The 67,812-nt window shown below is 37.0% G+C and overlaps 2 protein-coding genes and 1 pseudogene across 10 annotated transcripts; 1 reads left to right on the top strand and 2 right to left on the bottom strand.

Moving 5' to 3' along the window:
* The first annotated feature begins 15,166 nt into the window (after positions 1-15,166).
* LOC137742942 (zinc finger CCCH domain-containing protein 56-like) lies at positions 15,167-17,120 on the top strand (annotated as a pseudogene).
* Positions 17,121-18,096: 976 nt separating this feature from the next.
* Positions 18,097-22,531, bottom strand: LOC137742307 (protein DETOXIFICATION 42-like). Of its 9 annotated transcripts, none has more exons than XM_068482141.1 (15): positions 22,373-22,531; positions 22,167-22,221; positions 21,629-21,898; positions 21,052-21,173; positions 20,759-20,968; positions 20,446-20,636; positions 20,195-20,330; positions 19,996-20,092; positions 19,769-19,869; positions 19,463-19,626; positions 19,207-19,278; positions 19,003-19,119; positions 18,803-18,898; positions 18,556-18,677; positions 18,097-18,469 (listed from the first exon to the last, which is right to left on the bottom strand). In XM_068482141.1, exons 3-15 carry the CDS (start codon positions 21,706-21,708, stop codon positions 18,427-18,429), a joined length of 1,551 nt encoding a protein of 516 aa, XP_068338242.1. In that variant the 5' UTR covers positions 21,709-21,898; positions 22,167-22,221; positions 22,373-22,531; the 3' UTR covers positions 18,097-18,426. The 9 variants fall into 9 exon arrangements, with proteins under 9 accessions (XP_068338242.1, XP_068338240.1, XP_068338247.1 ...); XM_068482139.1 differs by having other exon boundaries at positions 21,629-21,885; XM_068482146.1 differs by having other exon boundaries at positions 21,629-21,854.
* A 28,897-nt stretch (positions 22,532-51,428) lies between these two features.
* LOC137742132 (dicarboxylate transporter 1, chloroplastic-like) lies at positions 51,429-55,327 on the bottom strand. The gene is made up of 3 exons (XM_068481893.1): positions 54,108-55,327; positions 53,117-53,338; positions 51,429-52,120 (listed from the first exon to the last, which is right to left on the bottom strand). The coding sequence occupies exons 1-3, from the start codon at positions 55,224-55,226 to the stop codon at positions 51,758-51,760; spliced, it is 1,704 nt and encodes a 567-aa protein (XP_068337994.1). The 5' UTR covers positions 55,227-55,327; the 3' UTR covers positions 51,429-51,757.
* Between the last annotated feature and the right edge of the window lie 12,485 nt (positions 55,328-67,812).

Genomic DNA, 67,812 nt, shown 5'->3' with positions numbered 1-67,812 from the left:
GCCAAAGTGTAAAGAAAAAAAATCTAAAAGTGGGTGAATATGCAATTAACCTTATTTATTTTTATTTGTAACGATGTTACAATTTTTTTTAGTAACACACAATGACAATTGATAGATTGATTAAAAAAAAATTGAAAACAACCAAAAAATAATCTAAAAATTTCTAAATTTGACACGTGAACTTTTACTAACAAAAGATAAGAATGCTCTTATTAAATTAGTTGGGCTCACATTTAATCTACATGCAGTTCAACACTCTAGAGACCTGAGCAACATACCACAACCTAATCAAGCTCTCCTGCTCATGGCGAGGCGAAAAATCAAAGTTATTTGCTTTTCTAATTAAAGATAATGCTTTTGTAATTAAACACAAACTTCATCAAGTAAGGAATCACAATCATATCTAATCAAGAAAAAGATAATTCCTAGATATTATTTAATTAAATAATATCTTTGGAATAATTCATTCCTTAAGGATGACACACCTTGACCAATCTAATGGTGACACGTGTTAGGACAAACCCTACACATGGCCAGCCTTACACATGGCCAACCCTATTCTTTACAAATATGTTATTCTCCACCAAATTCTGGTAAACTTTTTATATGCAATTAAGCCCCAAAAATCTTTATTTAAATAAAAAAAAAAAAAAAAAAACTTACTTAGGCATCAGACATCCATTGGCCAAACCCCACACCCCATTCCTTGAGCGTGTGGCTTTGGTATTTTTGAAAGATGTTTATTTGTTTTGTAGGTACAAATTTGTTGAAACCAGAGATGACTTATTTTGCTACTACAAATTGGTGCTTTCATTAAGAGCCTGATTTAATTCTCGAAAAAGGCTCTCGCAATTACTTTTGGGATTTTCTCTTACACTCCTAGTCACTGAACTTTTTAAAGATCTTTGATCAATCCTTGGTAAAGGGGTACAACAGTAAGAAATTTTGAAAAAAATAGACAAACGGAATGCCTTACATTCAAGAATATGAACCAGGTGATGGAGACCGCAACGTGACCCTACGTTGTCGCTTTACGTGACTCAAAACGCAGTTGGAGGAAACCCTTCGTTGCAACCCAAGCCTAGCAAATGGCAAAGATTGTTGCATCAGTAACAGCCCAGGTCGAGGCCTAAGTGCAAGAGGGCACAACAACAACATAAGCATTGCAAGCTTATGCATCGAGCTTCTCAGGCCTAAGAAGCTGCAGAAGTAGTAGAAGCCTAGAGGTGAGCCCATGTCCTCGCCACAACACAAACCTAGAGGCAAGCCCAAGCCTCTCAAGCCTAGCATGCATGCAGCCAACACAGACCTAGTGGCCCGCTCCGGACCTTAGGCTTGTTAAGAATCGGTTTAGCCGTATCTCTGTATCAACTCAGACTCAGATCGAACCAACTGACTTATTGGACTGGTGACTAAACTAAGGGTATTTTCACCTCGTTTTTCTGCAGGTTTGACCATCTATGCTTGAATTTTACACCGGCGTCCATTACATTTCCATGACTCATGGAGATGCCTACCAATTGAGCTTTCACCTTGAATGACGATCCATACCTATCCCAGCAGGCCATAGATAACGAGGGCTTTAGTGACTCAACTCTTGGAGTACATGGAGACGCAACACACTCTTAACGAGTTGTCCCGTAGCAGAACGAAGGCAGATGATGATATTTCATTCCAGTGACGTCCTAGTAAGCAACCATTCAACCAGCCACGAACCAAGTATTCTGGCAGTGTACACTCTTATCTCGACCCTCAAGATAACGTTTTCTCTCGCTTTAGCACGAAAAGAAATGTTCACTCCCAACTTAGCCCATGGGCAAGTGTGCATTAAACGTTGGGCTTTCACTCCAATAAGCATTCCAAACCCAATTTAAGGCGAAGTGTTCACTCGTCACTTGGCCCATAATGAGTTTCTTCTACCTCGCACTGAAGTAGGCAGCATAGAGGACAAGAAGAAACACAAGTATGATCCGACTTGAGTCAACTGGCAGCCCACACCAAGTGCAACCGAGAATAGCTCGCTCGCTAACTAGAGACGAATGACTTGCACTGTAATTGCGGCACATACAAGCAAGATATAGGGAATAACACAAACTTGCAGGTCACCATCAAGGGTAGCTAAAGGCACCACTACCCTAATAGAGGTAATCTAGGAAGAAATAGAAAGGCTATTAGCCTAGCGATTGCGATTTCTCGCGCATAGATACCATTGATAAAATGCTCATGAGAGACGTAGTCAAGATGAACATGTCAAATTCACATACAAGACCGAGCGGACGAACCCACCTCCCAAGTTCAGTGTACTGTATTTCACCATCTTAAAGGGAAATGAAGATTTGAGGACACTTGAAGCACTACCGCAGCGTCATGATCCTCTAATAAGACACTCTTATGTGCAAGATTTTTACCACAACCTTACAAGGCATTGCGCAAGACTGGTTTTACACTTTGTCATCATGGTTAATCCGAAACTTCAATGAACTTTCTTTGGTTTTCACCAAGGAATATCCATCTTATCGTTCGATCAAGAATGAGTTTGACCTCTTGTTCAACGTCAAGAAAGACCTGAAGGAAACGGTCCGGCAACTGCATGAAATGGTTTAAGGCAGATAAAGCTAAGATCGTTGAATGTGACAATGCTATAACCAACACAGCATTTAGGAATGTACTCTCAACAGACCACCCTATGTTTGGAGAATTGATCATGAGAGCAACCTTGACCTTGGTAAACTTTTTTGCTATGACTAAGAAGCACTCACTCTGGGATGAAGCTAAACGACTCAGAAAGTACTTGAGCAACCTCAAAATGACTCGATGGCAGTCCAAAAAAAGGCAGATGAGAAGTAGTCCGACAACAAGAACAAGCCAGGAAATAAACGCATGAACCATTCCCCAGCGAAAGAAGGCTCAACACCCAAGACATTCACAGAGTTCTCAATCGCAATCAACCAGATCATTTGCGGCCTTAAGAAAAAACTATGGTTCAAGCTACCACCACCTTCGAATGGAGATACCTCAAAGGTGAACCACATGAAGTATTACGCGTTCCACCGAGGTTCATGACAAACGACTGGTAGCTATTAAAAATGGAAAGAAAGCTAGCTATACGAGCTTTTGAGTCATTTTCATGGTAAAGTAACAAATTTGTAGTTAGTAGTGATTGAGATGCTTTCATGCTTCTCCCTCATTCTATGATACTAATGTTGCTCATTTTCTTAAGCTTTCTAAGACTAATTATCTTATTTAAGAGAGTCAGATGCGTCTATTTCTTAATTGGTCTTTAGAAATATGTTGATAACACATTCAAACTACTATTACCAAGACTATTGTGAGTTATGGTGATTAACCCGAGAAGGAAAATAATGCGTTTACTACTTGGTTTCAGTTTGATCAATTAGATGTGAGCAATATCATAACCACTCTCTCTGAATCTATTGTTTTCGTTGTTGTTCGACCTTTTTCCATTTTTTTTGTCAAGACATCTGAGATTGCCTTTAACAAAATTTCTCTCAAGTTAATGTTACAAACGTAACTAATACACACTTCCAACTTTTGGATATGAATAAAGGTTTAAAGTCTACTCAAGATACCTACAATATGCCAAGTCTCTCTTGAAAATCAACCAACAAAATAATACCCGCCGACGAGCAACAACCCTCCAATCAACAACTGTTGGAGTTTGAATAGAAATAAAACACCACAATCCCACATCGACCAAAACATGTTTATGTTAGGCTTTATAAACTTTTGTGCGTTAGTTGAAGAATGATTGGAATATCTCTTGGGGCTTTTGGAATATGCTGAAGACACTCGAATTAGAAATTTGTTTTCTCTGTTTTTGAATTTATAGACATCAACAGTTGGAATTAAAATGAATTGATGTATATAAGGCCCTTCATTTTGAATTCAATGTTTAATTGGTAACAGACATAACTGTTTCCAAAGGTTATGTGCTTTCTAAAAGTGTGCCAATAAATCTATATACACGCCACACAAGGTTGTAGAGAAATTTACATTTATTTTTCACGTACAAAATCTTTCATTTACATAATAAGGGAAGCACACAAACGTTCAAGCACTCAGAAGGGGAAATTCTAGGAGATTGACGGCCATGGAACTTCAAACATTAAAAAGGGGCGTAGTCTTTAGGATATTGTCCATATGCAAGCCTCTGTCTACATAATAAGTTGGATTATTTCAATTCATTTGACTTTCATGTTCTAGCAATTTCATTGTTATAACATATTATGTTTGTTATAGTCGAATAGTTGTTGTTATAACATTCTACAAATTGTTAAAGTTTTTCTAATTACTATTATATTGGTCTTGATTTTATTGATATTAGTCCATTGCCTACTAAATGTTTCCTTAACAAAAATCTACGGTATTTGGTCGCGGTTATGGTGTGGATGCAACTTCAATCACATGTGTGTCAAATTTAGGGGCAAATGCAGCCTTCAACAACGCTTCATTGCCTAAAACTCGGAACTCGAAAAATTACTCTTGAATCTTGCCTTGAACAATTCCCAAGTTACTGGTGTAGTGGTTGGAATAGCTCTTTTTTTTTTCTTATAACTTCCACCAACTCTTAGCACTTTCTACTGAGAAAAATACTAAACTATTGATCGTCTATTACTTAAAATTAGTTGTCATCGTATACATTATACACCAATGGCATCAGGTAGTATTTATCCAAGACCTGCAACAAGTGACATTTCTGAAACCAACAATAATGTAGGAAAATTTTAAAAATCATAGTTCTATTTGAATCCCTCCCATAATCGAGTGATGCGACTATGGGGCATCATGAGCGCCAAGAGTTTCTTTAGATGAAAGTTTGATGGCAAAGTCCGTAATGAATATCCACGCTAGTAAAGCCACCTCAACTCATTAGAGAGTTAATCAAAGTTCCCAGAAAAGAGTAGTACATTTCACAAAGAATTTCAAATTTTTTTTGTAAGAAAGATTTGGCCCTGGATGCTAATTAAATCAATAAAGTCAGTTCCCTACACTGCAATGAAGCAATAAGATCAGTCTCGATCATTGACAACGGCTTCTTAAGCAAAAGTCATTGCCAACATCACTAAAAAGATTAACAATTGACTCACATACCAAATACCACTGGCAAGATAATCAGGCAAATAAAGAAGGCCATGCTCACCAAAAGCTAGCATCCCAATGAATGAAAATTTCCAATCTTTTGTACTACCAATTGGCCTCTTCAAAATTTCAATTAGTTCAATCCACATGGAGGGCCTCTGCCAATCTAGGAAGCTCTGTCGAATGTGCAAAAGTAAAAGAAATGTCAAGAATAGAAAACTAATGCCCACATTAACACTTCTGTTATTTAGTCGGATAGAGAGTAGCAGTACTGGTGATCATTAGCTTCATCCTAATTACATGTCTTAGTGAGAAAGATAGAGACAATAGTTCAAAGCACTTCAATCAAATGGAAAGTATATTGAATGTCATATGCAATAATACATGGCCGTCTCACAAAACTTAGTCTAGGACTTGAAACAATCAACATTAGAAACATATTTTAGGTTTCAAATGCAGCCTAACCTGATACCCATAATTTGTTCACTCATTCAGCCTGAAACATTTATCTTTGCTTGCATCCCTTGGAGCACCAATTTCTTGACCGCTACCTCTCAACAGGTTCTGAAAAAAATGACATGATAAAAACTCGAAGCTTTGACTATTAATGTAAGGATCAGTACAGTCGAGCTTTATTAAATAAGTCTATAATAATACCTCCATTCTAGCTTTAAAATGATAGAAAATTTGCTTAATTCATTGTTGGTATGTTAACTAGATTTCTTGAAGAACATAGCTAACTTGTAATAACATGAAATGAATGCATGAACAACAATACAAAGGAAAAGGGTAAAACCCTAGTACTATTTGCATAACATTTGAAAGTGAGTAATAATCAAAATAAGAGTTGGAAGCCTTGGTTGCTTCTATGGCTTTGAAGAGCTCTACTGGAAACCTATACATGCTAATTACTGGAACTATTTGCATAACATTTGAAAGTGTGAATTGATATATTCTACACAACATTTGAAAGTATAGTACACACAATATACATTCTTTCGCTTTTCGTGCAACCAAACAAAAAAAGAACAAACATAAAAGAAAAAGAAAAGAGAAATCCAGAGTCAAAATTCCCACCAATCCATCACACTACTGTAAGTAAATACACATTGATATTAAAGACTAATGAATTTCAGATATCAAAGACAAGATAGACCATTAAGAGTATACCAAGTTTATGGAAAATTAACACCTATTTGCTTCTAACTCTTTATTTTGTGTTCCAATTCCACTAAAAAACAAAACACCTTAATTGGTTATACTCTAAACCCCCTATGAATTACACCTTTAGACTTTCATGATCTCTCTAAGGATAACCCATTTAGATACCATGTCCATCAACATTAACCCAATTTTTTGGCATGTGTTTTGCTCAGGAGAACCAACAATTATGACTTTAACTAATCAATATATTTCAGTAGAATCTACTTGAGATCCATATCAAATTCTATTACCACCCAATACTAAAACGAAAATAATTCTAGGTAAACATATTAACAACAATAGAATTAACAATTAGGAAAATCAATCCAGAAAGTTATAATAATTTGTCATCCTGATTTGAGTAAACCTTAGAAATCACTTAGCGGGAGTTATTGAATCAGAAAAGAGAGAAGATGGAGATGGTTGTATTGGCTCACAAGAACTCCGATAGTGCTCCAAAATCTCCTATTGAATCTTTGATTGGATGGATTAGGGCGAGGAGAGCTCCATAATTCGAGTTGAATATGGAAGAGGAAACGGTTGAGGAGAGAAAAACGAGTTTTCTTTTTTTGTCAACAAGGGAAAATGAAGCGTGCACTCAATTATTTCATCTGAAAATTAAGCACCTAAATAAAAATTGAGCGTTAAATTTTATTCTGCCATTTGAGGCCTTGCAAACTAGGACGATAGATTGCTCTTTGTAATTGTTTTGCAACTTTAATTGCGACGTTACTAATACCAAGGTCACAAATACTTTTCGCGCTACAGTCGAGCACTCATATTTTGTTTTAGTTGCGATGGTAGTGTTATATGTCGCGAAAAATATGTCGTAAAAGAGTCTTTTTCTTGTACTGATTTATGCCTATAGATGACCTCAGTTTCCACTGGGAATTAACTGGGCTAAGACATTAGTTAATTGTTGTAAACTGGGTTTCACAATTCACTCTCATCTAGGAGGCATAACTCTGTCAAGATATACACTAGGGGTGGAGATGGGATGGCCATCACTAAGATGGTGATGAAGGCATATGTGATAATTGAAATTTGTGTGAACATTTGAACTAACAAGCTCAATTTATTAAAACAACTACAATATTGTGCACGAAAGTCAACTACAACAACCTCCCCACTTGGGAACACAGTAGGGTTCATCCTTATTATTACATGTCATAACATATTTAGAGCATAATAGTAGTACATGCAACAATATTCACAAACAGTATGTGATGTGGAAACATAAACAAAAGTTTGGCTAGGCATTATTAAAACTAGATAAGCAAAAAGACAAAAGTAGAATCACCATATTCCATATGAAGGCTACACTATTGCCAGGCCTACTCCTTGTCTTTTCTGCTGCCTTTGTCTCACTAGGTCCTGAAGGGTGAAAAACAAAGAGTGAGTAGATCATAATCATCTATTTAGTCAAATTCATTTCTAAAGTACTAATCCCCATTTTATAAAACTCGATATAATTTAAAACTACATATTAGTATCTATTGCAATATATAGTTGAGAAATACATGCCAATCATAAATCAAACATAAGGAACTGCAATACATTACTAGGATATACTAGTGCGAGTGCAAGCATGTTTGTGTTCATGAGCGTCTTCATGTGCATTGCTAGCATCTACTAGCTAATAAACTTACTCATATCTAGCCTCTACTAGAAATAATAACACATGCAAATATCCCACTGCCGCAGATAAAGATATACTCTGTATGTGATAGACCATGTGGTGGAAATAAATCAAAATATAAGTGTATATCAATTAAAATATCACCTAATCATTTCAATCTAAATCTAGTCTATTCCAAGACCATCATCAAAGGCATGTCAGTTTGTCAAAATATGTTCATCAAAACAATTTAGAAATGATCCATTCATAGAAATTTGGATCGTGTCTCCATAACAGGCTTCTTACCTTTGTCAAGGCTAGTTAAGCTTACACTTGTAATTCACACCTTTAGTAACATTTCTAAGTTAAATTAAAGTTTTCTAAGTTAAACATGATAAAGAACTCTGGATTGGTGAAAACAAAGTGCACCGCATGATTCGGGATGTCGAATAACCTTAAGGTAGGTCTTGGGTCCCTATGCACTCTACGGACGGTTGCTATGACTCGTCACCTAGTCGTCGTCACGTGTCACCTAGTTGGCAGACGCGCTGTTGTCGTTGCTTTCATAATCGGCAAACGCACCTCTGTACTCATCATTGTCACTGGCGAGTACGCCATTGTAGTCACGCCATCCAGCTGCATATGAACAGTAGCAGCCGTGGTCTGGTGTTGCCATGTGTCAGGGTGTGTGAATTCTAGTAAGATAACAGAATATACATATTCTGTTGATGATTCTATTAGATCTAACGTAATTTGTTGTCTTCATCGTTAACACCGTTAACTTCACCGTCGATTGCTATGATCCATGGCCGAAATCGTCGCCGGATTTTGTAGATTTTCCAAAAACATTGCAGAGCTTTGTTTAGCTTAATTTTTAATCTAATTTCAAACAAAACAATACCAAAAGCTTAGAAAACTCACCTACAATTACTCTATGACATTTTGGAATCCACCTCGGATTCTCCGAAGTTTGGTCGATTTCATTTGCCAAATTCTGGAAAACGCACATAGAGCATGTACAGAGGTTAGAAACCTCGATTTTCAGCATGAATTTAAGGGTTGGAAATGATCTTAGGTTCAGGGTCTGATGCGATGAAAGGAAGCAACAACGAGAAAAAGAAACGAATGAGGGAGTTGTTGTTATTAACAGGTATGAGGGTATTATTAAGGTTGAGTAATACGCCCCAATCCCGATATCTTCCAAACACCAGGATCGGCACTTGTTGGCAGATACCCGAGGGTGACGAAAGCCATTTTCATATGCATATGCTAAGAGCATGTAAAACATGCATACACATTTGCAGAAAAGAATAAACTCAAATAAAATACGTAACTTTAAATATAAAAAATATAAGAGAATGCACGAACATGTTTAGAGCAGACAACTAATCAAGAATATTGCAAAAGGAATATTATACAATAATGAGATTACAAAGAAATGGGGTTCTACATCGAGAGAACTTGAAGTTACCGATATAGGAATGCCTCAACGTCAGGATCATAAGCCTCGTTTCTAAGTTCTGAAGGGGGCGCAAAAACAAGGGGTGATGGACCAAAGTTTAATATACATAATAAAATAAAACAAAATCTTTCTTCTGAACATACTAACCCTTTATTTTGAAAACTCATATAGTACTACATAGTAGGTTTTCTGAAAACCCTAGCATGCCTTGAAAACGTTCGTAAATCAAATCATCATGCACTTAAATAATTGTATGGTAGTCGCCCAAAGACAAATCCGTAAAACCTTTGTAAATCATATAACAATGTACTTAAATATGGGTATCATAGTCGCCCGAAGACATATCCATCACGTGAAGGTGAAGCTGTATAACACTGGGTTATGCCATTAAAGAAAAATGGTAGACCCCATCACCTTAAGGTGAAGCTGTACAACTTTGGGTTACGCCAGAGAAGAAAAAGGTACATAGCACACTGACACTGGTTTCGCTAGTGAAGGTGGCAGCATGACATAAATATCTCACTACTCATCAATTGTGTCCTATGGCCATAAATAGATACATACTCGTGTTGTGTGTATGTACTATATGATTACCCACTAAATAAGTACAGAAAACATAAATCACATTTTCCATATCAAATCTTGGAGCTTGAAAGCTCAAACGTCAAATCATAAATCCATAGGAGTGTTCTAGCTCAAATCATCATCATAAACCATCATAAATCAATCATGTGAAACAATAAATTCATATTCGTAAATCCATCATATATCATAAAGCGTAAAAAGCCATGGTTCACAAATCTTTCATAAATGTAAATTCAATAATTCATAAACATTTAACGTAATTTCAATAAATTGTAAATAATTTATGAAACGTAAAATCATATGAAATCATGCTTTTCATGAATGCATGCCTAGAATTTTTATAAATCATGCAATTTAAGAAGGGGTCCATTCACAGATACTTCGTCGCCAAAGAGCCATTCAAACTAGAGAGGACGGGGTCGCCACTAACAAACACACCTAAGCATATAAAGGGACCAATTAGTAAAACCCCATCAAAATGATTTTATTTGGGAAAACGGAGCGCGGATTCAGAATTAGGGCGTCAAAATACCCTAAGAGAGGTCTTGGGCAAATTTTGTAAAAAGTCAATGGGAAAACCAAAAAGTCAATTAAGCCAGTCAACTACGTTAAAACTTCAGAATTTCACTAAACGGATGCCAAAAACGGGCTCGGGAAGTTGAAATTAGTCTAGGAGGATTCCCGGAAAAATTTCGTAAAAATTGACGCAAGGAATATTCCGAGAATATTTTAGAGAAAATTACAAGAATATTCCAACTGGATCCGGGTCGGGTCAGGGTAAACAGGTTACTAGGTTGATCTAGGTTTTGGGTTAGTGGGTTAAGTCGACCTGGTTCGTCAAAAAACCCATTGGAAACTAGGTATACTCGCTGGATTTTCTGGGAAATTTTCAAATGGACATAACTTTTTCATTTCTCATCCAAATTTGATCCATAATATATCAAAACGAAACTAGAGAAGAGTAGAACAAGATTATACATATTTGGAAGCCAAAAGATGGCCGAAGTGGCCGACAAAAAACTTGCAAAGCACCTGAGTTTCGCCAAAAAATTGGGGAAGCTTTCCCCAAGATGTTTATGTGTCCAAACAACATCAAAACGTCTCAAAAACAACCCAAACGTAGTTCTAGACACGATCTGCAAATTTTTAGGAAGGTTTCAAGCCTTACCATTGCCGAAGATGGCGAGAACTCACCGGAGAAACCCAAGCACAATGGCTATCAACTACCCAGGGAGGAGAAGTGAAGGAGGTTTAAGAGTGAGGGAGCTGACGAAAGATAGGTGAGAGAGAGTGAGAGGGTTCATGGGGAAGAAAAGAAAAGAGAGAAAAAGAGAGGGAAAGGAAAAAGGGAGAGGGCCGAGATGTTGGAAATGTGCCCTAAAACCAATCATATGGTGATACTTTACGGATATTTCACATGTTAAACTAATCTAGTTTAATATAAAGGGCAAATATTATTGTTTAAAGCCGTCTCATATAAATGTTATATGCTTAAACGATAAGTTCAAGGAATATGTAATTGGGAGAATGTGATCTAAAAAAGTTAGATTCATGAGACCATTCTCTTTTGTATACATATCCTAAACGTTCCTGATCATATGATTGCCAATTGGGTATTGACAGTCCGTTAAGATCAGTATGTGCTATGTCTTCTCTTAGAGAGAGTGACTGGTCTCGAGTCATTGGTGTGATTGACACCAAGACAAGCATGTAGGTGCTCAATAGAGAATGAGTCCACTGAACGCGATCAACAAGGAGTTCTCGTTCTCATGTCATATGAAAGCTCATGGTTGAGATAATGCAAAGTAGTCATTTGACTTAAGGTATCATAGTTGCCTTATGGTTAGGTCCTTGATCTTTGACTATGTCAAAGTCACTTCGTCAAAGGGTGTTGACGGCATAGTTGGGGTTAAACCATTTAGCCATGGAGGCAAGTAAATCCACAATAAGGGATCTCTAACATTCAAACTATTTGAGGGAGAATACTATGATATGATTAAGAATCTCTACTATGATATGATTAAGAATCTCTAGCCAGAGTATGAATGAGATTTAGGAATTCGTTCCAAATCACATTCAAGGTAATTATATAAGCAAGAGAATCACATTGGATAATAGACATGAATAAACTATCAAATCAAACAATGTGGTGAAGAGTATTGTATTAGAGAAAGACTGTATTGCATTGTAATCCTAAACTGAATAGGTTCTCCACCTCTTCTGATTAGCTTTGGTAGCCATGACATACTGCTAGGTGTTACTCATGGTTTGTGAAAGCCCTAAAGGTGTATAATCACTAAAGGGAGAATTGAAAAGTAAGTTTCAATTCACAATCGATTTGAAGAGTTCTAATCGCCCATTGCCTTGCTAAAAGGAACCTAATGGATCATACACCGTGTAAGGTAGAGATTGAAGAAACAACGGAGATGAGTAAGAATAATTAAATGGTTTAATTATTTATGGCTAGGATTAATTAATATGTTTTGGGCCTCAGGGCCTAATGGGCTTTGAATGTCAAGTCCAATAACTCAAGTTGTATGACAAATTGGAAACACAAAGGGCATGAAAGCCCAATGAACCCACATGACCGACCATAGAGAGTGTGAGGGAGAATTTGTTTTAATTTCAATTATGCCACTCAATGTAAGTAGCTATAGGAAGGAAATTATAACCCATTCCCTCATAATGGTTTTCTAGAGAGAAAAGAAAAAAACACAAAAATCTCTCTCTTCTCTTAGGAGGTCAGCCACCCTAGGAAGAATGGACTAGCATCTATTTCTTCCTAGGTCACTCATCTCTTCCTCAATGCTTTCCTTGGTGTGGAAACTTAGAGGTTCCCTTTCTTGGGAACTTGGAGAATCCGTTCATCCATCCATATCCATGGAGCCAAGAAGCAAGGAGACTAAGGAAAAAAGGCCCTCACATGGGTGAATATTCTTTGCTAAGCAAAGATGTGCTTCAATGGTATAAAAGTTTCTCAACTCTTTTCTTTAAGATTTGAGTTAGTCTTGGTTCACCACAACTACTAAGCCTTGAATTTCATGGGTAAAGTTTTGTTTTTGGGTGCATACAAAGATGATTCCGTCTTTAATTGTTAATTGCATGCATATGTTGCTCAAATGAACTTGTTTTCACAAATTATTCCTTCACGGGAGACAAGGAGGGCAGAGGTGGGCACTATTGGCTCACCAAACAAGGCAAGAAAAGACGAAACGGAAAATACCTCGCGAAACATAAAATTATCGAAATGCCCTCGACGTTTTGAATTCCGTAAAATCTTTGTTCTGGCTCCAAATTTAATTCTGCTTGTGCCCACGCATTCGTAGTGACGAGTACTACAAGGATATGCTAACAAAATGGGTTAAATGTCACAAAATACGAGGGTTAATGAAAGTCTACAATTTCACCTCAAAGGGCATTTTCGTAAGTTCACACTTTTTAAATTAATAAAAACGTAAAATTAGGAACGGATTGTTACATTGAGAAAGTTTCATTAAACACTACTGTTCACTCTATCTCTTTTGAAAACAACATGTTTTGAGAAACATGGTTTTGCTGCTTATGTTTTGATCCAAATTTTGGAAAAAAAAAAGTGCACTTTTATATTTACCAACACATTTTGCACTCTAAATTTTTTTCATAGCTACTTTTTGAAAAATTTAAGCAATCCATAGGTTGGAGGGTCCACCGCAATATCCGGTTATCGACGCCCATTCAATCTCACCTACTTTGCTTCACCTTATGTCCACTTCAAGGATTAGGATTCTTTTTCCTCTTCTTTCCATCTCCTTCCCTCCCCTTTTCTCATATTTTCTATTTTGTCTTTTCTTTTTTTTTTTATATAAAATTAATAGAAGATATTAATGTGGTTTAACCGTGATCGTTCAAATACGAAAAAAAAAAAAAAAAAAAAAAAAAAAAAAAAAAGGAGAAGAGAATCCTCCTCCCCACTTCAGCAGGTCACCCACACCCCGACCCACTGCAAAAGTTTCACTCCCACTCCACGCCAATATAAATAATAAAATATTTGTACCAAAAAAAAATATAAATAATAAAATATATACACACTCCATTCCCTCGAACTCACACTCTATTCATTTTGCCCTCATAGAGCTTCTCTGCTCGCCTCGCCGGGTATTTGAGGCGTTGACGGCATTGCCTTCTGCTCTCTGCTTCCTACTTTGCCGTTCGCTAATTGCTGTTCGTACAGTTTCCTGCAGCTTCAATGGCGGCTCCATTGGTGCTAATTGCATATACCTACTAATTTATACGCTCTTTGTTTTGTAAGTCCATTTTCGTTTAATTGTTTTTCATTTCTCTACATTGAAATTTATGATTTTAGATGGCATTGTGTTTATTTGAGTTGATGGTATTCAAAATTTGAATTTTGAGATGGGTTTTGTTGATAGGCGTTTTCAATTTGGTTACATTACATTTGGTGGTCGTTTGGTTGGTTGCTGAGAAAGTGTGGGAAATTGCAAAAGATTTAAAATTGGAACTTTCGTTGTTTAACTGACTGAAACTACTATCAAGGCGGAAGAAAGGGCATAAAAAAAACCCACCCGGTATCATAAAATTCAATGTTCAAACTTACTAAGCAAAGCACAAATTTCTTTCCTTCTTTTTCTTTTTACTTTATAATTTTTTAATTTCATAACTATTTTGTGCATCAACTTTAATTGATTAAATAACATGAGAGAAAATTAACAAAAAAAAAAAAGAAAAAAGGTTTTGATAGCTGGGTTTAAATGGAAGATTATTTTGGTTTCTTTAAGAAGTTTAACTTTAATTGATATTCTTGGCAAAGTGAGAGTTTCTAGCGATTATGCTTCCGTACCCGGAATTTTCTTGGGTTTTCCATGTTAAGCAATATATAGTTTTTGCTAATTTTTGTTTCCATATTTGTAAAGATTGGTTCCTTAATCGTTTTGTTTTTGAGTCCCTTCAAATTTCTTCTATTACTGATTTCTACCTTTTTCTGATCAGAGTATCTTTTTTTCTCTTCTTTCAGAGGGATTTTTTTGAGGAATCATTATCAGATTACGCTTCCAAATTCGTTTTCGGATGTATTATTCTTGAGATAAGTATATGATTCTCTATTTTGTTTGGCATTATGATCTATGATTCTCTTTCGGTCTTTTGTCACTTTCAGGTAAATTTTTTTTTATTAATTGAAGCATGTGTGGTGCCTTGGAGCAGTTAAGTTCGGAGCCTCGAGTTCCATTATCTTCCCAACAAAGGGAGATTGTGAATAGGTCCATGGTTAATCCGATCAAAACAGTTGAGACTGAGCATTCTTTCTCCAGCTTGCTTGAGCTTACGGCTGATAATGATGTCGAAGGCTTTAAACAATCTATTAGCGCCGTTGCTACGGTTAATGAGATTGGACTCTGGTATGGTCGCCAGGGCGCTTCAAGTCGAATGGTTCTTGAGTGTAGGACCCCATTAATGGTTGCTTCTAAGTATGGTTGTGTTGATGTTGTGAAACTGATTCTTTCTCTTTCAGAGGCAGATATAAATTTATTTCTCGGCCCAGATAATAGCACTGCCCTTCACTGTGCTGCGTCTGGTGGGTCTAAAAGAGCTGTTGAAACTGTGAAGGTTCTTCTGCAGGCTGGTGCAGATCCCAATGCTACTGATGCCAACGGATGTTTCCCTTTTGATGTTATTGTTGCTCCTCTGAATCGTTCCAATCTGAAAGTTGTGCTTCAAGAGCTCTTACAATATGATGGCTCGGTCCATGCTTCAAATGCTTGTTTTGGATCTAATTCACCATTTCTTTCAACATCTTCGACAAATGATTCGATGCCATCATCAATCCCTGATTCAACATGTAACTCTGATGCTATACATGTTTCTTCCGCACCTGAAAAGAAAGAATACCCCTTTGATCTGTTACTTCCCAACATTAAGAATAGCATTTATGCCACGGATGAGTTTCGAATGTTTTCATTCAAGATCCGGCCTTGTTTGCGAGCCTATTCACATGATTGGACTGAATGCCCTTTTGTACATCCTGGTGAGAATGCAAGGAGAAGGGACCCGAGAAAATTCCACTATAGCTGTATGCCATGCTTCGATTTTCGCAAAGGAACATGTAGACGTAGAGATTTATGTGAATATGCTCATGGGATTTTTGAGTGCTGGCTTCATCCAGCACGGTACAAGACTCGACTCTGCAAGGATGGCTCAAGTTGCTTGCGTCAGGTTTGCTTCTTTGCCCACAAACCTGAGGAAGTGCGACCCCTGTATGTTTCTGCTGGATCTGCGATGCCATCACCTCATTCAGCCATCTTTGCTGCTGCTTTCATGGACATGGCGGCAGCTTTGAGCCTGCTGCCTGGCTTGCCCAAAGCGGTGCAGGCCAGGTCACCTCCTCCTTTTACTTCTCCTATGTCTCCTCATAATGGTATTTTGGAGTCTTTCATGGCATGGCCTAAAAAAAAAAATCCCCAGTTTGCATCTCTCAGGCAGCAATCTTCAAGCAAGTCGTCTGAGATCTTATTTTAATGCAAATAATGTTTCTACCGAGGAGGTTAACATGTTGCATAATTTTGAAATGCAACACCAGCAACCACTTCACGATGGGTCTTCCATCTCGTATTCATACATCAGTGCTTCCTCAATGAGTCATCCTCATCGTCCAGAAACCTTGACACCTTCAAATCTCAATGATCTTTTCACGTCCCAGGTCTCATCCCCTCGATTTGCTGAACAACTTGCATACTCACCTGCTTTCTCAACCTCGAAAATATCTGGTGTTTGTAATCAACTCCAGCAGCAGCAAACCATGTTATCTCCTTCCAGAACAAATGTGTTCTCTCCAAGGACGGTTGACCAGAATCTCCTGCAAGCTTCATTTGGTCATTCCTCACCGAGGATGATGTCACCTCAAAGCATAAAGCCTCTTTCTCCAGTAGGCACTAGGGTTTCCACTCTTGCTCAGCGCAAGAAGCAGAAGCCGCTATACAACCCCAACTCATGTGATGTTGGATCCAATGGTGTTGGTTCCCCTGTACCTTCTATATCAAAATGGGAGTCTACCTAGATTGGTGTGTCCGAACAGATGAGCTGGGTCATTTAAAAAAATTCGATTATACTGAACATAATGTCGACGAGCCTGATGTCTCTGGTGAAGGAATCATTGTCTGATGCAAAGTAAATCACATTTGTTCCAGAATCAGGCACACCGCTACCTATCGGGTGTTCTAGTTAAATGCCTCTCCTAGTGAAAATAATGATCATGCAGTTTCCAAAGCATTGATTGAGCAGTTGCAGTGGTTGATTAACATGTTGCTTGGTGAAAATGAAACCATTTTTACAGAGCGCGGAGGTAGCTACAACAGAAATACAATTTCTTGAGTTGGTTGGTGATAGTAACAATAGGAGAAATGAAAACTCCCATTTGGGTTATGAGAAGACCAAACCAGGTGAAGGATCTTCTCTCCCACATCTATCATAATGTTAAGTATTTTGTTTTTGTTTGTTTGTTTGTATGTTTGTTTTTTTTTTTTTTTTTTTTGTTCTGTCCTTAAATAATTTGTTCTTTAAAAGTAAAACTGCAAAAGCTCTTGTTCTACCATTTTTTGATACTGTAATGGAATCGAGGAAAAATATATTCATCTATTTTCCTGTATTGCGCGCTCTATTTTTTGTATGCTTTGGATTAGTCCCAGTGAACAAAGTAGAGCATATTCTTCCAAGAAAGAGAGATAGAGTTGCACAATTTGCACGTGTTGCGATTTTTCAAGTATACTTTGAGGTATTCTATACTCTGGAGTTTTTAATCGTTTGATCATTTAATCAAGAATACAATTACCAAGACGTATATTACATGTTATTTCTTATCTTTGATTATCTCTTCTTTTGCTTTTCCCCTCCATTTGTTTGTTTCCTTATTTCTCTGTTTCATGGTGAGGTGAATTCCAATGGGGGTTATGGTGGGTGGGGACTTTTTTATTTGGATAGGCGGAAATTTGCTATTATATGGAATTGTTCATTTTTCCTCTTTTCCTCGAGGTCATTAGATGTGATTCTGGACCACTTATGCAATGATTTATTTTTCGAACATTGAAAACAGAAGTACCACTAAATTATTTGTCCGGTTTCTCCTCTCGTTAGCACTTGATTTTCTCCTTGATTGAATCTGATTTTGATTAATATTTCAATTACATGATACGATTCCATTTGAATTGCACAGAAGTTCAATTCCTATTTGGTTCTCCAGTCACTATGGACCTGTGGTTACAATTTTATAAGAAATATGCAGAGAAGGTGCAATCCCTTCTCAACATATACTCATAAACTCGAACCAAATTTTGATCAAGGGTTTCCCCAACAGGACAAGTTACATGCAAATTTACTTTTTATATGATTTATCTACATGTAAATAAAATCGGAAGAATGCAAGGAATGGAAGCGAAAAAAACTGTTTTAACTTTCGAGACTGGGTTAGCGATTACGCCCGGAGGAATTCCCAGGGTCCTGTTCTTGTTCCTATCCTGCAATTTGCATACCAAAATTTTAAGTTAGTTATGGGAATTTTTGTGTTTCAACGGGTGTGCGGGCGAAAACAGTAAGATTATACCTCCAAAATCCGGCCAATGTCCGGAGACTCATATAGATGGCCAAAGCAGCCCAGATTCCGATGAATCCATTAGTAGAGGAGAGTATAAACAGAACTAAGATGCTGACAATAGCCACCAGAATCTGGAGAAAATCGTGAACATCACATTAACTTGTATCCCAAGAAACTGAATGCGGTGCTTCTCCTCTAAGCTTTTACTTAGCTGCAAATCATTACTTGAATTACAAGAAAGTGATACAATACTTGCCATGGAAAAGGCTGAGTATGCAAAATCAGACGCTCCAAAGTTGACACCGTCGAAAACAAACGCCAGGGTATTGAGGGGTTGAGTAGCTGCAACAAACTGATTTCGAATTTGAAGATTGTTAGTTCAAATCAAAATGTCATTTAGGATCTAAGAAATGTCAGCGGAAGCATTGTTTTCTGTTTTGAGACAAGGGGACTTACCGGAATACCTACGCCAATGAGATGTAGCACACTGACATCTCTGGTGAATAACCTTGCCCCATATTGCAAACCCACTCCCAGTATAGCAGCGAGCATCAACCCCAATACAAATCCCAGCTGCAGTTTAAACGCAATTACGAATTTTTAGAGAAACTGACATCATATGGAATTCATATTTGATCCTTCTGAAAAATGATTACGCACCTGTAACACTCGGGATGCAGTGGCTGTTGCCTTATCGTAGTCTTTTTTCGCAAATGCACTTGCAAGTATGGCCTGAAGGTGGAGCCAAAAATTTCAGTGTGAAGGCAGTTGATCATCATCGGTTCTGATTAAACTTAACTGTCTAATTGAAAAACTAGAAGTTGATCATTTCTATCTATTTACTAAAGGTTTTCTAACTAATTTCGTAAATATCCATATTGCAGTAGTCTCATGCATTAACGAAATGATATCCGACCTGTCCAGCAACAGCCAGCCCATCGGCTAGAAGGGAAGTTGCCAACCAAATCTGCAAGCAGACCTGAAATGCCGCCATGGGTGTCGGTCCCTGCCGTGCAGCCAACGATGCGGCCAGTGTCACACAAAATGTAGCAGCAATGACCCTCATTAATAATAGAAAACCTGGAGGGAAGAAAGGACTAATGGGGTATCAACTTCATAATTAACTCTATCTTTTAACAAACGCTTCCAATGTTTTCGGCTCATTAAAACCAAGGCCCAAGGATTCGAGTCACAACTGCCAGTTACAGAATAAAATCCTTACCGTTTTTAAGAAATCGACTAAATTCCAGATGTTTGATACTTGGGGGTAATAGATCAACTTCAGCTGCTAATCTCCGCAAGAGTATGAAACATATCAAGTACCTGCAATTACCATTTTAACAATAAGAGGCAAAGCTGACATACAATGCATAATTCCAGAGAGCGCACACAACACAATAGGACCTAAAACAAACACGAAACTTGGGAGAGAAGATAGATGAAACTTACTGAGATATAACATGAGCAATAGCTGCACCGCTGACGCCCAGATGGAAAACAAAAATAAATATTGGATCTAAAATTATATTTGTTACATCTCCTGCCACTGAATTTAAGCAGATCATTAATTTATGCATTAGAAAGCTGAATAATGTTTTATTCTGGTGAAATCGATTAGGTCAGAAACGAAAGTTGAACTCCATTATACCAGTGGCATATAAAGGAGTTTTTGTATCCTTGAACCCACGGAAGATCCCTTGCATAGCGAGCGAAAGAAGAACTGCAGGAGCACCAAGTGACCTCAGCATCAAATACTGCTGTGCAGGTTTTAGCATAGGGGAATCCTAAACAAACAATAGTTCCGTCTGTTATTAGAAGTTAGAGAACACAGCATTTTAGCGCTTGATAAGAAATGTTATTAAGTAAAACCATAAGGCAAAAAGAAAAGTATTCACTTACAGAACCGACTCCCATAAAGTTCAAAAGAGGTTTTGCGCCAGCTATGAGAAATATGGCCTGGATAAGGCCAAGGATGCTGCCAATAACCATTGCTGATGATGCTGACGGCATGTACCTTTTTTGATAATCGTTTTTAACGATTTCAAAGCTTGCAACAACTGATTTTGAGTTGTATGCGTTCTGAGTGGTATCTGAGAAATAATATCGAAGAAAAAAAATTATCAAGGAAGAAGCTTTTAGATCTATGTAGTCATATTCTGTGAGTCTTTACACACTGCATACGAAGTACATTATAGAAAAACATGGAGCATACTGCTTTCTGGAATCAACTGTTGTGTTTCATCATTCATTGATGAACCAGTTTCCAGGTAATCGTTGTCATTCACCTTGGGACTCACTGTTCCCATAGCATCCTCTTCGGCGACAAAAGACGTTGTGACACTAACAAGTGGGAATATTGCAATTTTTGATACTTGATTGAACAAAGCAATAGAAACTCCTACAGCAGCAAGCTCCACTGGACCTTTAAACATTAAGACAATTTATTTCAAATCGAAGAACATACGCAATGTTGAAATGAAAGAAAAAAATGAGGAAGGAAAGTACCTATTTGGCCAATGAATGCTGTGTCGACTAGAGAAGCGATTGGATCAGCTGTCAAAGCTAGCGCTGCAGGCAATGCAATTGACGCTATTTCTAACCCAAGTTTGTCCAAATTAAAAACACATCTACGCATAAAAGAGAGAGAATCCAAGTATTAGATAGACCATCTATTTCCAACTTTAGAACATACATTAACTCACTCATACAATCCTTTTCGGTCGTTTCAATTGTAATTACAATTCATTTGATAACTCTATACGTTGATGAAATCGTAGGACTACAGATATGTCAGGAAAGGGAATGATAGCTACTTTTTCTTAATTGCAATAATAAAATCATTTGGAATGTGGCTCTTGGATCAAACATATCAGAGGTAAGAAAGTCTGAGCTGGTCTAGCCATGAATAAAATCAATTACAACAGCCAACGGATGCGAGTAAAAGCTCGCGTTGCTAATAGGAAGTACTTTTCACTGCTTTTCTGCTTTGTTCAGTCAAACAAAAACTCTAATTACAAACCAAGGGACCTCCTAAACAGGAAAAGGAAATGTAAAATGCATAAAACCGATTGAAAATGATTACCCGCAATCCTTGAAGAAAACGTAGATAGAAGTTTTCCTTGTGTTCCCATACGAATATGAACCATCTTCTTCTTCAGCCATCAGTTCGATAGCCGATTCAATGAATTTCTTTTTCACCGATGTTACAGCACCGTTGTTTAATGGAAGCCGAATTATCAAAGCTATGGCGATAAAATCGATAGACGAAAAATCACAAATTGTGATGCAGGCCCTGCAGATTATGGTGTCTGCCAATTCATAACTCGATTTCTTACCAACCTAAATCATTCAACTCAAAGAAATCACAGACGAAGATTTATCACCAGATAAAGTAGAATAAAAGAAAGTTGGGTTCTAAAATTAATATTCAAACTGAGAAAATTATAGAAGCTTTAGAAAATTAAAGAAGTATGTTTCACTTGAACAATTCTCCAATGAAATTTCAACCTTCAAACTAAACATTCAAATTCAAAGGCTTGTAAGTTGCAACAGTTTCAAACCTTTACAAAGAAAACAATCAAATGAAAGTCTGAATTAATGAAGCGAAAATGAGGGCGTACCGAGTTGACTAGGTCAACGTGCTTTCTCGTCTACAACCAAGTTCGAATTCCTCCCCTGCAAATATCATCCAGTTTTCGATAACTCTACAGAATATCACTTGAACTGAAGAAAAAATTTCTCAGTGTAGAACAAAAACTAACCAAGAATTTAAAGAAAGAAAATATAATGTAAAGAAATTAAGACATGAAAAGTAAAACTAAATGACCTTTGAGCTTTGAAGAGCTTTCAAAGTTGAACAACGATGGTGTGCGTGTGTGTTGAATTTAGGTACAAATTCCAAAGTCCATGGGAGAAAAGACCTTCACAACAGAAACGGACCAACTGAGGCAGGCTCTGCTCTTCCTGTGTACGTTAGAGAGAAAGCTGTCGGAGTCAGGCTCTTCTTGGCCCGTTTATACCTCCCTCCAATGAATTTTCTCCTTCTTATTATTATTATTATTATTATTATTATTATTATTATTATTGAGTAGTGCTCCACTTATCATTTATTTATTCATTCGTTTGTACCATTTCCCTAATAGAGTTAGGATCTACCAACGCATGTGAGTTTGGTACAAATAGGTGGTAAGGGTAACATTTTGGTTATTATTTACTACTACATTTCTGCTAGTTTTATAAATACTACGATAATAACAATAAAGTCTTATCCTATTTAGTGGGGTCGGCCATATGAATCTTAGAACACTATTGCGCTAGGTTTTGTGTCATGTTTTTTTGTTAGATCCAAGTAGTCCAAGTCTTTTCTTAGAGTCTCTGTCCAAATCTTCCTAGGCTTTCTTCTACTTCTTTGATCCAGGCTCTATTTCGTAATCATATCTTCTAACTGAAATGGCTGTAGGTCTTCATTTCACATGTCCAAACTGCCTTATCCCATTTTCTCTTATAAATAACTTTATATGTGTCATAAACCCCTCAGTTTGAGCTTCATTGATGTCTTGAAGTAGGTTCTTCTTGGCCAATAGATGGCCACTTGTAATTTAAGTTATGGTAGGATCTCAACCTTATATGAGCAAAGGATTTTTATCACACATGGTCCCCAAAATTGACCCTTACCATCAAAATGGTCATTGAAATTAAAAATCAATCAATGTAGTCCCTGAAAATAGGTGTCGCAAATCAATGTGGTCATTCCGTCACAATTCTATTGAAAATTTCGTTAAGTGTTGATGTGGCACATAAATAGGCCCCACAAGATTTACGGGTTTTTATCATAAATGGTCCCTGAAATTGACATACACCATCAAGATGGTCTCTGAAATTAACCTACACCTCAATATGGTCCCTGAAATTGAAAATCAATCAATGTAGTCCTTGAAAATAGGTGTCGCAAATCAATATGATCATTCAGCCACAATTTTGTAAAAAAAATTGTTATGTGTGCTGATGTGGGTTTAATAATTGATTAAAAAAGTTGTCTAAATACCTTTTTGCACAATGATTTTTTTTTCTTCTTATAATAGGGCCTACTTCGAAGAGACATCCTTTCCATAAATTCTCAAAGGCACAAGGCTTAACCAAGGTCTAAGAGGGTGTGTGGAAATAGTTTTCAACCAACAATGGACGCACCTCGATTATAATTTCATTATCTCAAGGCAAACCTTGTCGTTCTTTGCATCACCAGATTGCCAGGGAAGTGCTGAACAAGCTCTTAACGATTAAGGTTGTGAGGATGTTGATCGCCTAAATGTTAACGGTGATGTCCTAGTTGTAACAACCCATTTCGAAAATTTCATTTTAATTAGTTAAAATTACGAAAATACCGTGAACATTGACTTGCGTTGACTTTCGTCTATTAACGTATTCAAATTCTTCGTTTATTTTATTTCTGTAGCTATCGTTGATACAAACACATATGAGTGATCAAAATCTAATTTGGAGCTAAAACGAAGCTCCTATGATTTTTGAACGACAAGGGCATTTTTGTAATTTCACAAGTGGAGATATTTCTCCACTTTTGGACCTCTGCATGGGTGACATGTGGCACCCTATGTCTAGTGCCCTTTTTCTTCCTTCCCCGTGATCTTTCTCTAGAACTCTCTTCATTTTCTCTCTCGTCTTCACTCTCCTCTCTTCTTCGGTGAACTCACACACACCTACCTACATACATACATACACATAAATCACCACCATCACATCCACACCATTATCACCACCTAGACCTTCTCTCTCCCTCACCTCTCCGATATCACTCTCTCTCATTCTCAGCACTGTGCTAGTGAGCTCCGACGAGATCCCAAGCTTTTCAGACCTAGGTAAAGGTCCAAACGTACCTAAATCTTTGTGATTCGTGTTTAGAAGTAGGTTTAGGTAGTTTTTGAAATAATTTGGTGACTTTTTTGACCTAGAAACCACTCGGAAGGATCTCTTCAGTTTTTCCAGTGAAGGATCGACGATTGCAAGCTATTTCCGGCCAATTCTGACCTCGACATCATCCCTTTCTGGTATGACTCGAATCCTCACTTTTGTTGGAAGTATGCCCAAAAAGCCACTCATTTGATGTAATAGCTTTTGGAATACTTATTGTGTTAAACTATTATATGTTTAATGAAGGGCAAAGCTTATTGTTAATCACTATTTATTGTATTATGTGTTTAAGCAATAAGGGAATCCAAGGAATGTATTTAATCTAAGAGAGAAGTGATCTAAGTAAGTTAGATTAACGAGATCTTTCTCTTATGTTCATTCCTAAAACGTTCATAGCCATAGGATTACCAATTGGGCATTGACAATCTGCTAAGGTTAGTATGTGTTACGTTAACTCAAGTGTGAGTATGACTAGTCTCAAGTCATTTAGTGTTGGACATTGAGACAAACACATAGGTGCTCAAAAGGTAATTGAGTACATTAAACCACGATCAAAAGAGAGTTCAAACATACATGTCATGTAAGAACTCAAAAGTTGCAATATGCAAAGTAGTCTTTTGGCCTGAGGCATTATAGATGTCTAATGGTTAGGTCCTTGATTTTTGATCATGCCAAAGGCATTCCATCGAAAGTGTCCACGACAATGTTGGGGTCAAGCTATCTAGAGATCTCTAACCTTCCATGGTGGAGGGAGAATACTCTGAGATATGATTCGGGAGTCTTTGCCAAAGCATATGAATATGATTTAGGAAGTTTGGTCCAAATCATATTCAATTGAATCATATAGAAGTATCACATTGGATAGTAGACATGAAATAAACTATCACTCAAACAATGTGATTAAGAGTATTGTATTAGAGAAGGACTGTATTGCATTGTAATTGTAACTGAATAGGTTCTCCAACCACTTCTACTTAGCTTGGGTAGCCATGACATATTGCTAGGTGTCACTTATGGTTTGTGGAAACCCTGAAGATTAGAAAACACTAATCTTCATCATAGGGAGTATTGAAATGTAGTTTCAATTCACAATCGATTGTTAAGAGTAACAATCACCCACAACCTCGCTAATTGGAACCTAATGGATTGTACACCGCGCAAGGATGAAAGTGAAGAAATATAAATGAGATGGATAAGCAATTAAATGGTTTAATTGGGAATGTGATAGGAGCATATTCATGCGACTTAATTAGCTTGTTCTCGTGCATTTATGTTGTGTTTATTTAGTTATTTTAGTGTTTAAGGCCACTTTTGTGTATTTTCAGATTATAAGGCCAAAGTGTGCAAGAAGATGCAAATTGGAGTCTTTTGGAGCGAAAGAGGAATGAATGAGTTGAAGACTTGAAGAAACGACGAATTCCTACTCCAATGATGAATTCTTACCAAAACGAGGAATCCTACTCAAACAAGGTTTCCTATTTTAGGAAAGTTAATCCTAAGTTTCCCGTTTTGGTAACCTTTCCTAATCTTAAACGTCCGTATTTTTCTAGCCACTTTGAAGTCTTTGTAGGCGCTTTAGGACACAAAACGAAGGCCCTAGCCCAAATCCTAACCCTAAACCCTAGCCGTACCATCTTATTCACCCTAACTAAAAAGAGCCGTCACTCCCCCCAAAATTCTCCCATAATTCAAAAAGAACCTAGCAGCCGCAAATGCCATTTTTTTTTCTCATAACAGGCTGCCGTGGCCTCCCATATATATCACCCTAATTGACTTTGCCGCAACCACCATATCCCAATATATTATTCACCCATTATCCCATTCTTTTGGTTTTTTTTAGCCGCATCCCACCATTCAATTCCAGTTTCTTTTCCCATCTTCACGCAGCCACCCATTGATCAATTGGATTCGGCCTAATACACACAAAAAAATTATATCACAGCCGCAGCCACCCATTGATCAATTCTTTTTTGCCGTGCTGCCACCATCTCCATTCCAGCCGCAGCACCATCCCATATTCTCCCAACAGCCGCAGCCTTCCTCCACCCTTCCCAGCCACCTTCCAAACCTTCCTACACCACCCCATAACCTCGCCGAACCCCCAAACCATCCAGAAATTCCCTAAACACTCTCTGCCGCAGCAAGGAGAAGAGGAAAGAGGAGCTTCGACGCGCAGAAATTCAAGTGGATTCGTTGTGCGTTCTAGGTGTAATCAATCCTTTGTGCTTTATGTTTAAATCCAATTGTATTTCTCTTTCTGTGAACATGAGAGGCTAAACCCCCTAGTTAGCTAGGGGGTGATTCGAAACCATGATTATATATGTGAAATAAGTTGATTACTTCCAATTATCGTTGCATAAGTTTTGAATACAATTTGCTTAACCGTTTGATTTAGAACTTATTCTTGTATGTTGATTGAGAGTGCACGCTTAATTTGCATGCTTGAATTTGATGCTAGGATATAAGTTTGTTTCACCTAATCGTTATGAATTTATATTCACAAGTAGTGAAGGTTGCTAGTCACGATCATGTTAAGTAGATTCCTGGCAAGCGTATCATGCTTTTCATAGTTACAAATGCCTTGTCGATGCTTATGATTTCCAAAGAACGTAATGATTCTAACTTATGTCTTTATCATGCTGTTCATATAGAGAATTTGTTAGGAATAATTTGTTTGCGATGCATATTCATCCAATTCAATGATTCTAGGGAAATCTGAAGGTTAATTTAAGCGGACCTAATTAACTTGGAGTGTCGAGGTTCATAACTTATTGGATTGATAATTGGAAATTGATTTACGTTGCATATATTTCATGTGTGGAGAAGAACCCCTTAGCTATCCCATCATCCATTGATTCATCCAAATTTTGTCTTAAAATCTATTTTCTTTACAATCTGCCCATTTAGTTTAAATTCATCCAACCACAATCCCCCCATATTTTGTTGAGTCGTAGTCATTTGTATTTGTTTTATTTTGTGTTTTTAAGCATTTGGAGTCATAAACACTTTCAAATTCGACCAAATTAAATTTTAGTTTTTGTGTTTTTGAGTCAATTCAAATTAGATTAGCACCCCTAGTTAATCCCCGGTTAGAACGATCCCTACTTACTTCATTACTACAATTGTCACAAATAGGGTTTAATTTGTGTGTCAACATAATTTTCACATCAGAATGTTCAACATTAATTAATTAGTTAATTAATTATACGAAAGGTTCGTATGGCGTGGATATGATAGGAGGCTTACCGGGATCTTTGAAGTTAGTTTCGGGTCTTGGGCCTAAAAGGGTTTTGGTCCACAATGCCCATTATGTTTAAGTTGTATGACAACTAAAACAAAATGGGCAATTAGCCTAATAACTATAGGATGGCCGGCCATAGGGTAAGTGGTAATGGACTTGGCTTAATTGCAAGTTCGCCACTCACGTGTGAGGTGGTATAAAGGAAACTTTATAGACATTCTCTCACTAGGGTTTTTTTTGAGGAAAAAGAAGAAACTTTTTCTCCCTTTTTCTCTATAGAGGCCGACCACTTAGGGGGAAAATGGCTAGCAATCTTTTCTTCCTCTAAGTCATCCATTTCATCTTCCCACCTCATCCTTGGTGTGGAGACTTAGAGACACCAAACATTTGGTGTTCTTGGAGATCCTTTCCTCACATCCTTAAGGAGCAATGGAGTATCAAAAGGAAGAAAATCACAAAGAAGATCTAAGGAGCTAGGATGTGACTTGAAAGCCCTCCACTTGGGTAAATCCCTTGTGTAAACAAGGATGAGCTTCAAGGGTAATGAATCTCAAAATCCTTTCTTCTCTTTAATGTAGTTAAAGAGTTTTGTAGTTCACCATTCACTAGGCTTTGAAAGTCATGGGTTTTAAAATTTTTTTGAATGCATGCCTACTTTAAAGTGTTATTAGTTTGCTTGTTCAAATGTTCTCACATGTTCTTAGCTAGGACAAAATTTATCCTTCAACTTTTTTGGCTTTGTGTTGGCGTTTGAATCATTATTTTTAGTTGAGTTTCGACCCCAAAATTGAGTCAGAAAAATTCTCGGTCGAATTCTGGCCTTCTTCTTCACTAGGTCTGGTAACTCGCGAGTTTAACAGGCTAAGCCCGGCTCGAAGCAACCTGGCCCAACTCTAAACCTAGCCTAAAACCTTGGGCCTATCTAGCCAAGCCCAAAACATAACCTGGCCCAAGCCCAATCCTAAAATCGGCCCATCCACCGATCAGCCCAGGCCCAATCCTTTGGGCCTAAACCAAAGGCCAAAACCCACATTGAGAACTGGCACAATCCAGAAACCCAGTTCCACGGTTGGTGCGTGGGTGTGCATGGGCGTGCATGGTGACCGGTGCGTGGAGCACATGTGCCTCCGCCGTGATGACTTTTTTGGCGAACATTTTGGCAACCCAACTCGGCGTGTGGCGGCTTGTGGCCTTCCGGGTTACCGCCCTGGGGCGGTATGTAGGGGAACCAGAGGTCCCTGTTTGGGTTTTTCGACGTGCCGAATTCGAATCCGCTCTCTTTGTGTTTAGGTGCATCGGTTGGAAGTGATCCAATCCTCCTTAGTTCGAGTAGCTCTCCAGTAGTGGAATACTTGTGAGTGGATCCCTTCTTAAATTGTATATTTTTATAAAATCTTAGGTTTGCATGCATTTCATATTTCATGAATCGAGCACGGTTTCTATTATGTTTTACGGAGTTCTATATTTATGATTTATTTGAATTACTCTTATGAAATAATTATGATTTATTGAATTACATTTTCCGAAAGGTTATGAATGATGAGATTTTAGTATATGACATTCTATTGCTTTTGAATATGATTACTTTATGGATTTATGAATATGGTTTATCATGATTGTTACGAGACTTGAGCTTTTGAGTTTCAGATTTGGATATAAGGTTTTGAGGTATGTTTTCGGTATGTCTCTAGTGAGTTATTATACATCCACACAACATGGGTATGTAGACGTCTATGACCATAAGACACAGTTGATGATGTTTATGTAGATACCTCTTCTCTAGCGTAACCTAGAGTTGTACAACTTCCCCTTCGGGTGATGGACAATGGTTTCTTCACTGGCGTAACCCAGTGTCATACAGTTTCACCTTCAGGTGATGGACAGGTATTGCCTTCGGGTGGATGAGGAGTTGATAATATTTATCCTATACCCCCAGTTTCATTAGCCCGGGGCTAGTGTCGGTGTGTGATGTTATGCATCATCTTCTCCAGCGTAACCTGGAGTCGTACAATTTCATCTTCGGGTGATGGACCATGGTTTCTTCACTGGCATAACTCATTGTCATACAACTTCACCTTCGAGTGATGGACAGGTACTGCCTTCGGGGGACTATGATACCCCTAGAGAGTAACTGTTGATGAGACTTATGAATTTGCCTTCGGGTGGCTATATTCATTTTTGAGCACTATTTTATACATAATGATTTTATGAATGTTTGCAAAATGCTAGATTTTCAAAAAATTTACTATATGTAGTACTATATATGTTTTCAAAACAGGGGGTTAGTATGTTCAAAAATTTAGAAATGCTTTTCCTATTATTTGTATCAACACTTAGCAGAGCATTGAAGAGGTAAATTGTGGAGGCCTGCTACTGCAATGAATTGACTAAGAGGAATGAGGCTAGGGGTTATGGCAGTGAGATATTAATGAGAAGGAGTTGAAGTTTCTTATGTTTCTCTTCATTCATTCTTGTCAATTAATGGGTTTTAAAACCTTTGTCGGTTATGGAAAAGGAAGGAGAAGTGGAAAAAAAAAAGCAAGAGAAAAAGAAAACAGGGAGGAAGGGAAGAAGGCAGACTAGAGGTGTGGCAAAGAAGGAGATTTTTCAGGTTTTTTCTAAACTAAATTTTCTTCTTATTTCTTATGGATTCAGTACCAATTTCGATTATGTTTCGGAACTAATTTTATTTTGCTAGGGCTACAATGTAGCCTAACCATGATTGCTTAATGTTTCAGTTTAATTGTTTATGAATTTGCATTCCCTTGAGTATCATTTTGCTATGCTTATGAACTTGATTTTAATTCTTGTGATTAGCTGCCACTTGGGTTTGAGTTGAGTGTATGTGATGTGAGTTAACATATATGCCATGTTGTTAATTCGGTTTTAGCGTCTTGCAAATGGTACCATGAATTCCTTGTTGTAGATGCCATACACCAGGTTTCATGCGGTCTTTTAGTTAGTTCCCAAATCGTTAATGAACTTGTGTGTGTTTAGTAGTCTAGATGCCATAGATCATTAGCACATATGAGTATACGTAGTAATCTAGAAGCCACAGATATTATATAAATTAGAGGAAGTAGATCGTCAAGTTGGATGTTTATTCGTTAATAATTAACTGTTGGAATTAAGTAGAATTGGTTATGGTGAATCGGATGCTTTAGTGTTTTTCACAATTGAATTATAATTTGTTTACTTTGTCATTATCATCACTGAGCTAAGTTCATTTCATTTTATTTACAATCACCATTTCAAAATTTTTATTCAAATCATCAATTTTTCTATTCCAATTCAAGTCAAACTTAAATTTAGTTAGATAGTTAGAATTACATTCAATCTTAGTTGGAACGATCTTGTGCGTGCCTACTACATTATACTACGATTCCTACACTTGCGAGCATTAAAATTTGGATTTAATTGGGGTGGTTTTGATTAATCTGATTTTAGTAACAGAAACTAACTTGAAAACCCAATACGAACCTTTCATGTAATTAATTAACTAATTAATTAATCTTGATCATTCTTAATTAAACCATTTAATTGCTTATCCATCTCATTTATATTTCTTCACTTTCATCCTTACTTGGTGTACGATCCATTAGGTTCCAATTAGCGAGGCAGTGGACTCTTAACGATTGATTGTGAATTGAAACTACATTTCAATTCTCCCTTTGATGAAGATTAGTGTTTGCTAATCTTCAGGGCTTCCACAAACCATGAGTGACACCTAGCAGTATGTCATGGCTATCCAAGCTAAGTAGAAGTTGTTGGAGAACCTATCCAGCTACAATTATAATGCAATACGGTCATTCTCTAATACAATACTCTTAATCAAATTGTTTGAGTGATAATTTGTTTCATGTCTACTATCTAATGTGATACTTCTCTATATGATTCAATTGAATATGATTTGGAATAAACTTCCTAAGTCATATTGGTATGCTTTGGCCAAAGACTCCCGAATCATGTCTCAGAGTATCCTCTATCTACCATGGAAAGTTAGAGATCCTTTGTTGTGCATTTAAATGCCTACATGACTAGACGGCTGGACCTCAACAATGTTGTGGACACTCTCGATGGAATTCCTTTGACATGATCAAAGATAAATGACCTAACCATTAGACATCTATGATGCCTCAGGTCAAATGACTACTTTTCATATTGCAACTTACGAGTTCTTACATGACGTGTATGTTCGAACTCTCTTTTGATCGTAGTTCAATGTACTCGATTACCATTTTGAGCACCTATGTGTTTGTCTCAGTGTCCAACACTAAATGACTTGAGACTAGTCATACTCATGCTTGAGTTAACATAACATATACTAACCTTAGCGGATTGTCAATGCCCAATTGGCAATCCTTTGGCTAGGAAAGTTTTAGGAATGAACATAAGAGAAAGGTCTAGTTAATCTAACTTACTTAGATCATTTCTCTCTTAGATTAAATACATTCCTTGGATTCCCTTATTGCTTAAACACATAATACAATAAATAGTAATTAACAATAAGCTTTGCCCTTCATTAAACATATAATGGTTTAACACAATAAGTATTCCAAAAGCTATTACATCAACTGAGTGGCTTTGTGGGCATACTTCCAACTTATAGCCACCTTCCCATGTATCTAATACCCATCTTTTCCATATGGCGGTCAAGTTGGATTTGAGACATTGGCTTCGTTAATGGATCTGCTATGTTATCGGCTAAGGCAACCTAGAAGATGTTAACTTTCCCCTCGGTAGTATATCTTTTAATGATGTTAAATGGTCAGTCAAAATGCTTGTTTTTTTTTTATGAGCCTTGGGTTCCTTGGCTTGAGCTATCGCCCCACTATTATCACAGTACAAAGTTACTGGTGGTGTAATAGTTGGAACCACTCCAAGTTCAGTAATGAACTTCTTCATCCAAAATGCTTTTTTGCCAGCTTCAATTGCAGCGACATATTTAGCCTCCATTATGGAATCAGCGATTACATATTGTTTTTGCTTTTCCAGCTGACAGCCCCACCATTCAGAGTGAACACATATCCGGAGTGAGAACTTCCATCATCGACATTAGATTGGAAATCTGCGTTTGTATAAGCTTCCACTCACAACTCTGATGCTCCTCTATAAACAAGGAACATGTCCTTACTTCTTCTTAAGTACTTAAGGGTCGTCTTGATAACTACCCAGTGTTTTGATCTTGGGTTAGATTGATATTGACTAGTAATGCTCACAACATATGCGATATCAAGCCTTCTACGTATTATGGCATACATGAGACTTCCTATGGCGGAAGTATAAGGACTAGCACGCATATGCTGTATTTCTTCATCAGTCTTAGGTTCCATAGACTTAGAAAGGTAAATTCCATGTCTCACAGGAAGAAAACCTTTCTTAGATTGTTCCATCTGGAGCCTACTTAGCACCTTATCTATGTATATAGATTGGGATAATCCAATTAATTTTCCAGATCTATCATGATAGAGTTTATCCCAAGCACGTAAGATGTATCTCCTAAATCTTTCATGTGGAAGGTTTTGGACAACCATACTTTTACAGAAGAAAGTACTACACTGTCATTCCCAAATAGTAATATGTCTTCTACATATAACACTAGGAATACAACTGCATCCCCAACAACCTTTTCATAAACACAATTATTGTTTTCGTTTTGAGTAAAACCAAACGATTTGATTTCAGTGTCAAAACAAATGTTCCAACTCCGGGAGGCTTACTTAAGTCCATAAATGGACCTCTGAAGCTTGCATACCTTAGTCTTTTCAGACTTGGACATGAAACCTTTGGGTTGAGTTATATAGAGCTATTCCTCTAGGTAGCCGTTCAGAAAGGCCATTTGCACGTCCATTTGCCATATCTCATAATCATGGTAAGCAGCTATATCAAGCAAAATCTGAATGGACTTAATCATGGCTACAGGAGAGAAGATTTCTTCATAGTCAATCCCTTCTCATTACATGTAACCCTTGGCTGCTAGTCTAGCCTTATAAGTCTCAATGTTCCCATCAACACCTATTTTCCTTTTGAAGACCCATTTGTTTCCAACAGGTACTATACCTTCTGGAGGGTCTACAAGAGTCCATACCTAATTTTGATACATGGAATCCATCTCGGATTTCATGGCCTCTTGCCATCTCTTTGAATCAATGTTGGATATTGCTTCAGTGTAGTCTTGAAGGTCTTCATTTGTGTCATTGTCACCCAGAAGGTTCAATTCCCCAAAGTCATTATCCAAGCCATACCTCTTAGGTGGCTTGTTAACCCATTCAGATCTATGTGGAGTTAGGGGTTCAAGTACAGGGTTGTCAACTTGTCGAGTGCTTGTTTGTGGTTCATCATTAATCTCATTAATTTCCATCGTTTTACTTGTAGTTCATTTGAGAACAAATTCGTCCTCTAGAAACTTAGTAGTTCTGGCGACAAATGCTTTCTGGTTGTCAGGATGGTAGAACTCATATCCCATAATTTCTCTAGGATATCCCACAAAATAGCACCTAACTGATCTCGCTTTAAGCTTAGTAGCTTCAAGCTTATTGACATATGCTTCACAACGCCAAATCTTAATATGATTAAGACTTGGCTTTCTTTCATGCCATATCTCATAGGTCGTCTGTGAAACTGACTTGGAAGGTACTCTATTAAGTAAGTAAGTTGCTGTATATAGAGCCTATCCCCAGAATGTTACTGGTAGATCGGCAATTCTCATCATAAAATGAACCATGTTCATCAAGGTTCGATTTCTCCTTTCAGAAACTCCATCAAGTTGTGGAGTTCCCAGTGGAGTCCATTGTGATATTATTCCACACTCTTTGAGATAATCTAGGAATTTGTTACATAAACACTCTCCCCCTCGATCTAATCTTAGGATCTTTATCTGATTCCCAGTTTTCTTCTCAACTTCATTCTTGACTTCTTTGAACTCTTCAAAGGATTCTAACTTTTACTTCATAAGATACACATAGCCAAACCGAGAGTGATCGTCGGTGAATGTGATATAGTAGGAGAAGCCTCATCTAGATGTAGTAGACATAGGTCCACATACGCCAGTGTGGATTAACCCTAGAATTTCAGTGGCACGCTCTCCCTTCCCAGTGAATTGAGATTTGGTGATCTTCCCTTTCAAGCAATATTCACAAGTACGCATTTGGTCATTACCTAATAGGTGGAAATATCCGTCTTTCGACATCTTGCGAATCTTATCAAGGTTCACATGTCCAAGTTTAAGATGCCACATCTTTTCTCAATTAACTTCTTCGCTGGCCCTTTTGGGTTTTGAGGTATTCCCGCTTTCAATACAGTGCAACCTACTACTTGTCTCTAGGTGAAAAAGTCCCTCTATCATATTACCATGAGAGATAATACGACCGTTCAAGAATAAAGTGCAACTTATTTTGTCAAACAATACTGAGTGCTCATCTTGTAAAAGCATATAGATGGAAATCAAATTCTTTATACATGAAGGAAAATATAAACAATTTTTAAGTTCCAAGACTTCCCCAGAGGGAAGTTTAAGCATGTAGGTGCCTGCTACTTTTGCAGAGATCTTAGTGTCGTTCCCAACTTACACAATCATCTCACTATTGCGCAGTGCCCTGTTCCCTGTTAGTTTCTGCAATGAATTGCAGATATGTTGACCAGCGCCTGAATCAAATATCCAAGAATTGAAGCTTACTATAAAAGCACTCTCTATGACATAAATAGTCCCTTCAAAAGTTTGTGTCATAAGGCTCGCAATGCGCACCCTGTATTTCTTCTTCCAACGTTCAACCTTTCCATAATGAAAGCATGTTCATTTGGATTTTCTTGCCTTCTTATTATGCAACCTTTTCCTTATGATTGCATTCTCACTTCAACTGTCCTTTTTGAAACCTTGTTCAAATTCACAACATAGGTCAATCATCTCTGAAAGAGTACGATTGAATCTATTCACTTTATAGTTTACTATAAACTTAGTGAAATCATCCGAAAGAGATGCAAGGAAAAAGTCTTGGGCCATTTTCCCATCGATGGAAGTTCATAAACTCTCAAGATCTTGAAAGATCTTTTCCATCTTTTGTCCATGTTTTCGGACCGATGTCCCTTTTGCCATTTTGACATTTAATAGACTACAAACATTTGAGAATCGTATATTACTAGTCTCAATGTCATGCAACTTATGCAAATTATCAACCATGGCACAAGAAGTGTCCATATGCTTATGTAGCTTCTTAAGCTCCTCACTAAGTGAAGTGAGGAGGCATTTGGCTTGTAAGTCATCCTCATAGTGTCTAGCATAATTTTGACACTCCTCATTTGAAGCTAGTTTCATAGGAGGTACATGGGGAGGGAATTGCTTGAACATATACGATATGTCATTCATCTTTGAGACATTCTCAATGTGATGATACCAAGCAAGGAAACGTTGGCCCCTAAGGCTCTTTTTGTCAAGTATAATGGTAGGTGTAATTGTAGGCATGTTGTTAACTACATAACATAACAGAAATTGTATTAGATTGTTGATTTTAAAAACTACTTGATTAGGTCTTAAATCAAATAGTACCACCCACTATTTTTGGCAAATTTCATATCCCTCAATGGAATCCGAGAGTTATGTTAAACTCTTATCGGGGTATGGAAGGTCACCATTACCAAGCCCACCTCACAATGATATGATGTTGGTTAGCAATAATAATGATGAGAGAATAACGCTTTAGTCATTTACAACTCTTGTAATTACCCATCTAGTTTGGCCTCTAGGGAATGATGTTTCACAATGATATGATGTTGGCACCATTGCACTTAGTTAAGTCATTCCCACCATGCTAGTTCGTGTAGGGGTTCAAGAATAGCCTCACAATGATATGATGTTGGCCATCCTCATTGCCTACCTCACCACATCATGTATGTACATATGAACTCTTCTTGAATGTAAGCATATACTTTGAACTTCCCTATTATAGGATGAAGCCGGTGTATGAGTCACAAACAATTGGAGCCCACCACGATGGAAGGCCTATGAAAAGATGTTCAAAGCATCTCTCGCTTATCATCTTAATATTTGTTTTGTTGAGGGAGTAGTGTTAGGTTACATCAATTTCATTTTAATCATATTAAAAGAACTTGGGCATATCACAACTATTGGTCCAAGTTTATATGAATTAGTAGTATATAATACTCTCACTATTTTGATGAAACAAGCAAGACTATATGGAACTACTAACGAATGCATAGCATCCTCATATGGACTATATAGTCATTTTAGGTCTTAGGATGATTATGATCCGTTTGATTTGATCCAACACAAGCCTTGTGTTGGACCTTGGGTCTAAGGTAGGTAGTTGTTGATTTTACTTCCGTTTAATCTAATTAAACCGTCATTTTCTATTGGGTGTTGGACCAAACTATTCCAATTTGCATGCAGATAAACAAAAAGAAATACTTGAAATAAAGAGAAGGGCTTATGCCCTTTTACAACACATTTGATGGACTTATGCCATTTTACAACACATTTGAACTAATCAAATTGCATTCAAATCTAAACTACTTAAGCCAAACATTCATAATGTAAAGCGGCCAATCACATAACTCAATTGTCGAGGCATTTGGTTCATAATCACCATTTTCTTAATCAATCACATTAACTAAGAAAGCAACTTAAACAATCGATTTTCGAATTTATAGAATTGATTTCAATGGAACTAAATGAAATGAAAATCCAATTCTCATTAAAGCGACAAAACCATTTTGTTATCATCATAATTTGGGCCGAAAATGCAAGGACCTCAACTATTAGGCCACAATGCAAAAACAAAAAACTTTTGGGGTCACATTGTAAAAACACAAAAGTCCACAACTTCATGTAATTACAAGTAGAACCCCAAAATTTCAACAATTACAAAAACTTCATTAAAGGAGCAAAACAATTTGTCCTTTAGTGATTTTGGGCCTTTACATAAAAACGTAAATTTTTGGGTCAAAGTGCAAATACAAAAAATTATCAAAAATTTATGTAATTGCATAAAAGCCCCAAAAGTACCCCTACTAAGGGGTGTCCGGTTTTAGATAGTGTAAAATAAGGGTTGGTTTTGGTGAAAATTCAAAATTTTATAAAGTGTTGAAAAGGTGAAAGGTGTTGTAAATATGGTGGATGTCCACGCTGGCCACTAATCCATTAAGCTACAAGTGGGAATAAGGGCTGTCTTCCACTGTCTGCTGAAGTTTGATTCCTACAACTAACGTTTTCTATATAAATGCAACACACACCAAACATAGTGGTGATACGAAAAAAGAGAAACAGAAAGAAGAGAGAATAGAGAGAGTTATCTTTGTAATCTTATTACTTCAGATTATAAATGAAAGCACCATTGCTACTCTAAGGACGTACTCTAGTATGGTCATACTGACTGTAGAGGAACCTCGTAAATTTTGTGTCTTATTTCATTCATTCCATTGCACACACCGTGGATTTTACAACACGTTATCAGCACGAGAAGCTCTCGAAATCCAACCTGTGAACAACCGGGTGTATTTTTGAAATGGAACATCAGTGGTGGCAAGAGCAGCCCATTGCGCTATGCGAACTTCATCGGCAAGTTCGTCAATCCTAACGACCCTCTCTGGAGCGCCGTTACAAGAGTACTCGGGAGTTCCAAAAGTCTCACATGCACCCTTACACGCGTCGCCATCGCCAACCCTTCACTCAATCAAACACATTTAATTGCTTATCCATCTCATTTATATTTCTTCACTTCCATCCTTACTCGGTGTACGATCTATTAGGTTCCAATTAGCGAAGCAGTGGGCGATTGTTACTTTTAACGATCGATGGTGAATTGAAACTACATTTCAATTCTCCCTTTGATGAAGATTAGTCTTCGTTAATCTTCAGGGCTCCCACAAACCATGAGTGACACTTAGCAGTATGTTATGGCTACCCAAGCTAAGTATAAGTGGTTGGAGAACCTATCTAGTTACAATTACAATGCAATACGGTCATTCTCTAATAGAATAGTACTCTTAATCACATTGTTTGAGTGCTAGTTTGTTTCATGTCTACTATCCAATGTGATACTTCTCTATATGATTCAATTGAATATGATTTGGAATAAACTTCCTAAGTCATATTCGTATGCTTTGGCCAAAGACTCCCGAATCATATCTCAGAGTATTCTCCCTCCACCATGGAAGGTTAGAGATCCCTTGTTGTGCATTCATATGCCTACATAACTAGATAGCTTGACCCCAACAATGTCATAGACACTCTCGATGGAATGCCTTTGACATGATCAAAGATCAAAGACCTAAACATTAGACATCTGTGATGCCTCAGGTCAAAGGACTAGTTTGCATATTGCAACTTACGAGTTCTTACATGACATGTACATTCGAACTCTCTTTTGATCGTAGTTCAGTATACTCGATTACCATTTTGAGCACCTATGTGTTTGTCTCAGTGTCCAACATTAAATGACTTGAGACTAGTCATACTCACGCTTGAGTTAACATAACATATACTAACCTTAGCGGATTGTCAATGCCCAATTGGCAATCCTATGGTTAGGAACATTTTAGGAATGAACATAAGAGAAAGTTCTCGTTAATCTAACTTACTTAGATCACTTCTCTCTTAGATTAAATACATTCCTTGGATTCTTTTATTGCTTAAACACATAATACAATAAATTGTGATTAACAATAAGCTCTACCCTTCATTAAACATATAATAGTTTAACACAATAAGTATTCCAAAAGCTATTACATCAAATGAGTGGCTTTGTGGGCATACTTCCAACATCTGGACCTGCAGTCTAGCCAAAAAATAAAAGAGAATTCATACTTTTGTTATTAATGTTATTGGTGCGGTATAATCGCCCATCATATAGTGTGTATGTGTGTGTGTGTGTGTGTGTCAATATGAATGGTACAGTTTGATCACCCTCACCCTTTATATATTAATATATGTGAAGGCGCGACACCGTTGCCCTTCTTATAATAACAATTATTATCCTTAAGTTTTGATATTTATGTGAATGGTGCTGAATTAAAGCCCTTGTCACAATCATTACTCATTTAAAGCAATTTATTTATAGTGGCTGACATTACCGCCCTCTGCTTTAATTTATTTATTGTACTACATTTTGTTATGATGAGTATAACAAGGGCCTGGAGTCCTTTGATCAAATTAGAACCTGAAGTTTTTTTTATCCTCATCATATAAAATGATTGGACCTGAAGTTTCATCATATAAGAAGATCGAACCTAGATTTCCTTGATCATCATCATATAAAAGATTGGGCCCGAAGTTCCTTGATCTTGATCAAAATCAAAATCTGAAGTTTGTGAATCAACTGAGAGAGTAGCAGTTCCTCAACTAAAAATGACAACCATAAGCACCTCTGTCCATAGACTATTATATGAGGGTTAGAAATTCCTTGATTCATGTAAATGAGGACCATAAGTTCCTTAGTCCATGTACAGGTTAAGTATGGGCATGATTTCCAAAAATATGAACCTAAAGGTTCCAATGATGTCGATATTGAGAATAAATTTTGAGTACATATGTATAATGCTTTGATCTGAAGTTCAAAATATGAATAATGTTAAGAACTTAAAGTTTTAACATTTTTGTAGGCATGTGTTGTGGTATGAATTAATTATCGCAGGTTTTGTCATACCTAAATTTCTTCAATTTGGAACAAGAAAATGGTGAATTTAGTAAAACTCGATTTGATTATCATCGGCATATTAATGGAACCAGAAGTTTCATGCATGTATAAAACCAGAATAAAGGGAACTTTTCTATGTATATACACGTGCATATACATAAGTTACATCTACAAAAAAAACAAAGGTTGCTTATGTGAAGCCTCAGTACTTGGCAGAACTACAGAAGGGGGAGGCACTGGAGATTGTTCATATAAAACCTCAGTATTTGGTGGAAATTCAGAAGGAGGAGGCACCAGTGGTTAATCAGTTAAAGCCTCAACACTTGGTACAACACCAGGCGGTGAAGACAATGGATGCCTTCAGAACAGAGCCAGAAACCTCTGATGGTCGCTTTGAATACGACTTTTGGATTCTTGCAGCTGGTCGAGCTTTCTTTTCATGCACGTTGAGTAATTATTTGCAAGCATGTGCAATTCTATATCCTCGTGCTTTAGCCCTTTAATCTCTTGTCTAAGGCTTGCCACCTCAACCATTAATGATTCAACTTGGCGAGTTCGAGCAAGTAGATATTGGCCCATATTAGATACAGAGCTTGCACACTAAATACTGAAAGCCAAAGAGTCTTTGAACAACCAATTCATCGGACTATTTTGAAAGTATTCTTATATCCTTGGGAGTGAGAAGATTCATAGCTACTATTGTGGCAGTTATATCATTCTTTATCATAAAGTTACCAACCGTAAGAGGATCATTAGAGGATAAGAAGGATAGGCACCATATATTGTCTCGAAGAGGCACGTCTGCATCTTCCATAACATTCAAATTGAAACAACGGTCAGATGGACAAGCCATTTTCAAAAATGATGAAAGAAGAGAAAGTCAAATAAATTAAAATCTTAGAGATACAACAGAAGTAATTTTCATAGGAGGACAACTTTCCGAGCATGCTTTTTCGATGCAATTGGTGCCTCTACAAAAGAAGAGGCAATAAGGACACTTGTTAAAAAAATCGAAGAGACACCGCTCTCTGAATTTCAGAAGATGGACTTTCCTGAATTAATTTCATTGGAATTTTTAGATACAATTTTAGTTTTCTAGATACCAAGGACAACCCTGTCAAAATATCTTTGGCAAATTTGAAAAGCGTGAATTCTACTGTTCCAACTACACCACTATTGCCGACAAGCGTGAACAAGATGTTCCCAACAGCACCACTACCTTCTATTGGAAAATCCTTATATATGTCGACCTTTGTCCTCTATGGCAAGGCAGATCTCCAATAATGTCTAACTCTTATTTCTTGATGAGAATGCATCTTCAACCAAGCCTCTTAAAATACTCAGCTTTCCTCTTCTCTAAGAAAACCTCTTCAACCAAGTTGCTCAAAATAGCCAACTAATTTACTTAGCAAGAAAATATTTTTGATCAAGAAGCTTTACATCAGCATCAAATCCTTGTGCTGTTTTTCTTCAAGAGCAAAAATATCTCATATCATCAGGGTCTAGAGCAAGATTATCTCATATCATGTTTTTTCCCTGTCTTTTCCTTTGCTCTTGTTCTTACCTAAAATAAAACTTCTAGTCTAGAATTAATTGTCTACAACCTAGGCGTGATTGCTTACTTTGCATTGTTCTCGAGTAGTCATCTTCAATTATTGTTGAAGCCGAGTTTCAAGTCTCTAACATCCCTAACAGTTGGTATGTTATTGGCTCTTTATACTGAAGCTGCCAAGTGTGGATGAGTCACCAAGAAGTGATGCTTTGAAGGACCATTCAAAGGCAAAGGTTGCACACCACTTTTGCTATGTGTAGGAGGCTGAAGCTGAAGGATCAATGATGATCCTATAGAAGTTCAAAGGGAGAAGATGAGTGGCTGACTAAGTGAATGGAAGACCAAAGTTCAATGATGGGAATCTTACTCAAAGCCCCAGTAAACTCTACCATTTTATATTATTCCAATGATGTAAAGGTAATACTGCATACTTGAAGCATGAGAATCGTCGCATGGATTCAAGTTCTTCCATGGACATGATAATTTTAATATATCTCATGCCTGAGGCATGATGGAGGTATAGATTCCAATGATTCAACTCCCCAGAAGTGGAGATTAAAAATCCAATCTCTTTAACGCTCTAGAGGAGGTTATGATCCAAATTCTCCAAACAATTCATCTAATAAGAGATGACTGTCCTAGAAGAGCCAATGTAAAACCCCTGAAGAGGCAAGGATATCCAAAGTAATGAAATGCTTATAAATATGCATGCGCATGCACATGCACATGAGAATTATGGGTTCACGAATTGATGATTAACAATGTTAATTTTGGTTTTACAGTAGCTACTAAATTTATCAATGAGTAGTGTTGATATTGAGTCATGTTCTTTTGTTCGTTGACTAAAATGAAAAATTATTGGCCAAAATAGAGAAAGGCAATTCCATTACAATTTATTAAGAATGTAAACAAATGGACCTATAGTACAAATTGCCAAATGATATTGAACCCAGAAGGTTACATATGGGCATTTGTAATATAGTGAACTACACTCATATGATATGACACAGGGTTCCTAGTTGAAACCTGAACTTGTGATATACTCTTGTAAACATGATTTCTCATTGTGAAACTTGTTTATTTAAATGGAGAATTATATATTACACGAAACTTTATGAAATGCCTGAAGCATATCTCCATAAGTAAATCCCTCAAGTATAAATGGAAGCAAGTTTCTTTGTATAAATTTCAAAAGAGAATGTGTCATGGAGTGTAGAAAATCCCTAAAGGACTCAAATTGCTTGAAGAAAGTCCTGGAAGCGTAAAGCATAAATTATGTACTCAATACCAATAAATGAAATAAATTGCATTAGTGACTACTATCATTATGATATTGTTGCAATGTACTAAATCTTTTGCAAGAGTTGATATTAGATTGGGACTCCTGAAAAGTCTAAAAAAATTATAAAGTGTTCAAAGGAATATTATCTCGAGTTGCAGATTGAACAATATGGCAACACGAATGTCACACCCTGGAAATGGGGTCGGCAGAGAAATAAACCCGGTGCCCGATGTGTGAATAAAAGTAAAAATAGAATAGGAAACAAACTTCTCTTAAAAAATAAATCCAAAATCTATACAAGGTATCCATAAATAAATAAAATCCTTGAAATCCCTCGTCTAACACAACCTCAACTCGTTTACCCTTCATTAATCTTGTACCAAACTTGCAAGGCCTAAATTTATAGGGTGAGCAAAATCACAGCTCAGTAGGGACATAAGTCTTATCAAGGATAATTGTCATGGCTAAACCAAGTGTCCTAAAACACATAATGAATTATAACATGTTATCAAATATAAATTATAGTCCATGAGTGCAACTTACTTCAATTACCCAGCCCATTAATTTATATAACAAAACACACAAACCTGCATGTCCCATACCATGCATTTTACCATTGCAATAGTGGTCCAAATGCTTTATTATATAAACTAACCCCCGTAACTCAATCAACCCAAATTTTCCATTTTGTTGGTCGTCTTGTTCTTCTCTCGGTCACCAAAGTCTCCACTACTTCATACCATTCTTATAATTTCACTTTTGTCACCCTTACTGGTCCCTACGAGAGTCGAACTCAACCACACAAAAGAATATTTCCATTTTCTATCCCAATCTTGAATAACCAATAAAATCCATCCACTCCAATATGCAATGACATGTGTATATAATCAATATTACCACAATATCCACATTATCAACAATAACAGTAATATAAATCATATCCCAATATCCGTAATTATATCAATTATAGAGGTATATCAAGTATAACACATATTTCACAAAGCTTAAACAAGACAAATACCCCAATGGTGATAAGTTCCCCAAGAAATCCCTACCTCGATTCCAAAGCTAAAACGAAGATTCACGTCACTACTGCAATAACTAAGCTCCACATACTTGAGCAAGCTCCTTGATCACTCCTAATGCCATGTATTTCTTCCACTCTATTTTCTTTTCTAATCTCTCTCTCTCTCTCTCTCTCCCTAACACACACACACACACATATATATATATAATGTAATATATATACACACGTATACACAGAACATTCATGCATACATGCATGGCTTCTCAGTAGCCAACATATGTTTCCTAAAGTGGTGAATGAAGAATGAAATATAAGCCTCTATTTATACTAGAATTAGGCGGTGTCAAACTTTGCTTCCAATTGGATAGTTTTGCCGCTAAAGATGACTAAGGCATTGCAATACAAGGTGTCGAATACATAGCTAATATGATTGACATGTCCAACTAATAGCTTCAAATAATGTGCATATTAGACTGCTTTGTCAGCACTTATCATATAAACTAGGCACGTTGCAACACCGTCAACGATTATAGGGGCAAGAAGCATCGGCAGAGCCAAGTACAAGGTTCCGGTGGACTGTAGCATAAGGAGAGTTTTAGTTCTTTAAATTTAAAAATACTAATTGATTCGACTATTTTATGATTGTTAATTGTCATGGATAACCTAGCAAATGAAAATTTTCAACTATATGACTTTTTTAGAAAAAATAAGAATTAATAAATGTTAAATAAATTGATCACCCCAAGAATTTAATAGTATAAAATTACAACTTTCGATGTAAAGAATATTTATTAACTTTCAATTGATTATTTTATTCGTTTAATATAGTTATCTTAAATGTTTCCAAGGTTCCAAGGAATAAAAAATATTTATTTTATTGATTTGATTTGAAAGTTCTAAAGTCTAAAGCCTAGAAAACGTGACATTTTGAGGTCTAAAGGTCTATAACATGTCTGAGTAGGATTTTCTCTCCTCCTATTACCATCATCTCCCATCCTCTCATCTCACTTTTCTTTTTCTCTTATTCTCTATATAAAAAATTCAAAACAAGATGTAGACATAGCGTAATCGCAACCGTTAAAATAAGAGGGAATGGAAAGGGATAGAGATTAGGAAGGTAGAGAATCTAATTCCTATCACTCACACACGACTGTCAAATGTGAATTTCAATTTGAGAAATGCTTCAAGGAGACTCTCCAAGGGAAAGTCTTTGTAGACTCTCCGTCACCTTCTGTTTTTAACAAAATATTTAATAATGTTGGCACGAGAATTATGCCAAAAATATGAGTTGACAGAGTCTATGGAGTCCTACTTTTGAGAGTCTCCTTACCATTTCTCTTCAAATTTTCATAAATTCAAACCTTTTAGCTTAACCTATCTACCGAATATTTCCTAGCTCCTAACTGAGAATGGTAGAGTGGTATCTGTTTTGGATGGGCTGAGAATAATAGGTATACTAGACCTTTATATCAAACTGCGTTTCAAACACCCACCCTAACAAAATAATAATAATAATAATAATAATAAACATTTAATTTTAAAACATAGGATCTCATACCCTCCTCAAAAAAATTTCATCCTTGAAATTTACTAAACCGAACTCTTTTCGTTCAAAACTAATGAACTTCAAGTAATCTTGTCCTACAGTTTCCAAGGGTGTCTAATAATTGGGCTTTCATACCATTCTGTCATGCCCCAGACTCGGGGTTAGCAGAAAAATAAACCTGACGCCCAGCGCACAAATAAAAGTAAAAATAAAACGGAAAACTAACTTCTCTTAAAAAAATAACTCCAAAATCTTTACAAGGTGTCTAGAAATAAATAAAATCCTTAAAATATCTCATCTAACACAAGCTCAACTCGTCTACCCTTTGTTAATCTTGTACCGAACTTGCAAGGACTAAAATGTATAGGGTGAACGAAATCATAACTTAATAGGGACATATGTCTTATCAAGAATAATTGTCATGGCTAAACCAAGTGTCAAACAACACGTAATCAATTATAACATGTTATCAAATATAATTTATATTCCATGAATGTAGCTTAACTTCAATTACCCAGCCCATTAATTTATATAATAAAACATGCGAACCTACATGTTCCATACCATGCATTTTACCATTGCAACGGTGGTCCCAATGCTCTATTATATAAACTAACCCACGTAACTCAATCAACTCATTCTTCTCTTGGTCGCCATCTCGAAATTAACGCATAAAATCCATCCACTCCAATATGCAATGACATGTGCATATAAGCAATATTACCACAATATCCTCATTATCAATAATAACAATAATATAAATCATATTCCAATAACCGCAATTATATCAATTATAGAGGTATATCAAGTATAACACATATTTCACAAAACTTAAATAAGACAAGTTCCCCATTGGTGATAAGTTCCCCAGGAAATCCCTACATCAATTCCAAAGTTGAAACGAAGATCCACATCACTACCGCAATAACTAAACTCTACGTACTTGAGCAAGTTCCTTGATCACTCCTAATGCCATGTATTTCTTCCACTCTATTGTCTTTTCTAATCTCTCTCTCTATAACACACACACACGAGTGTGTATATATATATATATATATATGTATATATATATATATATATAATGTAATATATACACACACACATATACACGAACCATGCATGCATACATGCATGGCTTCTTAGTAGCAAACATATGTTTCCTAAAGTGGTGAATGAAAGAATGAAATATAAGCCTTTATTTATAGTAGAATTAAGCGGTGTCAAACTTGCTTCCAACTGGATGGTTTTGCAGCTAAAGATGACTAAGGCATTGCATGTACAAGGTGTCGAATGCATAGCTAATATGATTGACATGTCCAACTAATAACTTCAAATAATATGCATGGTAGAGCGTTCTGTCAACACTTCTTATGCAAACTAGGCATGTTGCAACACGGTCAACAATTCTAGAGACAAGAAGAAGGTGACTGAGAATGGAGAAGAGGTATCTGTTTTGGATGGGTTGAGAATAATAGGTATACTGGACCTTTAAATCAAACTGGGTTTCTAATACACCCACCCTAACAAAATAGAAATATATGTATATAATAATAATAATAATAATAATAATAAACATTTAATTTTAAAATACGGGGTCTCACAATGAATCTTATCCATCGAAATGCTTATGGTATTAAAGAACCATATGGATTGAAGATTTTGAGTTATATACTCAAATGATTAACCAATATTTAGACACTAAGAAAGATCATTCATCCTCGTGAGGGAAATGATGAATTGATAATTGGTCTAGAAGTATCATATCTTAGTGAAGTATGTGCCTTCATGTATTTAGTACAATACACTGAATCAGATGTTACATTTCCTGTGGAGCACAATACCAACAAATGGGTATTGCAATGAAATAAAGTTTATCTATTGATATCTCTAGGAAATTATAGACATGTGCTTGTTCTATTCCAAAGAACTCATTGATAGCCATGGTCTTTGATAGGATTCTTACCACCTGCAAAAATAAGGATAAAAACACTTAAACATACTTGCAAGAAAACAAGGTTATCATAGTATAGCAGCTCAAGTAAGGTTATTTCCACATGGATTGGATGAATAATTTATATTTAAAACCAACTCTTAATTAATTATTTAAAACAAAGTTTGGAAAAAGTTGAGTTTGTGACTTAAAATATTAAAAACAATTAAATAAATCAACTAGAAAACAATTTAAAGAAAATCAACTTAAAAGGACACTAGGGTTTCACAGTCACTTTAACAATCCTATGTAGTTCTTCCAATTACTTATGAATTACCCATGCATATTTTGAAGGTTAGGTTTTTCTAATATATATATCCTACTTGGAAACTCCAACATAAAACATATATCTAACATGCAACCCGTCTGGACGTTCGGATCAAATATGAACATGAATGACTCATTAAGTTTTATGAAAGCACTTTGAAAAACCATGTAACCCTTAAGACGTAATGTTCATCTTAAGTGAAATTACAATTATTAACCACAAGAAGCCAACGCGAATTTCAGGGGACCTTCCGGCCAAAATTGCATCAAATTTCTTTTCTAAATATCCTAATGGTTGCGAGTTACTAAGACAATTAGATAATTTAAACACAGTGATTAATAATTCAAAACATGCACGTGTAATATCATAAGTAAATTGAAAATAAACTACATATTCTTGCTAAGGCTTGTGGCCTCACCCTAGCAAAAGAAACTAGTTACGAACAATCATAAAACAAAAGGATTTTATTGAAATAGAAAAATGATAGAAAACACCTTGAAAGAAAAATACAAATCGTCAAAACCTCACTAAGTTCTCTGAATTGGTGCTTCTCCCCCATAATGGCTAAACGGCCTTATTTATACTACAACAAAATAAAACCTACCTATAAAAGGTCTTAGAATTAAACTAGGAATTAAAATAAATTAAGATAAACTAAGAAACAATCTCCTAGTCAATCATGGAGAAATTTGCCATCGAACAAATCTGCCACGTTTTAGACCTAAATCTCCTCCAAATCTGACCCATGATAACTTGTTTTAAAGATTAGAACAATTTGAACACATCTCCAGAAAGGGCCCGAACCAAAAATAGGCCATCTTGGGCTCTAAAATTCGCGCTGCTCCTGTATTTCATTGCCAACAATACGTCACTTTGACAACACTGCGCGCTGCTCCTGTATTTCATTGCCATGAATAAACTGTTGGGTGGAAAAATCTGATATTTTGACATGATCAAGATAAGAGACTCACAAACATCCTTCAGTTGGAATTACTCCAAAATTCATATATTTGATCACGTTTTTCTCCGAAGAAGTCGGAAATCCTATATTGAAAATATATAACAAAGTATCAAAATTCCACCAAAATAATAACCAAAATAAACTAAGATAGGGTAAAATATGTAGCATAATATTGACTCTTCAGTCTTATTGGGGAAGCAAAATTTGATTATCTTTCTAGCTTGTATACAGATGACTCCCAAAAAAGGATTTGTATAGATTGATTCTACAACAATCAAGGAAGCACATACATTGCTACATCTTCATATATATTAGGAATACATGTGTGTTGGTTAAGACATGTGGTCCATCACCATTTGGAGCGCATGTGATTCACCTTCAGAAGCAAACACTCCAACTATCGCGTATTGGCTTGATGACAAATTAGTTAATCCAAGCTTATTCTATTTAGTGGGACCATCTAAGGTCAATTAAAGACTTAGGGTCTTCCAAGGGGAGTGTTATAAAGGTGGATGACCCACTTGAAGAAAAAGCCATCGACAACCAACAAATATTGAAGTTATGCTGCCTACTTTCACACTTCTTAACCTTAACAAAGAAGATATAATTTCTCTATATAAAGGTCTATCAGCTTACAGATAGAATAGAGAAACATAGATACAATGTATTGTGTTCATGACTTTGTAATTTCAATATGATAATGAGAGAGACTACTGCTACTGTCTCGAGGATGTAGGCACACTTGCTAAACCTCGTAAATATTTTGTCTTATTTACTTTATGTTCCACTGCACACGTATCCTCATTTTCACAACAGTTAGAAAATTCTCAAAATTTTCCACTATTTACTTAGGAAAGCTAAAGTTAACCACAAACAAAACTACTTATTGCCATGTAAGGTTCTAAAAGACACTAGGCGCTAGTCGAGTGGCGGGCTGGGGCCTAGTGCCTAGGCAGCTAGGCGAGGCCTAGGCGGGGGCTTAGGCAGACTAAGCGGATTTAAGTAAATTTATTATATATTGTATAAATAAGTGCTTATTTATACTTAAAAAAAAACACATAATTGTAGACATAAATTGCAAAATAAAATGACATATAGATTATAAAGTATTTAAACATATTGAAAACATGGGGAACATGTATATAATGAGTGTTCATCGAAGTATTCAACTAGGCGGGTTTAGACAGGCTAGGTGAGTGCCTAAGTAGCCTGGGTAGATGCCTAAGCGCGTCTAGGTGCACTTTCTTAATTTTCAAATGTCTAGGGACTAATCAGGACAGTGGCTAGCCACCTAGCGTCTAGGAGGAGGCTAGGCGGGGCTAGGTGGCGCTAAGCGGAAATTTTTAGAACATTACTGTCATGAATTAAAAAGCCGAAAATAAAATAAAAGAACAATGTTTAATTTTTTTTTTAAAATATATTATAGGTCTTAAAATTAACCAGATAATCATCACTTCAATTACGTATCTAGCAGTTATGGGAATACGGATTTATAAGCTAAATTAAATAATTTGAATCTGATAATCTGATTATACACACGCTATCGATCCAAATTTGAATGGAGTAAATCCGATCTGAACCTTGCCTTTGAGGGATATGTTATACTTTCTAAGTTGTTTGATGAATGTATGGCAATTCCCCAGCGCAATTGCAACATTAGGTGCTTACATTGCACAAAAGTACATACTATGAAACATATAGCATTAGGGATTATAAATAGGCAGCTGGAGTTGAGTCTATCCATGTTCATTGCGCAAGCAAACATTCAGTCACTCGTAAACAGTCCAAGTGCTACATTATATCAAAAAATGCCTCCTTCCGACACAAATAACAACGATGAAAGTGAGTCAATATACCAGCGGATGTCACTGGTAGATGCTCCAGACTTCCCTCAGGTCGAAAATGAGTCAATATACCAGGACCTCGTGGACTGTTGTCGGGAGAAGGGGAACGAAGAGGCTTTGTTCTGACATGGAATGGATCACTACTTTGGCAGAGGAAGTACCAGCGGCGTGTTGGGACAAGAATGGCTGATGCACGCAGCTAACGGTGGGCATCCTTGCGCATCGCTTGCTTATGGCTCGATTCTGGTGATGTTTGGGGGAGCCGATGTCGCAAGAAGTTTTAACACCATGTCTAATGCGGTTAATCCATCGAATTTACAGGAATGTAGGGACAGAATGGCTGAATATGTTGGACGTGCCGTATGGATGCGTGGCATCTGAGCAGCAACACACACTAGATTGTCCTGATGGATAGTTTTCTTCAATACACAGCATCTCGGGTTTAAACATTTTTTTATCCTCCCATTCACTTGGTGTAGCTTAAAATAATGATCTCGTTTGTAATAATAATAATTAAAAAAAGTATGCATGTTAGATTTTTGGTCCCTGGAGCAGATTTCTGAAGAAGATAATGCACAGTACATTCAAACTAAAGGAACTACGGTGAAGGTACGATACTTTCGCTATTAACATACCACTGAGAAAATAAGGGGTTCATTCAAGCATCAACAAATGACGATTCATCAACTGAAGTGTCATGCTACATCAAAATTTGGGGCTCCATTTTCTAATTTCTGCTCTAAAATCAACCTCCTATGTATACCGATTTTTCACCAACAGATCTCCCTGAAATTTGAAATGACGAAAGATTATTTCCATGTGAAAGAATTCAAGGGAAAGATCATAGAGTGCCCCGGAAATAAGTGAAACAACTGCATCTGACTGAACAAACATCTGAAACGATGCGGATTTTCATGGCCAACACCTTTTACCACAAGCCGATGAACTTCCACCAAATCCCTCCAACTCCAAGCCAAATAATGATGTTGACGACGGATATAAGGAATCCGTAACCCCACCACTTGGCAAGTGGAACGTAGTTAGCACCATAAAAAACAGGTGCTGACCCAATGCCGTAATGGGTAAGACCACCCATGAGGTTGGAGAGGAATGCAAGCACCATCGCTCCAAAGTATGGAGGAGTACCAAGAGCGGTAGAAACAGACAAGAAAGCTGTAAACATGGCACCGATATGAGCAGCTCCACTGGCGAAGAAGTAGTGAGAATAGAAATATAGAAGAACCAGAATGCCAAAAGATGCTTGCCATGAAAGACCCAATCCGCCAACAAACTGTAAAACGAGCAGAATAGTTGTTAATGATGACCAAAGGTAAAACCTACACTTTCAACATAAGAATTTCTAACATATACATACATATATATACATATATTTAATGGGTTGGATCTGGGGACACTTTTGACCCACATTTTGACACATGTTTTTGTGGGGCTCATTCCATAATGTGTTTCAACAATCCGAACCTTCTATTTTTAGGTCTTCCCTCAAAGATATGTCTACCAAAAATCACCCAAATCTAAAACCATATTACCGTTGGATTAAACTTAGTATTTCTTTGTAGAACTGTAATTGTCCATTTTATTCACTACAACTGATTGTGTTATCTATTACCGTTGGATTAAACTTAGTATTTCTTTGTAGAACTGTATTCGTCCATTTTATTCACTACAAATGAATGTGTTAATAATTTTGGATTTGTCTTTTTTTTTTTTTTTTTTTTTTTTTTTGCAAGGATGATCTAGGAATGATGTACTTAAATACAGACGGTTCAGATCGTTGAAATACATTATGAAATGAGCCCTATAAAATGGGTGTCAAAAGCGCATGTCCCCAGATCCTAACCCATATTTAACACTGGTTTTCTCACTATTATCAAAGTAAATTGCGTGCACAGGGCACATCATATCTAATTTGGTCTTAGTCTCACGTCAGAAAATTCATTAAGGTTGAGGTCTTATAGCAGGAGACACAATATTAGTGCGCCAATGCATATGCTTTAATAGAAGTAGATAATCTAGCAAATTGTAAATACAGTAGTTTATGCCAGTAAACAAAAACATCCCGAAATCAGATGATGGATAACCGGCAGATTGACTTGTGAACTAAACAATTCTGAAAGGACCATAAATTAAGTTAGGATGAACCCTATTTTATGTTTCTGACCTAAAGTTTTTCACCACAGAAATCAACTACATTTATTACTTTTAATAGTGGTGATATCACAAGCATGCACGAGTAAGTGACCAGAAAGCGGAAAGAAAGACAAACCTTAACTACGGTCTGGCTAAACCAAGAAATAAGACCGTATTTGTTGAGATACCCAGCCATTGCAATGAGTGCAGCAAACCAAGTAAGTGTATCCCAGGCCACTGATTCAGCTAAGCACTCCTTCCATGTAATAACACCAGTCACGAGGAGAACAGATAATCCAAGAATAGCAGCAGTAACAGCATCCACACTCAAAACTCCTCCAAAAATCCAAAGCCCAACCTGATGTTCTCAGAAAAAAAGAGGGTAACTATGAGCATAGATATTTTAAATCACACAACAGATTTACATATGCATCCAAGACACTTGCATACACGTGTTAGTAAGGGGATATAATTTATGACAACCAAGTGAATATTGCTGCACTAGTATTTCATGCTAAACTGCTAGAATAATCAGCACATAACCCCTACGCACGCCGTTGCAAAGGTGGTCAAAGGGAACACCAGCAACGTTAGGTTACCTAAGCACTAATTGACTAAATCCCACCCCATGACAAAAACTTAAAGTAGACGAGTCAAATTTGCAGGTGCTGAATACAGATCATGTCAAATGGGCATCTATATAAGAACCATTCTAGTGTATTATAAATGTGCAATTGACAGGATGGACCAATCAAATTGTCTAAGAAACATGCAAATTCAGAAACTAAAGGCACATACAAACTTAGAACATTCAGCTTAAGCTTGTCAACGGAGATCAATGACACTGAATGTAAGCATGCCGATGATAACCAATTAAATTCTTGAAACTATTCAATCCAGAAACTTGTTACAGCCTCTTTCGATAATAAGAGAGTGTCGCTATTCAATGTTGAAAATCATTGAAGTATGCTAGAGTAACTCAATGCGGTCGTCCTCAATGCATTTATACACCATACCCATTATTGTCAAATTTAGCTCATAAAGCAACTTCAAAACATACCCAAATTTGAAGCACACACAATCTACGAACAAACACAAGAAACTAACAAAAAAGAAGAAATGAGTACCGTAAGAAACAGTGTGCCGGCCATGATAATCTCTTTGTTAGACATCGGCCCCATCTTCTCCAGCCTTTCCCTGGCAAGCTTTGGCGCATCCGGGCTGCTCTTCACCTCCGGCGGGTAAATAATGTACAACAACAACGGCACCACAATCAACGACACCAAACCGGGGACAATCGCCGCCTTGGCCCAATCCGTCCACCCAATCGTCTGCTTAATCGTGTTTAATGTCAAGTTGGCGCTCAAGGGGTTAGCAGCCATGGCCGTCAAGAACATTGCCGATGAAACCACCGAAGTCTGGAAGCACGTGAGCATCAACCACGACCCCAACTTACCCTCGGTCCCGTCGCCAACATTGCTGCCGCAGGCGACGCAGAGGGACTTCACCAACGGCAAGAAAATCCCACCAGCTCTGGCCGAGACAGAGGGGATCGCCGGTGCCAACAAGGCCTCGCTGAAGACCAGACTGTACCCTAACCCTAGAGAGGAGCTACCGAAGAGGGAAACGAACTGGTACGCAATTCGATTTCCGAGTCCAGTCTTGATGAAGCCTCGGGCGAAGAAGAAGGCGAGGGCGATGAGCCAGGGGATTGGATCTCCGAAGGCGGAGAAAGCGGCGGCGAAAGTCAGCGTTTTCGTGAGGACAGAGGCACCGAGGCCGAGCAAGGCGACGGCTCCGAGAGGCAGGGGCTGAGTAATGATACCGACGATGGTAGCGAGGAAAATGGAGAGGAGCTGCCACGCGTTTTTAGTGACTCCGGCAGGAGTGGGAACGAACCAGAGAATAAGTCCAGTCGCAATGGACGCGATTAGAGGCGTCATCGCCGCGCCCTGCCATGGTTCCTTGGCGGGAGTGATGGCGGACCCGCCGCTGGCTACAGTGGCCTTGACGGGGAAGCCGCGGCGGGAGGGAGTGAAGTCGCGGGTTAAATTGGAGAGCTTGGGGGAGGAAATGAGGGGGGAGAGGGTTTTGTTGAAACCGAGGGCGTCGCTTTTGAGGGAGTTTCGACGAGTTTGGGAGGCGGGAAACGGCTTTAGTACTAAAGATTTGGGGAAGGGAGTGCGGGATCTAAGGGAGGGGAAGGTGGGGGTGGTGGCGGCGGTGGTGAGGGCGAGGGACGCCATCGGGATGGCGGAGGATGGGATCTGCTGCGGTGGAGCTCAGAGAAGCAGCGGGAGCAGGAGCAGCAAGTGTTGGTAGTTAAAGAGAGAAATTGTCGAAATGGAGGGGCTTAAAGGGGGAGGGGTATTTATGTCAATGTTGGAGAGAAATGTGTGCTGTTGAATTGAGATCTGACGCCTGGATTGGTGATTGGAATGTACGCAGCGGCTTTGGAAATGTCGTCTGAACTGGCTGGCAGTTGGTAGTTTGAAAATCGAAATGTCCGTCCAAAGTCTTTTAACATTATCAATTTCTCAAATTCTACGAATCTAATGATATTTCTCTTTACTTATAAGTAAGAGATTTTATATTTAATTCTCGTTAAAGACGAATTTGAATTACATTATTGCTAACCATTGTGAGGCTAAACATATTCTCTTCCCTAATGTAAATAATATTATTCAAAAGAAAAAAAAAATCATCTATTCCTCTTGACTTTCGATTCTTGTGAGAAGAGGATCCATATGTTGTGTGACATAATCTAATAATATATTGTTATATTACATGACATAATCTAAGCAATTGAATAATTGAAGAGGATCCGTATATTACGTGACATAATCTAAGTAAATGAATAATTGAAAATAAAATTTATTTTTATTATTATGTGATGTTTTAATTTAATAATATACTGTTATTTGTAAACAGATACTTTTGTGGACATATTCTATGTGAATCTATAATGACAATAAACACAGGTTATCCGTATTATGCAAATCTTTATCTTCGACGTCAACCACAAGAGCATTGAGGGTTCTCGTTGACTTGTGCCGGTGGGGAAGTCCATGTGGCAGAAGCTGAGTGGATAACTTATAGCTTTGTATTGTTATGGAGAAGGAGAGGAGATGGACGAATGAAAAATGATTTGCTCCACGTGGTAGTTGGAATTGGTAGGGCGTATTTGTCTGGTCATGGAATCAAAAGGAAGGCAAAGGACTTTCTGACTGTCTGGGAATAGGAGTGTTGGTAGTGGCATAGGAGATCTATGCCTCTAGGCCACTAATATAAGGAATCTAAAAAGACATAAATGCCCCTAAGAGTGTATGAGTGGAAACTAACATGCACCACACAAGTGCACGTGGGCTGCATCTCCCCATTGTTTCTTCGTAACAAACTTGAACCAGAGGACTTAAGATATGTCGTTAGACTCATTACTTACTAATGGTTCAGGATTATAAGAAAAATTGTATATTTGTCAAAGTTTTATGTTATATTCTCAAAATTGGAGTATGTGTTATTTGTTACAATTTTCATATTACACATTGAGACTTTGAAATCATACTAGTTTATGCGTTTTAGCTATTTAACTATATGATCCTCTATTAAATTGGTTAGTGGGAAATGTGGTATCAGTCTTTCATCTGACCTAGATGCCTTGCAAAATCAAGAGGAAAATGCAAATCCTCTGGCTCTAAGATGACTATTTGTTATATAGGTGTTGGATGACTTTTAGGTTAAGGTGGACTTAGGCTTTGAGAACGTCTTTTTGTCTCATTTGGTGCTGATTCGTACCAAGTTCCTAAATATCTTGAAAGAGTTAGCTTGTCTTAGGAAATACCCCAGTAACATCAACAACTCGAAGATAGCATGATTGATCAAGATAATTACTTGCTCAAGTGAAGCATGGTGTGGAAGCTAGAAGATTATGAGTTTAACATGAGAGAGAAGAGATTTACATGGTTGCATGACATTCTTGGCCAAATAACCTGGGCTTTCCTAGGGTGATAGTAAGACTTCTAATGGCTGGGATGCTTAATAGAAGGTTGAGGGAATTGCTAGGTTGCATGGATGGTGATCCTTGAGGCTTGAAGTATGCTTCTGGACTAAATGGAACTCTTTGAGCTTATTTCCTTGGTGGTTCTTTCCCCGGCGTTCTTTCTATCTCTTTCCATGTTACCTCTAATCTTTTGTCTGTGTTCTCTAATGGCTTCCCCTCCTTATGTAAGTGAAGGTTTCTTCTCTAGGCTTCAAAGGAATCTCCCTTTGTGGCTTGGTCTACCATTCCTTTCTCCCTAGCCCTCATATTATTTCTGTTTTGGTGTAAGGTAGCTGCATTGTTGAGACCTGTAGTTTATGTCTATGCAAGCTGGGAAAGGAAAGTTAACACTAAATGCCTGACTTGTTGGGCTTAACCTATATTTATTGCAGAAATCTAGTTTAGTCCTAACTAAGAAGGTTGGTTTGCTAGGGAAAGGGATAAACTAAGCTAGTTATCTCTCAATGTTGCCTGCGTGAAATGCAAATGGTATGGGCTTGGATCTTTAGGCCCCCAAGCAACACAAAGTCTTCCATGACACTGATTCCATATAGGCCCAATAACCTTCTGTAACCATCCACACTACAATCCACTTGACAAGCCCCGAATATGTGACTTGGGCTTAGCATGAATAGTGACTAGCATTAGGAAGCATGGTGTGAATATCTGGCTTAATCATCATGGCATGGCATGTTTGTAAATATATTCATTATCGATCCTACACCTTGGTATGTGTTTGTGCTTGAATGTAGGTTTTGACAAATGGGCTTTAAGACTTAGTTGGATTGGTGTGGTACATTTTTGGGCCCTAACACTAGGTAGTGCCAATCATTAGGGTGCGCGCGAATTTGATTGATTTGGTTTCACTACTAAGCATAACTGCTTAGGTGACGAAGCAACAGTTGTCGCGCCAAGGAAAATATAGTAGTCAGAAACATTAGGCGGCGAAGAGGACGTCTGATAGAAGCATATTTATGCGCCTTAGTTAGCTAGTTCTTATGCATTTTTGTTATGTTTTCTTAGTTAAAGTAGTCTTTTAAGCTACTTTCATGTGTTTTCAGGTTTAAAGGACATATTACATGAAATGATGCAATTTGGAGCTTTTGGAGCAAAACTGAGCTGGAATGTGGTGTATGCAAATGGAGCACGAGGAATGGACGAGGTTGAAGGTCAAAGGAGCTTAAGAAATGAAGAAATGAAAGTGAAGAGCAAAGAAGTCGGAATTGGCAACCAAAGTTTCTAAAGTTGGAAGTTTCTATTCTTGGAGGTTTCCATTTTCGTGAGTTTCTATTCTTGGCTTTGGGCTTTTAGATGACCTAAACCCTAACTCCTTGTGGACCCTAAGCCCATGCCGCACCTAAACCCTAATCCTAACCCACTTAATCAGCCGCACCCTAGGGCCTAATCATTTAATTTCTGCCAAGTTAAACCCTAATCCATCTACCCTAAGCCCATGCCGCACCTAATGTTCTAGAAACCCTATTTTCTGGTGGATTTCCAACCCTAGCCGCACCCAAACCCTAGCCCATTTGTCTAACCTGATTTCTTTAGGGTTTGGCTGCCTATATATATATGTTTTACCACCTTGCCGCAAGAATAACCCTCTCCACAAATCAGAAATTCGTCAAAACATATTCAGCCCCCTTTGCCGCAGCCTTCCACCACCAATCTGCCATATTTTCACACTTTGCCGCAACCCCCATGTTCCCTAAACACTACCATATCATTCCTTACCTACTCATCCATCTAAATAACCCCTAGAATCTGTCCTAGTTCTTGTGCCGCAGACAAGAGGAGGAGAAAAAGCTTGGGACGTTCATGCCATTCTATTAAGGATTGCTGGAACGTTTTAGGTGTTGTCTTTCCGTTGAATCCTATGTTTAATTTTGATATTCTTTGTGTTGTGAGTATGAGGAACTAAACCCCCTTGGTTAGGGGGGAATTCGAAACCATGTACATGCTTGCAATATGATTTGATTACATTCAGTTGTTATTTCATAAGTTGTGGATTCAATTCGTTCATCTATTTGATTGATAACTTATTTGTGTATGTTGATTGAGAGTGCACGCTTAGTTTTCATGCATGAATATGATGCTAGATTATGAGGGAGTTTCACCTAATAGTTACAATCTTATAATCACAAGTAGTGAAGGTCGCTTGAAAACGATCGCGTTGAATGAATTCTTAGCATAAGTTTCATGCAATTCATAGTAACGAATGCTTCGTCAATGCTTATGTTTTTCATAGAACTTAATGATTCTTGCTTGTATCTCTATTATGCAATTCATGTAGGGAACTTGTAGGGAATGTTTTGAGTTGTCGTATGCAATCATCCAACTTAATAACTTGTGGAAAAACTGAGGGTTAATTAGTGCAATTCACGGTTAATCTGGGGCGTTGAGTATTTATAATTTATTGGAAGAACAACTGAAAATCGTTTTGTTTGCAAGTGTGACATGTGTGGAGAAGAACCTCCTAACTAGCCTTTTATCCATCCTTTTTATCCAAAAACATTCTACAATCTGTTTAGTTTAAAGTTTCTGTTTTATGTTAAATTTAAATTAATTTAATGAAATTAAAAAAAAATGTAAAGAAGAATATTAAATTAAAAAATTATTTAAAGTGTACATACAACGGAAAGAAATATTTTAAAATTTGAAAATAATTTAAAAAAAACTACAATATGTAGTTGTCCACGTCACAATTGCCTGATGGTGGTGTTGCTGCTGCGTTAGGGGGCTGGGAGGTTGTTGATGGAGTTAGTTCAACGTCAAAGAACCGAATGCCAGAAAATTGAAAGGCGAGATGGATTTGGTTCAACAAACTGCTTTAGGCCGCAAACTAAGACTGCTAGGCAACAATTTGCTTCTTTAGGTCCGCCACTTCAGATGTCAGCGATTCGACCTCTTCTATTCTTTGCCTGGATGAAAAGGCAAACGGGTCCCGAATGCGGGCTTTCCCAAGCCCCCGGTGAACATTCCTTTGCCTATGACCGAGGGTCTAATCGAGTGTGTCTGTCATGATCTGAAAACCCGCTTCCTCAGGGGGAAACACCTCCTCGATCAGGGTCTCTGGGGAAAGTTGGGAAGCCACCTCCTCCAGAATGGTCTGGCCCTTCTCCACCATGGTGGACTAGAAAAATGAAAACAAACAAATTAATTTTAATATACATGTAATTAATATTACTACTAATTGAATATTAAAAGATTGAAATAACTTACATGAAGCTGCTCTGCCAGCTCATTCCTGGGCCGAACGTATACCTCCTTCAATCTTACGAAACCTTGACCCCCTTGAATAAAAAAAAAATATTAACACATAGATTACCAATTGTGTAATAAAGAGTAAAAAGAATCAAAACTTAAAATAATTATACGGTTACCTTACATCGTTCCTCCAACCTATAAGACAAGCGTCGTGAGCCGAAGTGGTGAAGAAGTTTCTTCTTCGATCGATTGATCGAGTTTGTCTTCTCTTTTTTCTATTGAATAAAAAAACGTGTTAGTTTAGATAATTATAACAAATTAATGAAAAAATTAAAATATTATTTAAAAATATAAAAATTTTGATTAAACATTATTAAAATATATATATTATACTTACGAGATATTTCTCGTCTTGAAAATGGCCGCAGAGCTACTCCCATCCATCTCGGCGGTCCACCAACTCTTTAGGGCACCCAACTGCTAAAGCGACCTTCGGACTGTCTTATTTCTCATAATGCTTGTGGAGGTTGCTCTTCAACTGAGTGAACCTGCTAGTGCAAATCTTGTTGATGTACTGGTTTTGATTGGCATCAAGGTTCGTGAGCTCATAGTGATGCTACAAAACTCAACAAATAAATAGTAGTTAAAATTTATAATATTTGTATACTTTAATAAAAATTTAGTATTTAAGGTTGAAAATAGTTATCGATAATTCATGAAGAATGTCGTGCTTGACTTGATGTGGGACAACTTTTCATGACTCCCACAGGAGCAGGCAATGATTCCTGATAACCGAGTCGCTGGCCAACGCACTGTGCTGCTTCTTTGTTGTAGCCGCATGATGTTGAGGATCCCACGTAATTGTGATCTTCTTGGTTGTGGTGTGAATGGTCTATGACGTCTTTAGAAGTCTGCATGGGCCCCTAGTTCTTTTTTTTTTTTTTTTGAACTACAAAATAAACAAAGTAAACATCAGACAAATTCTATTTTCTATCGAAAATTCGGCAGAACCTCCCCTAAAATATAACATTTCCGAAAACCTGCAAGCAATCTAACAACTAAAACAACACATCCACCCAACAATTCAAACACTTTATACCAATTAGGGACTTTAAAACAATTATAATCTAAATTCCAAATTGTTAAATTGAAAATACTATGAGAAAGATGCATTACCTATCTGGGACCCTTCTCCATGGACAAAGCCTCACCAGACTGCTGAGCCTCTTCAGAACTTTGGGGTTGTCGAAGAAGTCAATGACGCAGAAGCCAATGACGCAGAAGCCAGAGACACCATTGGACCGAAAGCCAGAGACACCATTAGACCGAAAGGCGTGACGAAAGGCACACATGTCGTGCCCAAATTAGGTGGGGAGGTGGCAGTAGCACTACCTACTAGAGAAGGTGTCTGACTAACCCTACTAGTTGCCTGGTGGTTTGAAATTAAGTTCGACATCTACAAAAACAGTAAATAAAAGTTACATTCCACTACTTTTAGTCAATTTATTAGAGTATAATACATGGCACATAATATACATAATCCACCAACACCAACACCAACATGTTTTTGTTTATGTTTTGCATATAAAAGCTATCAAATATTTATAAGAAAACATAAGCAATGAATCCTAATTAGCCGATTCACCAATAGATCAGTAATAAACAAAGAATGGTCAAACATATAACATTGTCCTTGATATATATATATATATATGGGTACACACACACACACACACAGAGATAAAATTAAGTTTATCTATTTTAGGGAAAAAGATCCAAAACCAAACTAAAACACCAAATCTAGTGAACTTATTTGAATATACAGCTAGGGCAAAGTATTCGAGACAATAGCATATATGGTTGGTGTAGGGAAACAAATAGCAAACTAGCAAAAATATGGGTATTAGCTATAGGCAACATGGTTTCATCGCATAATCCAAAGTATTGGGGCATGGTTTATAGCAATATATTGGTGGGGAATGGGAATGAGAAATAGCATATAATAGTAATAACAAGATCTACATTGCAGAATTACATATAGAAGAAAACTATTCATACTATTGCAGAGGTTGAAAACTGTGGTATAAAATCAAATGAAGCAAACTAAGGTATAAAACATAAGAAATTTCAATCCAAATCCAAATCCAATTATTGACTATCAAACACAACATTATGAAACTCAAATCACAAATTCACAATACAATAAACATGTAAAAGTTTTCCTTCACCACGTCCTGATTATCAAGAAAAAAACATCCATGCATAGAGTCTACAACATTATATTCCAAAGTTACTGAATGCTAGTCCACTTTTCAGTATACCAAATATCCAATTCTGTAAAGCCCCAAATTACGTAACTTAAACATAACAAAACATATATTACTTGAATGATAGAGACAGAGAATAATAAAGTTAAGATTCTAAATCCAAATAGTGAAAAAAAGAAATATGCTTAAGAGTATGAGTAGTAGCATGATTCCATACACTGCAGTATGACAAAAAAATCAAATATTTTGGTGCCTTAGCGGGCAAGATAAAGGTAAAGCTTAAAAGGATCACTGCAGCATTGGCAAGTTGTGAAACATGATGAGCATGTCCAATAAAGAAGAAACCAAATTAAACCTATGATAAAAAAATACTGCATAAAAATGGGAAGTAAGGAATCATTTAATAATTATACTGTAGTAAAACTTTTTTTATTTTATTTTTTGCGTAACTACTCCAACCTAGATGAGAGGGAGGGGGAAGGGCTTAAGCCCGAGACGTAATAATGTTGTGTTTTCTTAATGAGTTTGATTTATGATAGTAGTATTCAAAGCAAAATTTACAGATTTCTTAATGTATAATACCCAGTTTTATTAATGGAATTTGTTGGGACTTCCTCTCCTTCACATTAGGTAATCCCAATTCAAAACCCCTATTTGATTCCCAATTCAATACCCAGTTTTGTTTATAACCAAAAAAAATGGAAAAAAAATAAATAAAAAATACAAACCCCAGATTTCCAATTCAAAAACCAACCCAATATTCTCAATTCGAAAACCATAACCCAATATTCTCAATTCGAAAACCCTAACCCGAGATTCCCAATTCGAACCCTAAATTCCTAACCCAGGATTCCCAATTCGAACCCTAAATCCCTAATTGTTCTAATTAAAACAATTCAACAGAAAAAATGAAAAACTGCACTAATAAATAATTCAATTAAGGGAGTTAATTAAGGGATACTGGGTGCTTACCTAGCAATGTTGAGGCAGCGATGAGATGGTGTGGCATCGAAGTGCGGCGACGAATGTCAAGTGCGGAAGAGAGAGTGACAGAGAGACGGAGAAACAAAGAGAGAGCGAAAGAGGGAGAGAGGGAGAGACTGAGACAGTGAGTGATGAGAGCGAGAGATGGAGAGAATCTAGAAAAAGAGAGGAGAGTGAGATTGAGAGAGAGAGAAAGAGAAGAGTGAGCTTCGTAGAGAATGAGAGTGAGATAAAGTCTGTGAGCTTTGCAGAGAAGGAGAGAGAAAGAGAGAAGAGTGTTCTAATTTTCACTAAAATAAAAAAGCGCCCAATTTTCGTCAAAAAATCAATTTTTTATATGTTTGCACGATGAAGGTGTTCTAATTTTCGTCGCGCGTCCATTTTTTAAATAAAAAACGAATTTTTAAATATTTGCGTGACAAAAATTTCCAACATGTTGGGCATATTTGTAAATTTAATTAATTTTTTTTTGTTTAATTAATTTTTTACAAATTTTAAAGGAAACTTTTGTTTGAATACAAAATAGATACCATTCAATAAATATCATTACATTTGCATCACAAGTTTTCATTAATCCTTGTCTAAACTAGAATAAATATCATCACTTTCGTCAAATTCAGACTCTCATTCCTCCTCGTCTGAAGGTGATAGGATTTTTAGTACCTGCACAAATAGGGTTAAAATCACTGAAAATACTTGCAAGAGTATAAGGTTGTTGTAGTATAAACGGCTCAAGTAAGGTCGTTTTCCACAGGGATTAAATAAATAAATTTATGTAAATACCAAATGTTAATTAATTATTTGAAAACAAAGATTGGAAAAGGTTGATTTTGAATTTAAAAATAATAAAAACGAATTTAATTAAAAAGGTTAAAGAAATTAGCAAAGTAAAGAAAATGTTTGAAAACCAAATTGTAAAAGCCTAGGGTTCCGCCGTCCCCTTAACAATCCTATACAATTTTACCAATTACTTATGAATTTCTACATATATGCTTTGAAGGTTAGGCTTTCCTAATACATATTTTCCTCGTGATGTTCAAGCGAAAACATATATCTAGCATGCAATCCGTCTATGATGTTCAGATCAAATATAAACATGCAAGACTCATTAAGCTTTATGAAAACCCTTTGAAAAACCATGCAACCCTTAAGAGCGTAATGTTCGCTTTAAGTGAACTTACAATTACTAATCACAAGAAACCCTCCTCAATTTCAGGGTGATGGTCCAACAAAAATTGCATCAAATTACTTGTCTAAAAGCCTTAATGGTTGCGAATCACTAAGACAACTAGATAGTTTAATCACGGTGAAGCAAGCATTCATCCATTCATAAGCAAAAATCACATATTCATGCTAAGGCTCGGTGCTTCGCCCTATCAAAATAACTAGTTACGAACAATCATAATAAAATATTATTAAGAACAAGGATAGAAAACACCTAGAAAATAAACTTGAATTGTCGAAGGCTTGTGCATGCGTTTCCTCCTCTCCTTCCCTTCTAACCCTAACGGTTAAAAAGTCTTATTTATACTACTACAAAATAAAACCCTAAAAATTCTAAGAATAAAACCCTAAAAATTCTAAGAATAAAATAATAAAATAGAAAATAAAAGGTTTCCTATTTAAACTGAAATTCGGACTTCTTAGAAATTTAGACTTTTGATTGACGAAATCAACTCCAATTTGGTCCCAAAAGTCTTTTTTGAAACCTGGAGACGTCCCTACAAATCCTCAGAAGGAATCTTTCTGAAAATAGGCCATCTTGACCTCCAAAATGCCTAAAACATCTAGAAACGTCAATCTGGAAAAGCTGCACGTTGGGCCTTTATTTCATTGCCATGGTCAAACAGCTTGGTAGAAATTTTGAAACTTTGATACAATCATCTTGAAAAACTCATGAACATCCTTCATTGAATCACTCCAAAATTCATTCGTTTAATCACTTTTTGCTCCAAAGGAAGTCGAATATCCTACATTGAAAATATATAACAAAGTATCAAAATTCTACCAAAATAACTAATATATTAATACTAAGATAAAGGTAAAATATATGGTATAATATGGACTCAATAGTAAGCACATCAACATCGTCCTTCGAGCGCTCGGGTGCATTGTATCGCGGTAGATCATCGTGGTCAATCATAATGGAGTTGATCGGTATTTTGATTTCAGGACCTCCTGTTACCTAATACAGTTCTTGTACAATAGTCATATCATGCAGTGTATCTACACCAAATTCCATAGAAGGCTCCAGTTGTTGGTCAGCAACGTCATCGTAATCATCATCGTTAGTAGGATCTCGGTTCGAAATATCATACAACCCTGTTTACTCAATCTTCTAAATTACTTTCCATCCCTTCCCGCTGTTAGGGTCATCTATATAGAAAAAAAAATTTGGCCATCGTTGCCAAAATGTAGGTGTCGTTGTTATACAACATCTGTTAGTGTTGACCGATAACAAACCATCATCTCGTTTAACACCTCCAACCCTATGTGGGTTTGTATCAAACCAGCAACACTTAAATAGGATAACTTGACATCGGTCTTTGTAAAGCAATTGCACAACACTTGCAAGTTTCCATAGAAATTAATGTCTGCAATGTCGCCCGCACTTGGGACATGTACCCCACTATTTTGCGTACACAGCTTGTCATCGTGATTAGTTGCCAAAAACTTGATGCCATTTACATGACAACCGGAGTACAATTCTGGGCTTAGGGGCCCAATAGCCAATTTGTACAATTCTTCAGTGTAAGTGGGTTAATTCATGTCCTTCAATTTCTTCACCTAAATTAATGATAAAGGTTGACATGTTAGTTTACCATTTACAATTATACAAATAGCCCAAAATACAAACAACTTACATCGTCACGAAACCAACGAGGAAACAAATCACGATACTTCTTGGCATATAAATGTGAAGGATGTTCCCACTTCAGTAACTCTTCATGCTCATCTAGGTAGGTAATTGTCTCATCACAATTGTTAAGTACAAACCAATGTGCTACCTCCATGTCCATTTTGTTAAACGACTCCCCTTTAATTGGTTCGCCAAAGGGTTATGCAATTTGGGCAAAAACAAAAAGTATTTCACTTCTTAAACCACCATTATTATTTCGTTGCTATCGTTTGAATGTAGTCTCAACGTCTTGTAGGTACATTGCAAAAAATGTAAGCGACTCAAATGTAACCTATGCCTCCACGGTTGATCTTTCGGGTTCTGCCCTATTCTATACATTATTTTTTAATTCACCCAGTAGTCTGCATCAATAAACAAAATAACATGTAAAATTAGTCAAATCGTACATACATCACGAACTAAAGTATTTATGGCGATTAAATACTTTTTTATCGGATACATCCATCAATAGTTGACGGGTCCGGCTAGAAGTGCTTTCTCCGGCAAGTGAATCATGATGTGGATCATGTTTGTGAAGAAAGCTGGAGGAAATATTTGTTCAAACTTGCATAACACTTCAATAATATCGTCGCGCAACTGTTTAACATCAGACTTGTGCAAAGATCTTGCAGTTAATTGAGAAAAATATCTCACCAACAACATAATTGGCTTCACCACATCTTCGGGTAAGATGTGTCGAATTCTCACTAGGAGAAGGCATTGAAGTATCACATGACAATCATAACTCTTGAGCCCTGAAAATTTGCCTTCATCCATGTTTGCACAATGGCTGATGTTTAAAACATACCCATCCGAAAACTGTACAGAAGATAAAAACTACAAAAACTCTTTCCTCTTATTCGGTTTCACCGAAAACGATGCAAGCTTCTTTCTGGCTATGTCTCCGTCCCTCGTCCCTCATCATTCATAAACCTAGCCTAATGCCCACTTTTTTCCAGATCGATCCTAGCTTTTATTATGTCATTTGTTTTTCCTTTGATGTCTAGTATAGTTATGACCAGTGTATTAAACACATTTTTCTTAACATGCATTACATCAATGTTGTGTCTCAATTTTAATTTCGACCAGGACGGGAGCTCGAACAACCTTGTCTTGTGTGTCCAGTTCATATGTGTGTCTGGTCTTGTCCTATTTACGAATTTCCCCAAATGAGCAAAATCCAATTGATTCACCTGAGACAAAATTTCATCTCCAAACCATTCTTTAAGACTTGGCCAAATCTCTATGCCGTTGAAGAAGGCTATCTCGTTCTGACGCCACTCGTGGTGCCATGGCAACAATCTATGATGCCTTAGGTAACAAACTTTTCCCGCGTGCCAATCAGACGTTATGTTCTCTTTGCAAACTGGGCATGCGTAATAACCCTTAGTGCTCCACCTAAACATCATAGCGTACGTTGAAAAATCATTTATAGT

The sequence above is a fragment of the Pyrus communis genome, chromosome 8, assembly GCF_963583255.1.
Source record: "Pyrus communis chromosome 8, drPyrComm1.1, whole genome shotgun sequence".
Lineage (NCBI taxonomy): Eukaryota > Viridiplantae > Streptophyta > Magnoliopsida > Rosales > Rosaceae > Pyrus > Pyrus communis.
Note: the sequence above shows the minus strand (reverse complement) of the source record. Positions and strands in the feature narration are given on the sequence as shown.

Coding starts and splice junctions, on each gene's coding strand:
- LOC137742307 (XM_068482141.1), bottom strand. CDS start 21,708: ATGGCTGAAGAAGAAGATGGTTCATATTCGTATGGGAACACAAGGAAA. Junction 20,969..21,051: donor AGCATTCATTGGCCAAATAG/GTACTTTCCTTC, acceptor TAATGTTTAAAG/GTCCAGTGGAGCTTGCTGCT. Junction 19,120..19,206: donor CTGCATCCCGAGTGTTACAG/GTGCGTAATCAT, acceptor TTTAAACTGCAG/CTGGGATTTGTATTGGGGTT.
- LOC137742132 (XM_068481893.1), bottom strand. CDS start 55,226: ATGGCGTCCCTCGCCCTCACCACCGCCGCCACCACCCCCACCTTCCCC. Junction 53,339..54,107: donor CCGGCACACTGTTTCTTACG/GTACTCATTTCT, acceptor TGAGAACATCAG/GTTGGGCTTTGGATTTTTGG. Junction 52,121..53,116: donor TTAGCCAGACCGTAGTTAAG/GTTTGTCTTTCT, acceptor CTCGTTTTACAG/TTTGTTGGCGGATTGGGTCT.